Source organism: Pygocentrus nattereri, chromosome 12 (assembly GCF_015220715.1).
Source record: "Pygocentrus nattereri isolate fPygNat1 chromosome 12, fPygNat1.pri, whole genome shotgun sequence".
Classification (NCBI taxonomy): Eukaryota; Metazoa; Chordata; class Actinopteri; order Characiformes; family Serrasalmidae; genus Pygocentrus; species Pygocentrus nattereri.
In genome coordinates this window covers 16783736-16839933 of record NC_051222.1, presented here as the reverse complement: position 1 = coordinate 16839933, position 56198 = coordinate 16783736, and the positions used below count along the sequence as shown (strand labels likewise).

General features: G+C 39.8%; 4 protein-coding genes and 2 non-coding genes across 7 annotated transcripts; 3 read left to right on the top strand and 3 right to left on the bottom strand.

Moving 5' to 3' along the window:
• The first annotated feature begins 4250 nt into the window (after positions 1 to 4250).
• On the top strand, positions 4251 to 14976 carry LOC108429797 (interferon-induced GTP-binding protein Mx3-like). Its single transcript, XM_017701808.1, has 14 exons — positions 4251 to 4593; positions 4703 to 4769; positions 4867 to 5066; positions 5479 to 5616; positions 5747 to 5901; positions 5992 to 6130; positions 7916 to 8114; positions 8211 to 8289; positions 8794 to 8916; positions 9201 to 9333; positions 9588 to 9746; positions 12038 to 12114; positions 12205 to 12414; positions 13838 to 14976. Exons 2-14 carry the CDS (start codon positions 4717 to 4719, stop codon positions 14060 to 14062), a joined length of 1890 nt encoding a protein of 629 aa, XP_017557297.1. The 5' UTR covers positions 4251 to 4593; positions 4703 to 4716; the 3' UTR covers positions 14063 to 14976.
• Positions 14977 to 15179: 203 nt separating this feature from the next.
• Positions 15180 to 19030, bottom strand: rpl24 (ribosomal protein L24). Its single transcript, XM_037543557.1, has 6 exons — positions 18957 to 19030; positions 18754 to 18829; positions 17868 to 17978; positions 16815 to 16951; positions 15946 to 16009; positions 15180 to 15304 (listed from the first exon to the last, which is right to left on the bottom strand). Exons 1-6 carry the CDS (start codon positions 18959 to 18961, stop codon positions 15224 to 15226), a joined length of 474 nt encoding a protein of 157 aa, XP_037399454.1. The 5' UTR covers positions 18962 to 19030; the 3' UTR covers positions 15180 to 15223.
• LOC119264865 lies at positions 15506 to 15638 on the bottom strand. The gene has a single exon (XR_005131264.1). It is a non-coding gene; the product is annotated as a small nucleolar RNA SNORA17 (small nucleolar RNA).
• On the bottom strand, positions 17640 to 17771 carry LOC119264863. Its single transcript, XR_005131262.1, has one exon. It is a non-coding gene; the product is annotated as a small nucleolar RNA SNORA17 (small nucleolar RNA).
• Positions 19031 to 19099: 69 nt separating the features above from the next.
• On the top strand, positions 19100 to 30248 carry cep97 (centrosomal protein 97). The gene is made up of 11 exons (XM_017701807.2): positions 19100 to 19243; positions 20962 to 21107; positions 21251 to 21409; positions 21498 to 21599; positions 21740 to 21853; positions 21959 to 22125; positions 22332 to 22496; positions 22715 to 22863; positions 24368 to 25010; positions 25659 to 25734; positions 27915 to 30248. Exons 1-11 carry the CDS (start codon positions 19183 to 19185, stop codon positions 28410 to 28412), a joined length of 2280 nt encoding a protein of 759 aa, XP_017557296.1. The 5' UTR covers positions 19100 to 19182; the 3' UTR covers positions 28413 to 30248.
• Positions 30249 to 31635: 1387 nt separating this feature from the next.
• nfkbiz (nuclear factor of kappa light polypeptide gene enhancer in B-cells inhibitor, zeta) lies at positions 31636 to 41475 on the top strand. 2 transcript variants are annotated; one of them, XM_017701813.2, is made up of 12 exons: positions 31636 to 31697; positions 33828 to 33934; positions 34120 to 34153; positions 34262 to 34359; positions 34553 to 34944; positions 35114 to 35219; positions 35936 to 36082; positions 38933 to 38996; positions 39294 to 39463; positions 39560 to 39670; positions 39767 to 39934; positions 40259 to 41475. In XM_017701813.2, the coding sequence occupies exons 2-12, from the start codon at positions 33908 to 33910 to the stop codon at positions 40313 to 40315; spliced, it is 1374 nt and encodes a 457-aa protein (XP_017557302.1). In that variant the 5' UTR covers positions 31636 to 31697; positions 33828 to 33907; the 3' UTR covers positions 40316 to 41475. The 2 variants fall into 2 exon arrangements, with proteins under 2 accessions (XP_017557302.1, XP_017557301.1); XM_017701812.2 differs by lacking the exon at positions 31636 to 31697 and adding an exon at positions 32864 to 33228.
• Positions 41476 to 56198: the final 14723 nt, after the last annotated feature.

Genomic DNA, 56198 nt, shown 5'->3' with positions numbered 1-56198 from the left:
TGCCTGTCCAAAGGGTCCACATTTAAATTTCTCAACCTTCTGATTACACAACTTGCATTTCCTTTTATATTAAAGAAAAAGTAGCAAACAAAAATCATAACAGCAGTCGGTTAAAATAGTGTTGTCTGAATGTGTTATGACAATCACATGGCTTCTGTGTTTTATCTTATTTCAACATATTCTAATAAGGTAAGACTGAAGACCAGGCAGAAGATGCTGGGGTGCTTAAACAGAAAACAGAAAGACTACAACGTGTCCAAAGTTACGTGGCCTGGTCTTGTTTTATCTCTGAACGATCTTTTATAATTCCTTGTGTTACATTCTGGTCTTTTGCGTGTAAAGCAGATACAGAAGTCCAGGCCTGTCTGTGGGTGTGTGCTCCTTCACTTCATTTGAATCATAGTCATTTTCACTTTCAGTTTAATTCCTAAGGGTCCATATATGAGCCCTCGGCTTCAGTTCTTCACCATATATGAGCCCTCAGCCTTCAGTTCTTCACCGATATAACTACATTCCATGGCAACCCACCTGGGGCCTGTGTGGTCATGTCACGGATTTCTATGAAAAACAAAAACTTCAAATGGACTCATGAAAGCATGCAAAAAGTTGTGCTCCGATTACTTCTTCAGTTGTAGATGGTAATAATGCTAAATGTTGCTTTCTTTGTGTTTTAATAACTTACAGAATGACTGACCTGAGCTGAAGTACTAACTGGGTATAAATACACCACTAACAATATGATTTTACTCTTAATCAACAAGTTACATTTATGCCACAGGTTCATTTATTTAGAGGATACATTTGAGCAGAGTTCAAAACACAGGCCTGATAGTTTTCAGGTGCCACGCCGGAGCTGCGGGTTGCCGACCACTGGCCTAGTGATCTGACCATAGGATCTGACACTTCTCTTGATCTGACATGCGCAGGTTTCACTGTAACCAACACCAAGGCCTAGCCTACTAGCCATTAAGCCAGTCAGAAACAGGGGGGCGGGACTTGCTTTGACCAAACAAACTGATAGATTCAGTAGGAAATCCCGGGAAATACACGTGCGAATTTTTTTCCACTGTCAACGCGAAACGTATAAACTCAGCCATAGAACACAACTATATTAAGCCTATATTAAGCCTATATTAAGCCTGTATTAAGCCTATATTAAGGGGAAAATGGAACTGAATAGTAATTTTAGGGCTGTAGTATTATTTATGAGTTTGTTGCACTGTAACTGTTTCAAAATCTTTAAAATAAATGCTGCATAGTTTGCTATTATATTTTTAAAAGAAATGAATGTGTCCTTGTTCATGTCATTTAGTCAATGGTTAGGCTACTAATCAATTCCTAGTTTACTTTGGAGTGTTGTTATTGCCACCTGCTGACCGTTCTTGGTATGGCTGTAGTATCTGTAGTCTCCTATGCTATAGAAGCAATAAGGTATGGATTCCTGAGCAGGCCTGCTAGTCCCAAGAGTTCTGGTAATCTGCACAAGCTTCTGAAATATAGGCTTATATTGGGTTTGTTTATCTCATGTCTGAATGTTGTTCATGTATTTCAACAAAATTCAACACAATCTATCATTGAAGGGACTAATTCAAAAGCAAAAATTCTTTGACAGTAATGAAGATCAGGGTTATACATAGACGTATATCTGCACCCAGGGGCCAACAAGTTATGTCTTAAGTGTGTCGCATACATAGCACCCCCACCCTGCTCACCTCCCGAGCAGAGAAAAAAAGTTCAGGCTCAGGAATTTTTCCCACTATCACCCCTGAAAACATCTTCTAAATATAAACCCAGAATCTAATCAATATAGGCCTTTTTGATCCTAAATGCTCTCGAAAGGAATTCTTAGTTAGGACAATCATGTCAGATTATCTTATGCTTTATGGTTTAATACTTTTTAAACATAATTAATTTCATTAAGTTGCACAATAAAGACTACTGGTGAGACTGTATACGGGAAAAACACGAGATTTCCTAAATAACCTTATAAGGCTCCAGAAATCCTTTTTTAAGAGGTTAAAGAGTTAACTGCAAAAAAAAAAAACCCCAGTGGAATGCTCCTTTGAGCTGCTACTTCCACGTGGAAAGAACTGCATTGCAGCGTTCCTATTTTCAGAGCAGACTTCTCCTATCAAAACTGTTCAAAACTGTCTACTATGCGTGTCATTCACAGCGGTTAAAGCTTCATTAACAGGGTACTGAAAGAATAAACCATTTCAGAGCACACAAGCATGTTCCTGTTTCTAAGCTCAGATCTCCTGCCTCTTCAGTTTGCATCACAATTATGTACTGTTTGAAATTTGACACATGCAGAACCGCAGAACCACAGTCATTTTGCACCCCTTCAGCTGATCCGCTCAAATGTTAACTCTAGGGAAAAGAGCCGGTGGCACTTTTTTTTTAAAAAGTGTTAAAAAAAAGTGATGAGGTTTTGCTGTGACTTGGTTGTCAAGTCAGATTTATTTAAAGTCTTTGACAAAATTACGAGTCAGTGTACAGCTAGAAAGGAAGAGCACTAGTGTATACATACTAACAGTGGCAAACTGTCACTTACTGGTAGGTCTTCAGTTTGGGTCATAAATGTCACATATCAATGAAAAAAAACATGTTGATCATGTTAGTTTCTGATAGTGCCCCGGTGGTACTAGTATTCTAGTAGCATGACAGTGCTAAGCTAACAGAGATTCAAATGAGCATTTTGAATTTTTTGTTGTTCTAGATTAAACACAGACGTTTGAAATAAAATGCATTCTTTCTTTCTTTAGATGTTTATAACAGACCTTAACAGCTTACTTTGCAGAGGCTTCTGACTCCTTCAGTACAGAGCCCTGGCATAGAGCTGTTGCTGTTGTCCATTTATAACAACTGGCTGAGACACATTGGTCAGACTCTGGTCAGACCATTGCTCATATTTGCACTTAGTGACATATCTAGGACTTCCGGAAGGACTAGCTCGGGAATGTCAAACTGGGGACTTTCTGGGCCAAATTGCTGTGGATATTAGCATTTATCCTCATCTAATGCTCTGAATTTGGTTGATGAAGGCCTTGCTAATTAGTTGATGAGCTGAATCAGGTGTGTTTAATGAGGCAGTGTGCTGAAGTCTGCAGTGTTATGGCCCACAAGGACTGGAGCCTGACACATAGAGTGACCTTTTTTCTCAGGAATTTGGTCCTACTCATTATACATCAAATGTGATTGGTTAATTCCGCTGTCAGTTTCTACATATGCTCTACATAGTTAATCTGAAATGTTAATAAAACGTTTTATTACAAACTTCTAGTTTGCATTGAAGTTTCCGAATAATAAGTACTGAATAGTTAATGAATGCTAAGCCTTAGCATGTAATAAGCCTGGGATTTTAAGGGGTTAATGTAGGTAGGTGTACATAATAAAGTGACAACAAAGGGTGTTTGTCCACTGCACAAAGAACAGGAACCTTTGCCACCAGGAAACCGGAACCATGATTTTCCATTGGCCATCAGTTCAAGACCGAAGGTTCCAGTTTTATTGTTTTTGGTACTTGTTGAAGCGTTGAAGGTACCAGTAGGACCCTTTGGTTTGTGAAAGTGTCTTTGGTGACACTGCAGCTGAAGCCAATGACAGTTTAGAAAATCCTTCAGTTTTCTAGGTGAGGATAAAGTCACCAAGAACAGTTATAAGAAGATTAATGTGCATTAAAACTTGAACCATAATGGTATGTTGATGTTTCCATTGGTAATTTGAAATGTACTATTTTGTAAAGAGTTCACTGGTTAGGAAGCTAATGCTGTTAGCATTTATATTAGCTTCCTGAACAAGTGTTTTTGCTTTATTTTCACACTCAGCAGTGATACGCATACGTTTTGCTTAATTCTATCCATGATTCTGTATAAATGTTATTTCATATCAGCCAATCAAACACGCTAATTGGCAAGCAACGTAGCTAATAAGCCAAAATAAACACTTGTGGCACAAACTGAGCAAACTGACAATTAACCCCTAAAACGAGCACAAAGTTTTATTACACACTTATATAACATAGACTGAAAACTCAAAGAACCATTTACATTTTTTACACTTTTTACATTTTTGATACTATACACCCCTTTTTTCTAAGAGCCTGATGCTGGTTGATGAAGCAATCTTGGCAGTTACAGGGGGGGTCTGGCTCTTGGAGATGTGAAAGTTCAGAATTTTGCAATACAAAGAGTTAATATAGCAGGTAGTAGTCCTTGGACGTACCTTAAACTGGAGAGGACAGCCTGGTTTAGATGGAAAGGAGGGGCTCAGGGGATCTATTTCTTTGCTATCAAATAACATGACAGCCCTATAGTTGCTGAAATGAATACTGCCAAACCAGCTTAAGACAGGAGATCAGCTGAAGCTTCCCTAGAGCATTAAATGTAAAAGATTGTGTTTCCATGAAATGTAAAGAGGATCAGTGGAAAATCCAAATTCTGCATACTTTGGGAAAAACCCATGCAGTGGGTTCCACTTTCAAATTTAGTGTTGTTGTGGGACTGAGTGCCTATGTACGGATATATATATGGGCATACAGGACTTTCAGTTTATTTGCAACCTTCTGGAAATCAAGTTGTTGAAGACACAGAGGTAAGTAGAATAATTTGCTTAGACCTCCATGATCTGAGAGTAGTAACATAAAGTCTGTATTAAAGTATTGAAGCATTTAAAATGGGATCCCCTGCTACAATTTTCCCAGCATTTGTCTCTTAAATGATGGAGAATGACGGAAGTTTTGAAGATGTCTCTTCTTCAAGTGAAAGCAGGTGTGTATAACTTACCAGCTGAAGTGAGTATTTAATTTTCTTATGAATTCCAGAAATGTGTCAAACATGCAAACTAATGTCTGTTCCTCATTTACAGTAAACAAGCCTTGGAAGGGGTGTTTCACAGCCATTTAGAGGAGAGAGTTCGTCCTTATATCGACCTGATTGACTCTCTGAGGCTGATCGGCATTGAAGAAGATTTAGCTCTACCAACTATAGCAGTGATTGGAGATCAGAGCTCCGGGAAAAGCTCTGTACTGGAGGCGCTGTCTGGGGTGGCGTTACCCAGAGGGAGTGGTGGGTAGTTTTCTCTTGTTTTTTATAGCATTGCAAAGTAATTAAAGTACATGGGTGATCAGCATTGGCATCTGAAGCATTGCATATTTTATTTGTCTTTTACATTATGTTTAAATCTACATCTAAATAAATTAATACATGTATAAAAAATGGAATTCCATGGAAATGGAATACGTCTTTCATGTTATTTGCATCTTCTTCACTTCCTAATCACATTTTACATTTTTCAATTGTTTTTGTATTATCTATGAAGTTGAATATAATATAATATAATATAATATAATATAATATAATATAATATAATATAATACATGTAAACACATAAAACATTACAATTACAATTACTAATGTGTAACGTAAAGAGGAATCAGTAAACAGAAATGGATGTATAATAATTCTCTGCCCACTGTAGGTATTGTTACCAGGTGTCCTCTGGAGCTCAAGCTGAGGAAGATCAAGTGTGGGGTTCATTGGAGGGCAGTCATATCTTACCAAGAAGAGTTCATTGAGTTTGATGACCCATCACTGGTTGAAGGTTATGTTGCAGAAGGTCAGTGCAATTGTTGATAATAATAAGTAAAATAAATATGATTTCTTACCATCAGCCTTTTGCCATCTTAGCTTAGTCCATCAGCAAAAAGGCGTATACCCTTTATTCAAGTGTTACGTCTGTCTAACAGCTCAGAATGTGTTGGCTGGTGATGGAGTTGGAATATGTGATGACCTCATCACTCTGGAGATCATGTCTCCTGATGTCTGTGACCTTACACTGATCGATCTGCCTGGGATTGCAAGGGTTCCTGTAAAAGGTCAGCCTGAGGATATCGGAGATCAGGTTAGTATAAACTATGATCTTTAAGACGTTTTAAAGTGAATTAAGAATTTTTAATTTATTCTTAATGTTACATTTCTTTCTGTCACGTAGATCAAAAATCTCATACGGACCTTTATTGAGAAAAGTGAAACCATCAATTTGGTCGTGGTACCATGCAATGTTGACATTGCAACAACAGAGGCACTGAAGATGGCACAGGAGGTGGACCCTGAAGGGAAAAGAACTCTGGGTAATGAAATTTACAACTTAACATATTTTTGTTATGTTCATGTTTGTTTAGATCTTTATATTTCACTGTTGTCGAAAGAGTCTCCTAAATAATAACTTTACAGGAAAAAGAAAAAAACTACTGTACTTTCAGTGTAAGTCAATGGAACCAGACTTTTTTCCAAGTCAATTTGGGTCATTTCTTTGAGTCCATTCATCTTGATATTGACATTTAGTATAAAGGGTGACAGGTAGTTTCAAATGATGCCAAAAACTGAAAAATGTCAAAATGGAGATGAAAGTTTTTATTCCTACAAGGGTGATCAACTTTATATAAACACACAGAACTTTAGAAGTTTAGAACTGTGAAAAAAAACACATTTGGCTTGCAAAAAAGGAGAATAATAGACCATTTGACAAAAAACAGAAGTGCGTAACCACTGGTTAAAACAAGTTCCGCTTTTGCCTTTCAGACAGTTACTAACCTCAGAAACACAGGATCTCATATCAGTTCCGTTCACCACAAGAAGGTGTGTCACTTTGCATTTGTCATAGTTGCCAAGACAAAAATCGAGGATGTGTCTAGAACTAACTATTATTACATAAATAATATTATTATTGTTATATACACAATAACAAAACAGCAGTCACAATTGCTAAATATTAAATTGTTAATATTTTCCTTTATTATTTACATTATATCTTTACTGTTTAGAATATATAACGGGTCTCCTTTTTCCATAATAATACAATGCCATGTTTAGAAAAGGTTTTGTGATTTAATGATATCTCTAATTATATATTTATCTTTATCTCCTGACTCATCTTTCAATGTGACATCTGCGGTATCTATTCATACATTTGAATTAGAAAATTACTATTAAATTACTAAGTAACACGGTTTACATTTCTGGCCTACGTTGGAGATTACTTATCATGGGATGTTTAACATAAATTTATCATATAAAATTTTTAATTATATGGCATCTTGACACATGGCTGACATGGTATGATTGATTTAAAAAAAAAATTATATCAAAATCTGTTGCAGGGACAGAGGGCCTAGATTTGGGATAATAATCATTTTAATACTACGACTACTACTGATACTCCTACTACTACTAACAATAATAATAATAATAATAATAATAATAATAATAAATGTTTGTGAACAAACTATAACTTGGCTCAATGAAGCCAGCTAATAACTCTACCAAGGATAAAGCAGTTGCAGAAGACTGACTGATTGTTTTTGATAACTTAATTGGAATTATATAGGAATTTGTTTTTGTTGTCACTAGGCTTTTGCTATGGTATCCCAGGTGATTGCTACGATAAGATGTTGCTAGACTGTTGCTGTACTTTTCCAATTGGTTGCTAAAGTTGCTAGGCTTTTGCTATGGTATCCCAGGTGGTTGCTAAGATAAGATGTTGCTAGGATGTTGCTGTGCTATGCCAGGTAGTTGCGTAAGTGTTTCTAGGCCATTGTTATGGTATTCCAGGTGGTTGCAAATGTGTGTGTGTGTGTGTATGTATGTATGTGTGTGTATATATATATATATATATATATATATATATATATATATATATATACATGATCTTTGAAGGAACATTGTATAAATACTGTTGAATAAGGTAAATTGGACAAAAAATACAAAGAAATAAAAATAAATTACAAGGAATAAAAATTAAATGAAGAACAGTAAATTTCTTTTTGACTATATGGTACATTTCTAAATGACTTTTTCAAGCCAACTTAATAATGAATAAAACATGTGTAATAAAAATATATTGTTTTTTTTTTCAGCTATTCTTACTAAGCCAGACCTTGTTGACAGAGGAACAGAGAAGAACATATTGGATGTAGTCAGAAATCAGGTTATTCCTTTAAGCAAAGGATACATCATCGTTAAGTGCCGTGGTCAGAAGCAGATTGATGAGAAAATCTCTCTGGAGGAGGCCACTCGAGTGGAGAGAGACTTCTTCAAACGTCACGAATTCTTCAGGTAAGCTTCACATGAAGAAGTCATTTGTAATTTGTACAATCATTTCTTATTCGTGACATTTAAGCAGCTCATAAAGCACCTTTTTTTCATTGACAGTTGCCTTTTGAATGAGGAGAAAGCAACGATTCAGTGCCTTGCCGGCAAACTGACTCAAGACCTGGTTGATCACATCAAAGTACAAATATGTTTTCTTTACTCTCCTTAAACCCTAAAGCATGCTTTTCAAGAGTTCCTAGACCATGTTTAGATACAGCCATGGACTGTAATTTACATGAACGTCATATGAACATATAACGTGAGGAAGTACAGTAAACAAGCATGACCAGTTTTTTTGGTTAAAACAGGACAGTGGCAGTGGTATGTTTGGACTTTACAGGCCTTACATTTACATTTACGGCATCTGGCTGATGCTCTTATCCAAAGTGACTTACAATTTGATGATTTTACACAGGTAGGCCAATGTGGTGTTAGGAGTCTTGCCCAAGGACTCTTATTGGTATAATGTAGGGTGCTTGCCCTTGTGGGGGATTGAACCCCTATAGCGTAAAAGGCCTAGACCCACCTACTTTTTTTATCGGCCCAATGACCGATAATCACAATGGCTTGTGATCAAATCACTGTAATGTGTCTAAATGTAGCTAATCTCGTTTTACTGTTTCTTTTCCTTTTTTTCTTTTAGAAATCACTGCCTCTGCTTTCAGAGCAGATAAAGAAGCAGCTTTGGGACTTGAGAAAAGAGTTGGGTCAGTGTGAAGCTGGCCCACCACTGGATCCACAGAAGAGGAGGGACTTCTTCATTAATGTAAGTGACCACTTGTTAGCATCAGTACTGTTCCTGATGTATTACAGCACATACTAACATGCCACTACCACATACAGTTGATGGTCTGCCACCCCAAAAATATCTGGCCTATAGTGTGGTCTCTTTCGATTCATAGGGTATATAATGGCTGACAAATTGTACAAATTCTGTATATAGTAGGTGATACAATTATAAAATGACCAGTGAGTGCTAATGTGGGTCTGATGTTAGATGTACATGCTTAAATGCTTAAATTCTGTGTTGGTGGTCCCTTGTTCTTGCAGACTTTGATGAAGTTCAATGACAAGATCAACCACTTGGCATGTAGTAATTTGGGTAATGAAGACAACTTGTTTGTTCAGCTCCGGTCAGAGTTCAAAAAGTGGAAAGAGCATCTTGACAGTACAAAGTCATCATGTAAGTAAATGCTCCACAGGCCGAGAAGTGCCTGGGTTGCAATATAAAATCGAAATTCTCACAGCCCAGTTTATATCTAAACATCTAAAGTGGAGTATCTGTAAGGCGAGAATGAGTTGAAAAAATCACAGAAAAACAAAGCCTATGAAATATCAAGCTAAACCTGTGGAGTTTATATCTTTATATTAAAAGTCATGTTCTATGTGAAGATTTATTCAGCCGAGATTTTATGTTAAAATTTAAATCCAACGCAGTTCATGATGTGGTCCAGACTGTGGTGAAAGAATATGACCTGAAGTACAGAGGAAGGGAGCTGCCTGGCTTCAGTGATTATAACGTGTTTGAGATGGTGGTGCAGAGACTTGTTATCCAACTGAAGGGAACAGCCATTGAGCGACTCAGAGTCGTAAGAGGTATGTTTACACTTACACACCACGTCTTTCACAATTTCTGTTGCTCATCATGTACCTACATTTGCTAATCTTGTATTTACACTCATCTTTCATTTTTCAGAAATGTCTACTATATAGAAGCACTTTTATTAAATGAAATTAAATGTGTCAGACTTTTCTGATGCACCTCTAACGTCACTTAGTGTAGAATAGTGGATCTAGATCAGGCATGTCAAACTGGGGACCTTCTGGCCAAAGCTGCATAGATTAGCATTTCATGAAGGTCTTGCTATTTAGCTGATGAGCTGAATCAGTTTACTGAAGTCTTCAGTGTTTTGGGTCGCAAGGACTGGATCCTGACACATGAGGCCTAGGTTAGGGGTACAGGTCCTCACCAATCACCACTGTGCAGAGTTTAGTTCCAACCCTAATCTAACACACCTATTCCAGTTGATAATGAGCTTTAGGGGCATCTGAGCATGGATGTGTTGGATCTAAATTCTCCAGGGTGGTAGACCCTGGGACCTATGTTCTAGATCAACTTCCATTCAGCACTTGATTATCTTGCTAGACCAAAAAGATCAAAACACTTTCAAGCAACCAAAGAAAATGTCTGGTTGGTTCAGAGAATCCTCCAAAATTTGTGAAGGGGTTCAGTGATAGGGAACAATATGGTGGATTAAAAACTAGGCAAGAAAAAAAAAAAACTTTATCTACTTTTCATGTAAGGAAGGTTAAATTTTTTCAAGGATGTTGATGACATTGTTTTCAGACCCTCTTTGAAAGTATTAGAGTTGTATTAAGTCCCTAAGCTGATAAGGAAGCCAGATTTGTATATTTTGTCTTTAATGTGTTTTCTGCCATCTGGTGGTGAACATTTTTACTCACATGTTTACATGTTATATGTTTATAACACCTGCTCAGGTGTTTTTGATTTGTTAAGTGGTCCTATTATAAAAAAGGGCATGTTTTGGAGCCACATGCTGTGCCCTGAAGTCTATGAGTGGGCTGTACCTTGATTGCCCATCACTGTGTAGGCCTCTTGTTTTTAGACTTTATGTTGTTAATGATGCATTTTTTAATTATTTTATTACATTTTTTGGATGGAAAATTGCCTTGCTTTATTTCCCTTCATCCACATTTTGACTGTTTTTGAACTGTTGAGGAGGTAATAGTTGGCCGAAGCATCAGGTTTTGGATAAGCTGAGAATGAGTATGTGAGCAGAATGTAGCTCACATGGTGGGAAATGACTTCTGCAAAGTTTTACAGTTGAACCAATTTGTTCATTGTATGCATTGAACATGGTCTCATAGCTTAAATCTGAAAAGTATTAATTGATTTATACCAGTGAAGATTTATTAAGATCAGCTGAAGTAGAGTTAATGAATCCTTAACACAGTGTGCCATGACAAACATGATTCCAGTTTTAAAGATGTCAGTGGAATAATAATCTTAAAATGAGATTTCCACATGTTGACTTCCCAAGAAGGAAACACTGTCCTCTGACCAATGACCACTAAAATTACTAGCCAATTCATCTGGCTGAAAAAACAACCCTAGTATGATGCCATGTCTGGCTTTTTTTAAATATAAATTGTAGCTCTGAAAGAAATAAATACCTTTTTTGCAGTGTCTCATGTAATAATGTCTCATTAGTGAGCACTGTGTTGAGCAGCTGCTCAGAAAACCCCACAAAAACAAAACAAAACAAAAAAATAAGAACTGTCAGTAACTACCTTAACTTAAAAAAATCTGTTGGAAATTGCAGACCTGTTAAAAATGAATCTATAATAATTTCAACAAGAATTTAACACTGCGAGGAGTTTTGCACTGCTTTATGAAACAGAAGTGCAGATTATACACTGACCAGCTGCTTATTTAAGTACATCTACTTTGTCCATTTTATCAGCTCCACTTACCATATAGGTGCATTTATAGCTCTACAACTGCAACCTGTAGTCCATCTGTTTCTCTGTATACTTTATTAGCCACCTTTCATCTGTTCTTCTATGGTCAGGACCCCACAGACCCCATAAGGGCCTTCAGATTCCACATATCGAAGGTTACTGATGTTTCTTCCACCAATCCTGAATCTTTAATCCAATCCTCCTGTCCTGCTTCTCTCCCAAGTTTTGCACATAGGTTGAACATGTATGGTGACTTGGCAGCCTTGTCTGACCAGTTTGTTTGTCTATTTTCTGTCTAAAACTAAAGAAGCAGGGACCTCTTAGCTGATTAAGCACATTTCGGGTAATGGGTGTTTTTTTTTTAATCTAATTAGCCTTGTTTAATTGTGATTCATGCATTCCAGAGACCATCCAATCGCAGTTCTCAGAAGCATCCAAAGACTGCTTCCTCAACTATCCTTTCCTCCAGTGTGTTGCCACGGTAAACACTACTTTTAGCATTAGAAGACGAATATGATCGTTCTGACATTTTAAAACACTTTTACACTTTATTGTTTCATTGCTTCCCCAGAACAAGATAGACAACATTCAGTCAAAGCAAGAAGCCAAAGTGGAGCAGAGGATCTTGGAGCAGTTCGAGATGGAGCAACTCGTCTACACTCAAGATAGCATCTACTTCAAAACCTTGAACGAGATCAATAATGCTGGGGTGTCCGAGGATAACTTTGCTGGGCTTGACAGCAGGAACAAATATCCTGAAATGCTGCATGCTTATTATGAGGTATATTCTGATTTACATGAAGAACAGAACTCTATTAAAGCTATAAAGAACATGAATAAACATGTAATTTTGTCATGTTGATGACTAAACTATGGAACTCACCAAAAAGTAGATGTTTTCTTTTCAAATATGCACTATATGGACAAAAATATTGGAACTACACATTACACCTACAGCAGCTTTTATGACATCCCATTCTAATCCATAGGCATTGATATGGAGTTGGTTCCTCCTTTGCAGCTATAACAGCTTCCACTCTTCTGGAAAAATTTCTACAAGATTTTTGGAGTGTGTCTGTGGGAATTTTTGCCCACTCGTCCAGAGGAGCATTTGTGAGATCAGACACTGATGTTGGATGAGAAGGCCTGGCTCACAATCTCCGCTCTAATTCATCCCAAAGATGTTTGATGGGGTTGAGGTCAGGGCTCTGTGAGGGCCAGTGAAATTTTTCCACATCAAACTCACCCAGTCATGCCTGTATGGACCTTGATTTGTGCACTGGTGCTCAGTTATGTTGGAACAGGAAGGGGCTGTCCCCAAACTGTTTCCACAAAGTTTGAATCGTACAATTGCCCAATGTCATGGTCTGCTGAAGCATTAAGATTTCCCTTCACTGGAACTAAGGGGCCAAGGCCAGGCCCTGAAAAACAACCCCATAGCATTATCCTTCCTCTGCCAAACTTTACAGTTGGCACAATGCAGTCAGACACGGAACGTTCTCCTGGCATTTGCCAAACCCAGACTCATCCATTAGATATAGATACATAAGCAAGATATAGAAGCGTGATTGGTCACTCCATAGAATATGTCCACTGCTACAGGGTCCAGTGGCGGTGTGCTTTACAGCACTCCATCTAATGCTTGGCATTGTGATTAGTGGCGTAAGGCTTGCATGCAGCTGCTCGGCCATGGAAACCCATGCCATGAAGCTCTTAGCGTAGCTTATGTGTGTTGTTACTGCCAGAGGTTTGAACTCTGTTATTGAGTTAACAGTTGGCAACTAACTTTACATGGTCCTCCACTTCATGGCTGAGTTGCTGTGGTTCCTAAACATTCCCATTTTTCAGTAACACCACTCAGTTAATCGTGAAATGTCTAGGAAGAAATTTCACAAACTGACTCGTTACAAAGGCAGCAGTCTATTACAGCACAACACCCGAGTTCAGCTCTTTAGAACGACCCATTCTTTTACAAATGTTTATAAAGGCAGACTGCATAACAAGGTGCATGATTTTATACACCTGTGGCTATGGGACTGAATGAAACACCAAAATCAAATGATTTGAGTTGTGCTCCAATACTTTTGTCCATACTGTACACTTAGTTAATGCTTCATAATATGAAAATGCTCAAGAGAAACAATGAATTACATGCAACATGTAAACTGTTTAGACAGAAATTAACAATCCTGTTACCCTAACAGATCGTCGTGCAGCGACTGGCTGACCAGGTGCCCATGCTGATCCGATACTTCATGCTGAAGGAGTCTGCTCAGCTGCTCTGCAGTGAGATGTTGGGGTTAATGGACGGTGCTAACATAGCTGAGGTTCTCCGGGAGGAGTCAGAAGTCAGCAGACGCCGCATTAACATGCAGAACCGGATGGACCGTCTCACCATTGCTCAAGAGAAGCTCAGTAACTTTGTTTAAAAAGCTTGGATTTAGGCCATCATAGACACAAACTAGAGCTCTTGGGATTATTCAGATGTAGTAATCGCAATTACCATCATTTTTATTTTTAAAAGGGAATGTAGTTCTTTTATGTGTTTGTATGCGTGCATAGGTTTCAAAGGTTCTACGTCACTAGTTCTCAATCCTCCTCTTGGAGTATAAGCACCCAGCACGTTCTGGAGTTTCCCCTACTCCTGAGGTAAACTGGGTTTGTCAGAGCAGGGTCAACACACTTAGGGCAGTGACATTCCAGGACCAGGACTGAAATAGCCTACATGGTACTGGGCATTTCTGTTAGCATTTCATAAAGTCTTCATTAAACTGAAGAATGGAGTGGAAATTTTGTGTGGAAATCAGTTCCTTGTGTAAATTCAGGTAAATTAAAACGTGTTTGAATGTTGAAAGCAGCTCACAGGAATGCAGTCTAGAACAGGGGAACCAATCTTATCCACAAAGGGCCTGGATTGGCAGCAGATTTTCATTACACAAACATTAAAATCATTAACAACTTATTTAAGCAAGCAAATGAGGTTCTTCTTGATTGTTCTAAAAACCTGCAGTCACCTCGGCCCTTTCTTCCTGACCCCTGATCAAGACCATCTAAATAAAACGGCAGAAATCTCCAACATGCTCCAATAGCGTCTATATTAAGCTATTAATTCATTTACACTACAGATTGGTAAAATTTAAGTCTCTTAGTTCAGCTGGTCACACTCTTCTACAGGTGAAACTATGCAGATCCATAGCTGTTCATGTTAATGCCTAAACCATTTCACATCAACCCTTGGCATGTTGCTGTTATACACGGCATTGTAAGAAGTGCACAATATCAAAAATATTAAAGATTTGATCTTGATTTACTTTTGTTGACAATAAAAGCACCTTTCAATTAATCTCTGTGGTGACATCCTGTTTGAGCCTGGATCAGGTTTGACGATGCATGGAATAGCTATAATCTGGGTTGTCCCACTGACTGGAGTGGAAAACCATTGTTGTAGTGCAGAAACTTTGAGCTGGGGTTTGGAAAGTGCTGCTTTAAACTGCAAATTTGGCTTACACAGGAAAAGGGGGGGGGGAAGAAATATGGACAAAATGGTACGGTGATAATTTTATTAGTACACAAAAAAACACCAGACAAATTTAGCGCTTGCCACCAACACGAGGAGCGTTAACCTTCATAGGCTTAGCGATCTTCTGTTTGGGTGCAGCCTTCGCATGGGCCTGTAACAAAAGTTACAGACATTATATATACACACAGAACCACCTCAGAGGTTAACAAGAAAAAAGCTGATCTTGTATGAACACCACCAAATCACATGAGGCATGGCTTTCTCTAAGATAGAATGACTTGTCAAAATGCAAATTCAACTTCAGCCCTGTTGGCATCAAGCTTAATGACACTTTGGTAAAGCAGAATTAAATACTGTACGGCTATATAGACACACTAAGAACCCATTCTATTGGTGGGTACTAGGCGTAAACATAGCCTCATACTCTATGCCACCTTTTGACACAGCAGCGACACAAGTCGTACCGCAACGCCTCAAGGGGCATTTTGACAAAATTGACTGGTCAGTGCCTCATTGAGGCTCATTACTGCTTCCAAAGCTGGAACAATAACCATTCTCTAAATCACGTTAGACTGCAGTTCAGGCCAAAGTACTGCAGAGTTTTGCCTTCTACCTCATTAAATACCTAACAATTTATATGCTAACCAGAAAAGCTTTAAGTTGTATTCTGTGTCAGAATAGGCAAAACATGTAGCCCTCCAGAACCCATGTTTGATACCTCTTCACTAAACAATGGGATCAAGTTAAAGATTCCTTCTGCAGGACTTGCCAAAGCCAACTTAAGACCCTTACCTTAGTAGTTGGGGCAGGCACTTTCTTGGCTGCCTGCTTTGCCTTCTTGGCCTCCTTGGCAGCCCTAAAGTGTGAAAGTAATAAGGTTATAAAAAAAAAAAAAAAAAAAAAAAAAAAAAACCACAACACAGAATAAACAAGAAGCACACTTTCTTGCAAAAACTGAATTCTAACAAAAAACAACAACAAAAAAAAAAAACTAACAACAAGACTAAAATTGTTTAAAAGGTTTCAGGTTATAATCTCCATAAGACTAAAGACAATCTGATCTGCATTTCTGATTACAGCTAATGGGTCCTATTTACACATTATGGCATTAAAACAGGTCCTATATCTGGACGTTGTTCACAGACACAAAAGACATGTAACTTGTAATTGGGATATACTCAGATTCTGAGACAGCTAAACACATTGTGGCCACATAGCTTCACAGAAACAGTTTAATCTACCTGGCGTATTTCCTTATTTATTAACAGTAACATACAACAGGAATACATGCTTTTTCAACAGTTCTCCCCAATGTACACAGAAAGGAGGCGCAAGCCAGTCAGTACTATTGTATCTAGAAGCAGCAGAAAAGAAAGGCAAGTTCATTTCAGACTAGGGCACACTCCAGACACCAAACATTCCTTGGTCAATTGCCAGAATTCAGGATAGCAGGGATGGGTTACCAAATTAGCTTTTTTTGGCAAAACATTCCATGCAGCTTGCTGGCTCACTAAAAGCACCAAACATCACAGCATGAAATGATAAGCATTGACACAAGTGAAAAGGAAAAAAAAAAAAAAAAAAAAAAAAAAAAAAAAAAAACAACAACAAAAAAAAAAAAAATCGAATGCATGTACAATCACACTTATGTTTACACTGACCTGATGGCCTGCTCCCGCTGAGCCTTGCGCACCTCTGGCTTCTGGTTCCTCTTGGCCAGGATATCAGCCAAAGAGGCACCAGTGATGGCCCTCTGGAACTTGACAGCACGGCGGGTGCGTTTCTTTGTCACCTCTTCCTGTTAGAGCAGAAAACGGTATAATTAAGGAAAAATTTGTAAAAAATAAAGTAGGCCCGGGCAATAAAAATATTTGAGGTTTGATAAGTTGGACAAAATTAGATAACAGACAATGCACCAACAGTACCACACCAAAAATTACTTTAAGTTGCTTAAGTTACTCAAATGTGTAAACTGGCTTAAAACAAATTTAAAAATGCCAAACATAACTACTGTATATCAATATTTAATCGAGTTGATGTAACATTGTGTGGAACTGATGTACGCACTTGAGTCATGTAAATTAAACTTTTTTTCCCAGTGCACCTTTAAAACTCAAGCTTTAAATGCTTTGTCTCAAGTCTTTTCAATTAAACATGCAGCAGGTCAAGTGCTGTAAAAGTACTCTGAAAGCTTACTATGGTACCAATAACAGCTGCATCATCCACCCCTTAAAACAAGCTACCTGAGAATTTGAAACCCTATAACAGCATGAAGGGCCCAGGATTGTATCTCAGGTCCTCAGATGTCCAAAGTCCAAGTATTAAGCTTACCAAAATTATTTATCACTCAAACATTCTATGACCAAGTGTAAGCAGTTTTGTGCACCTCTCATACAAATCAAGTGTAGTGGAACACATGTATCAAATCAAGTCTTTATCCCTCTGCGAAATTAAGTTTAAATGATTTTAGGAAGGATTCCCAAAGAACTGTAGGACTACAAAGACACTAAGAACCCACTGTATAGAGTCCTAGGCGTAAACATAGCCCTTTTATTTTATGCCACCATTTGACACAAAACGACAGGAGTCGGTCGCTTTGCAACGCCTGAATGGGCAACTGATCATACAGATTACAGTAACTGCTCATAATACAAGATTTTATCATCACCACATCACAAATTAACCAGCTGCAAATCAAAGACTGCTGAACTTACGGACAAGCCCTTCTTGTGCTTGCGCCTGTAAAGAACGGTCCAGTTGATCTGTCTAGGGTTCCTTTTGGTCAGGAAAGCAGACTCGCACTTGGCATTCAGGAACTGGAACACCTGAAAAAGATAAAACATGAGCCAGTACTGTAAAATGCACATCACCAGGAGAAAGATGCATAATTTGGGGGCTCTCAAATCCAGGGATCCCATGCGATGCATTTTCCACAACAGACTCAACTCCAAATCTTAGTGGTTCTCAGCCCAGTGCACATTTCTGCTCGATTGCTGTGTTTTGCAAGTTAGGCCGGATCAACTGGGCTTGTCTGGGGACTGGTTTGAGAGCAAATGCCTTGTTTAACAAACAAGCACCTCGCGCGCTTGGTCAGGTGTGTTGGGAGTAAATAAAACACAAAACACGGGGTCCCAGAAGCACGTTTGAGAGCGGCAGACATAAAACACAGAACTGAACCAGCTCAGCAGTGCTGGACACACCGCGCTCACAGCGCTCACACACACTAGCTACTAAAGATAGCCTACCAGCTACTTAGCAAGCTATCCTGGCTACACTGGCAGTAGGTTAATACACAACACTCAAACGAAATAAAGTGGCCCCAATAAAAGAAGTTATATCTACACCGAACACGTAAACAGACGACACTCGAGTCTTAAAGCCATTCGATCCTTTAGTTATTATCGTGTGTCGAGGCTTCCATGGCGACCAGGCCGGTGTTTAGCTAACTGTGCCATCATTCACCGCCAAGTTGAAGCTTTAAGGAGTTAATAAACCTCGGTCAGAAACCGGGGGCTCATGTGTTATAAAACAGTAAGCTATTCTTAAGAAAAACATATTTCTGTAGCTCAGAAATGACTTCTGACATTATTTTCACGTTACCTTTCCGTCGATCCTGGCATATCGCCGGCCGTGGCCGGGATAGATTTTATACCCGCTAAAGCTGCACAACTCGACCCTGCAAGTCACAAATAGCGAATAAATATCGAAGAAAGACACTTATAAAACATCTCACGGTTCCAGTAACAGATGTATTTTAAAGATTTGCAGGCAGATGTTTACGGATAAAACGGGACTTCGCTTACTTCATGGCGGCGAGTCAGAAGAGGAAGAGGAAGAGGAATTGTGGGTAGTCGGCTTATAAATAAAGCAGTTTGGTGAAAACGTCACATTTCCGCAAACAAACCACACCACCGGAATTACATTTTAAAATAATGTCTAGGAAAAATCCTTAAAAATATTTTTAACGTGAACTTTATTCGTCCAATCAGATTCGCGGTCGGTTGCCTGGCGGTGACTCAAGCGGGAAGCATGGCGGCGGCGGAGAGAGCCATCGTCCCTGATCCCATCACTCAGATGTCAAATTATGAAGGTATGAAGCTTGTGGAAATAATTCAAGCGCTGCGTTTGAGTTCTTTAACCATCATTCCTCTAACTCTGTGGCAGAAGGGCACAGACCTGGCTGCTGCCGCATATAATTGGGCTAAATATCCCTAACGGCGCGTCAGCTAACGTTAGCTTAGCCTCTGTTTCTGTGATACTGACAGGTTCTGAGTCTGTTTACTGCCGCTTGTCCTCTGTAAGATGACAGATTCTGAAGAGGGTGGTTCACTTCTCAGGCCTTTACTAGACCACATATCTGCTCATTTTCACCGTACATCGTCTACAGCATCTTCTGTGAGCCCACCTGTCCCTGTCAGAGTGTCTGGCGGTTAAACGTTATCCTGGTCAACAGTGCAGCTGGAGAGAGTCGCTGAGAAATTAGTTTTTTCAGGTCAACATTTGGCTAAAAAAAAAAGTAGCAGGTTGGAAATGAAAACATGTTGAAAATATTCTGGGTTTTTCATACACCATATCTCCAAAAGTAGGCAGACACCGCTTATAATAATATATATAGTTATTTTAAGGTGCACCCATTGGCACAGGTGTTCAACTGTGCATATACTTCTTCTGTAATCTCTGGGATGGGATTCTCTGGAGCAGCCACACATCCCAGCCTTAGGCAGGGGTTTCCAGTCAAGGTCCCAAGAACCCCATACTAGGGCTGAACGATTTGGGGAAAATGTCTAAATGTGATTATTCTGATTAATATTGCGACTGCAATTCAAATTGTCATTATATTCTGTAAATCAATGTTCAGGACCAGGCTGTACACTTTTCTGACTTGAGGCTTGAACCCTCAATATACTGTGCCAGATTGCCAGTAAGTTGTAGTTGCGATGTCATAACACACATGTCTCTGTGTAAGGTTAAATGTCCCCAATTTATACATAGGATAACATAGTTGATAATGGATATAGTTTACAAAATCACAGTTATTGAGATTTGAAAATTGTACTCTTAAATTGTGATTTTGATATAAAAACGATTCATCTTTCAGCCCTACCCCATACTTTGCACATTTTTGTCCTTTCCCTCATCTAGGACTCTTGGTTCATTAACTTATTAAAAATATTAACATGCTCCTTGGTCAGGTCTGTTAGAGTAGAGAAAACACAAAAAAATGTGCAGAGCACGGGGCATCCAAAGACTGACTTTGCAAACCACTGACATACATCATCCCAAGTCAAGGAGTTCAGTAGGCTGGCCTAAGGTAATTGTGCGCATTGACCAGAGGGATATATATATATATTATTTTATTTTACCATACATTAGGGTAAAATAGTCAGAAATTAGATCAAGTTAGAGGAAGATCGTTGTTTAGCTGCTTCATCCACAGTCGCTGAGCTTCTGTTATTGGTATTCCTAACCTAATAAAGTGAAAAGGAATGACAGTAATGTTAACTTTGACAGTGTTCTAACATCTAGTGTAAAGTCTCCCCACGGAAGTAGAGAGGGGACCAACATTTTCTTAATAAGGAACATTAGAGAAGCAGGTGTCAGCAAACCTTTGGACATATAAGGTCGGTTCAGCATAGTTCTGGACTACACAGAACTTTCAGTGAGGATTGTCCATTGAAAGAAAGATGTAGTCCTGGAATAAGCTTAATACCTGTCAGGGAAATCGTGTATGACGTTTGTGTAATATTGTATAGCACCATTTAGCTGTTTCTGCCTTTTAACCACTGATTGGGTGATGTTGTTGTTAAGGTCCAGGTTTAGTTGACCTTTCAAGTCAGGGCCTTCACAAGTTGGACCCAAACTTCACCTGTTTACCGGACACCCACACCCTCATCTTGGACCAGAACCACATAATCAAACTGGAACATCTAGAGAAGAATGCAGCACTTCAGCAGGTACCTGTAATTTATATTTTGCAGCCACATAGAATTTTTTTCATGACATATTTAGCTATATGTGGTGCTGAATATAAATGTTATTTCATTACTGTGGTCTTCTTCATAGTCAGAACTCTTTTCATTTTCCTCCCTATGAACAGCTGTCTGTTGCCTGTAATCGTCTCGTTCGCATGATGGGGGTGTCAAGGCTCACAGAATTGAAAGTTTTGAACCTGCCTAACAACAGCATTGGCTACATCGAGGGACTGAAAGACCTAGTCCATCTTGAGTGGCTGAACTTGGCAGGCAATAACATAAAGGTATAGACAGTAACAGTCAATCAACAAATTAGTAATCAATCCAGTGACCGTCTGTGGCCTCTGATCTCATGATTTTGTATTCTTTAAGGTGATAGAGCAGCTGAACAGTTGTGTGGATCTGCAACATCTGGATCTGTCTGACAACAACATTTCGAACACAGGGGACATTTCAAAACTCACTGCCTTAAAGGTGGGTCACAGATTTTTTTACTGTAACATTTGAAATGGGATTCATCACGTTACATAACTTTATAATATATCAGAATATTAATACAGTACAAATTAAAACTAGGAAGATATCATAATAATGTAATTCATCCTGTCCCCCAGACGCTCCTTCTCCATGGCAACATCATAACAACGCTGCGTACGGTCCCTGCCCATTTCCCCCCGAATCTCACCGTTCTCTCATTGGCTGAGAATGAGATCAGAGACCTCAGTGAGGTAGTAAACAGTTTACCCTATCTTACCAAGTAATGTATATTCTGTAGGTGTATTTCCTTTCACATATTATCTGCCCTCTGTCCACTGATCATGTTACTCTCTCAGGTATCCTATTTGGCACCTCTACATGACCTCGAGCAACTGTCCATCATGAGCAATCCGTGTGTGATGGCTACACCCTCCTTGCCTGGCTTTGATTACCGTCCATATGTCGTGAGCTGGTGCCTCAATCTGAAGGTGCTTGATGGTTATGTGGTGTCACAGAAAGAGGGGTGAGTGCAGGAGTGCTTCATACCATGAAAGGTCATCCAAATCATAGTCATGTACTAACTATACAATTTCACATTACACCATTTAAAATTCTAAAAGCTCTGAAATTACAATAGAGTAACATATTCAGTATTTCTTACTGTAGTTTCTTTCAAGGTAGTATGCACTGCCTTCTTTGACTCACTTCTGTCTTCGTTTATTACTTTAGGCTCAAGGCAGAATGGCTTTACAGCCAGGGAAAAGGCCGCACGTATCGTCCTGGGCAGCACATACTGCTAGTTCAGTACCTGGCTTCCACATGCCCTTTGACATCCACATCAGCACTGCAGTCTGCTGAGGATGCCAAGCTGGAGAGAATTCTCAGCAAGCAGAGGTGCCTCAAGGCTCCATCTCAAAAACCTTTAAATGTCACTTTAGTGTAAAGTGCTACTTTAGTCAACCACAAATGAAAGCTGCGCATTAGCATTATGTGCTAGTTTTTGCTCATGAGTTAGTTGCTTCCACATTGGCATTTCTGGTTAAGCTACTCTTTATAGTTGCTTGTTTAAGTTAGTTTTATAACAGAATCTTTCTTACCATGTGTTCCTTCAGGCAGCATCAGAGGCAGCTGCTCCTGTCAAGTCACTGTGACTCCCCAAGTCCTCCTCGTCCAACTCAGCTAGATGTGGAACAGCACTTGACTGATCGAGCCAAAGATGGAGTGGCCACGTTTGAGGGTTTTCCTGTCATCAGTCAACCAGGTTGGTGGCCATCTCATTTTATCTCAGATAAATAAAAAACAGAGTTTATTAATCCTGCTCCTGACGACTCACAGCAATGCACAGCTTCACCAGACCTGTTTCACCGTGTGGTACTGTGGCTTGCTAGGTGCAGGATTAGAAACACTGATATAAAATGTAGTTTTGGAGACTTTGTGTTTACCCTATTCTAATACACTCTGTTTAACTCAGAAATGTTTAAAGTTTAAACTTTAAATTCTTCAGTGCTGTTACCATTTACACCTGAGATCTGACATGCTTAATGTAGATCAATCAGATTATTTGTGTGAAAGAACGGTGGGAAAGATGCGGCATATAACTATCAGATGATTGCGTTATGATTCTTTGTTAACACTGTTCCTGATGAAGATGAAGTGTATAATGTAAGTGGACATCTGTTAAGGTGTTTCAGCCACACCGACTGCTAACCAGTGTGTCATCACCAAACTGTCCTGGACACCAGCTCTCCAGGATCAGCTAAGCTCCAAAGTTTCACAATGTTTCAGGAAGCAATGTCAGCACAAGAAGTGCATCAGGAGCTTCATAAGGTTTCCATGGCTGAGCAACTGTGTACAAACCCAAGATTACTATGCACAGTGCAAAGCGTCAGCTAAAGTGGAGTGAAACACTGTGCCGCTAGATTCTGGTGCAGTGGAAACCTCACAAATGTCATTTAATGGATAGACACACATTCCCACAAAATTCCAAAATCTTGCGGAAAGCCTTCAGAGAAGAGTGAGGCTCCATATTAATGCCTGTGGTTTTGGAATTGAATGTCCAATAAGCTCTGTAAGTGTGATAGTTAGATGTCCTCATACTTTTGTTTAGCATACATTGTAAGATTGTGAAAATGGAAAAATTGTCCATTGTGGTGTAAAAAAAAACCCAACCTGAGTCCAAAAGGAGTTTTGCCAGTTTATTGGATGAAACCGCTGGACAAAACAGTTTTTATGATAATGAAGGAAATGTGAAAAATAGAAATCAAGACAGAAAAATCATGCTAAATGTGAAAAGTGTGTGTGAAAAGTATGTGTATGTATATGTATGTGTGTGTGTGTGTGTGTGTGTGTGTGTGAATGAGTGTGGGGGCGTAGAGCCTGACTCTAATAGCTTCCCTCGAACCAGACAACCTTGACCATCACACAGATAAGCTCTGGACACAACAGAACATCTACACACTGGCATATATTTCTGCTTCCTTTAAAATGCCATTAAATAACCTATATTTGGAACGGCCTACCAAGACTAGACCCTAGGGTCATCCTAGGACCCGCTGGAGGGTTTCTATCTCCAAGTTTGCCTGGGAGCGGCTTATGGCCAGAAGTTGTGGGGGACAGGGTCTTCTGGGATTCTCTGCTCTCTCAACTCTCAACCCTATCTGAACTGAGTGGTTAACGATGATGATGATGATGATAGTTCATCTAACATTGTAAAGTATTTTTGCCTTACTTTCTCTCTCACTCTTTGTTTCTGTTGTTTATGACAGAACCTCCTGAACCGGTTCTTCAGGTAAACACTTGGATGGGCAGCACATCTTCAGCAAAGTTTACTGCAGTTCAAGCTTCCCTTTCTGGTGAAGAGAATATGGTTCTAGAGGACGTGCAGACAGATGAAGAGAAGCTCCATGGCAGCCTCCTCTCCTCAGAGTCTGCCTTTCTTCCTGTCAGCTCCACTGTCCACTCTCCATCTCCCCCTGACAGTGAAGAGGAAGAGCTGGATGAGCCTGATTCACTGGCTCCTCCAAACCCCACCCGCTCCCAGCCTCAGAAGGCAGAGACAGAAAAGAATTCTCAATTGAAAGTCATCCAAGCACCAAAAAACAGTGCAGATTATTCAACAGCAGAAGAGCAAAGTGAAGGAGGGGTTCATTTGAAAAACAGCAAGCAGCAAAACTGTCTCCTGAATGGAGAGGCCATGTTACAGAATGGCACGGAATCAGGCACAGAGCAGATAAAGCAGCGTGCCATGGTTGCACAGTGGCAGCCAGATGAAGCAGCTGTGAAGATTCAAGCCTGGTGGAGGGGACACTGGACTCGACAGCAGCACCCACAGGCCAAAGAGGTGCGCTGCGAGATTCGGCTGCGGAGGATGCAGGATCATATTGTCTACCTGACAGCAGAACTGGAGAGGTAAAAAAAATAATTTTAATATAATGTATATATCAGGAATAAACCCGGCCATGTAATGTGTTGTTTTTGTTATTGAGTGTCATGCCTTTGGCATAACACTGATTTTTGCAAATATACAGTTATAGCTATAATGTTTTAATATAAGGTAGATGCACTAATACTATATTCTGTAAGATTGATCCATTCATATCTTGCTAACTGAATTAATTATGATGAGGGAAAAATGTCCCAGAAATTGTTCTTAATGGTATAAAGTGGGGAATTTTTTATAGATATATATTCAGATGAACATCTAGCCATTTTAATATTTTGGATTTTCTTTGCTAAAAGTAGTAGTTCCATGTTCTCAGAAGACTAAATTGGGTGTGAAAGATTAAGTAATTGAAAACCTTTAAGCTACATGATGATTTACCTGAAACAAAAAAAAACTGTGTTCAACAAATTAATTAAAATATATGAATTTGTGGCCACACCTTATTAAAAAAATGACAACCTTGTCAGCTTCATAGAGGAACCTCCAATATGCACTGAAAATGCATTTACTGCTACTGTTTAAAAGGGTTTAAATGATATATTAAACTGTTGCTCTCCTGTACATTACTAATCATGTCGGTGTCTCTTCCTGTCCTGTGTTTGCACATGTTTTAGGGTGCGGAAGCAACAAGAGGAGGAGAAATTGCAGAGGATGATTCAGGAAGAGGCTGTGAAGTTCCTCTGGAAACAAGTCAGTAGTAGCATACTTTAACACTTCTTTTGTTCAATGGTTTGTCTACTGAAATGTAGCACACAATTGATGAGTTTACTTTGGCAACAGTGAAATATATGATGATTTGATTGATGTAACTGGCCATGACTAAACATTGCGACAGCTGCAGCAAGAAAGACCAATATGAGTGAGTCAGTAGGCGGACGTGTGAAGGCACTGAGTAAATCGTCATATTTACCAAGACAGTTTACTGCCAAGATAAAGACTTGCTCAATGAGGCGATCATAGAAATGTATTTGTCAGTGTTTCTAAGTAATGCTTTCATCTCTCATGAGTAATATTATCAAGAAGTGCATTCATTTTTGAAGGCTTCTATGGTAAACACATGAAGTCTGAGAGGAAAAGGAAGATGTGCTGTATATTCTGTTTGATGTGGATAATTAAACATAACATTTTTCACACCTGATAAGTGCAAGTGCCCTTCAAATGAAGTGAGTCATCTGCTGGAGTGGTGGCCAGTTAAAATTTGACGTGTTGGTTCTTAAATGTTCAAGGCAAATAGGTTTTAATGGAGCAAAGAAATTAGTGATTCTTATCTGTCTAGGCTGTAAAATGACTCACAAACCATTAAAAATGAATGTGAATTGAGATGGTGCCATGTCTTCATAGGAGACGCTAACTGCTTTGTTATTACTGTTGATTCAGAATATTACAGAAGAAAGCAAATGAAGATGAAGTACACGTAATACATCCTGAATGATAATCCTAAACATACTATATTCATCAACGAGAATTGTTCAAGAATAATACATTTTAGGTTTAACGAGCCAATTTCTAATTCTGCTCTATTAGAAGTTAACCGTCCAAAAAATTGTCCCAAATTTCTTTTCATCGCTGTGACATTTAAAGTAATTGTTGTGAGATGACAAACATATGGTCACTATCATATTTTGGCTGATTGGCAATTTAAGTTGCATAAAAGTGTAAAGTTGTGTGAAAACTCTTGACTTCTATATATGCATTCTCTTATTTGCATGCCTTTGCCTCGAATGGATGAACACTCACTCATTTCATTCTGTTTGTTGCGATCTTAACATGATTGTGAAAGCAAACAACCGTGGACAATTTTGCAATTTCAAATATTTGCAATCAGGTAAGCATGGAAGAACTGTGACAGGCCTAGACACATTACTGTAAATGTTGCAAAATATTTTTCAATCTGTATTTAAGCAAGTATTAATACTGATTACCTGATTCAGTATACAAATAATTCATTAGGAAATTCTTTCTGCATGATTTGATTATTTTGATCTAATTTTATTAGAAAATAAACTGTACAAATGTAAATGGAGGAACAATTTACACAGTAGATTAATGCAGATACTAATAAAAATATACCAAGCTTTACATTCACAGCACATTTACTTTCAAGTAGTGTCATGTTTCAATAAGACCTGAATAATGTTTGTGTTCAAATTTCAAGAAACGAATGCATGCACTATTAAATGTTAGTATGATTGATTATAATGCATTTCATAGGGCCTTTAAGACCAGTATATATGATTGATCTATGTTTTGATTGGCTGCTGTGTATTGTGCTTCATTCAGAAAGCAGTTTAGGCTTAAACACTTACTTTAGTCAGTGGGCGGTACTAAATTACCATAGGCTGAATAGGCAGATAATTCTAAACATGTTGATATTCAAGACATCACAAAAGCAGTTTTTGTGGTTTAATATCCATTTATGGACTGTATGGACAGGGGAGTGAACTGTACATTTTGAAACTTTTGAAATTTTACAATTAACGTATTTTTTTAAAATCTTTTTTTCATGTTATGGGCCCCGTAATTGCACCAATGCATTCTTACATCCCTATTAAAAATGCAATACATAGATAGCTGGCAAAAAATCAGGGGCGCTGTTTAACTGTCTAAATTTTATTCTTATTTTTATTATATAAAATAAACATTTTTTATTCTATTTTTCTACAATTAGTGTTTATTTTTTACGATTAGTGTTTATTGTTGTTTTAGTGCCTATTTAAATTCACACATTTCCTGTTTACTGCCTATTTTGGTGTTAATGCTACACCATGGGGTCTGAAAGTAATGCAGTTTCAATACTCTGTATGTCCTGTATATATTGTAATATTGGCAATAAAAGCTGACTTGACTTGACTTTATTTCTTTTCTTATAGCTTCAGGCCATGCTGGAGTGGCAGTCATCAGTGAAGGAGCAGCTCAGCTGTTTGTCTTCCTCACAGAGCTCTGCCGTGGGCCCTATTCCTGCTGTCCCTAAAGACACAGCCATGGCTCCCCCCATGCGCAGTGAGCTATCTATCCCTGAATCAGGCTTCCATTCCCCAGGGGAACGGCAGGGTGGCCTAGAGGACAGTCTGAGCAGCACAGCCACAGCCGGATCACCCGAAACGGTGCGGTCAGCAGGAGCTGCGCGCTCACCTGGAGCGGCTGGGGACAGTCAGGACGGCAGCTTGCTCGAGCAGTACCTGTCCTCTGTGCAGAGACAGGAGGAGGAAGAGGACGAGGCTGAAGAGGAAAGAGGCTCGGACAGGACAGGAACACCACTGGACACGTCAGTCCTCTCTCCACTAAGAGGGTCTGAGCCCTCCTCCTCTCCTGATACAGAGGCTGAAAGACAGCACCCCCTGCCCAAGGCAGAGATGTCAAAGGAATGAAAATGTGGTACAAAACTTTTAAAGGAATCCTTCAGCGTTTTTCAACTCAATCACCGTCTACTACATCTGTAACATACGGTTCACTACTAGTTATCTGCTTTTCTGCTGTTCTTTTCACAGTATAGAGAAACACTAAAATGACCGTCCATAGTAATAGAGCATATGATACAAATGGGGTAGATAGGCTGAAAATAGCTGGAGTATTCCTTTAAGGGAATGGTTGAGCAACAAACAAATTAAATTCATACAGTATTTCACTTACCCCAAATGTAATCAATCAGCCAGGACATGTATTAGTGCTTCCTTGGTTTAGTGCTTGAGCTTAACACTAGTAGCCAATAGACACCTAAATCTTTCCATAGTGGTTTAAACACCGCTGGTCAAATGGCATGTGTTATTGATTTGGTATGTGAAAAGAACACATCCTCTACAGGGAGCTTAAGTATTAAGGTGTTTTTTATGCAAATTTTAGTGCACAATTTCTATTTATTTGTTTAACATTTTGGGGAAAAATTAAGCATAAAATATAAAAAGCTGTCATAACTTAAACATGAAACACACACATACACACACACACACTTTCTAAGCCGCTTCTCCCTCAAACATGAAACATTTAGCTTTCATATTTTCCTTAATATATTAAATTCAGCAAAGAAGTAGCAATTGTGCATTAGAATGTGCGACAGTGTGTACTCTGTAGAAGATATGTAACTTATTTACACTCAGAAAATCACAAAACATGTAATTGGACAGGAGCACCCAAACTTTTGCATATGCACTGTGCATGCCCAAAACCTCAGAAAGGTTTGGTTCTAGCGTTTGTTGGCAACATTAGCTTCATAGTTCCAGCGCTAAAGTAAAGAAGTACAATACGGACACCAATCGTGTCTTGGCTCATTACATTTGGCTTAAGAGGAAAACCGTAAATCTGATTTTTAACTAAACCATTCCTTTAAGAATGTCCTTTCTAGATAGCATTAAAAGGGATATGTCACCCAGAAGATGCTAAAATGGCTAAGAGGGGCCACCAGTTTTAGGTGAGACATTCCTTCATGTTTCTGGCATTACCTCTGTGAAGCCATCTGGTTCTGTGTTCATGAACAATCTGCGTGTGGGAGCGAGAACATGGGACTGGATTTCTTCACTTTAATGACAGTCCTAGTTGCCACAACAAATGCTAGCTCAACACTCCTACTTTGAAGGTGCTTATTGATGGCAGCCCCTGAGGTGAGCTCTGACAACCATGTTTAAATATTTTCATGTTTTTTGAAAATATACCCAGCCTTCTCGTCACCACTGAAGCCAAGAAACAAACCAAGGGTAGCCTTGACCTTCAGTCTGAGAAACGTCTGAGTCATCTGAGATCAGTTTTTTTAAATGTCAGTTTAGCCCGTTCCCATTTAGTGAATGTAGAAGTACTTCCTGCTCCCAAACGTACAAGTGTGCGGATTCATGCACTTGGCAGATGAACCCATTAGAATGTACATAACGGCTTCAAAACTCCGTCATCGAGATACAGAACACCCTTGCATACAAAGAGTGCCAACTTGTAGCTTATTTACTGCACTTAATAAACTTTTCCTTTACTGTAACTTGTGAGCGTTACAGTTCTGTGACTATGCGTTAAAAGGATGTACCTTTGACATTTTCCAGCATCTTCGTAGGCTGACACAACGATTTCATTGTTAAAACTGGTTTTGTGTACGTTCAGTTGTTCACCACAGTATGTCAGCCGACAGCAATTCTGTGTTGCATTTGGAGTCGTTTTTTATTTATTTCACACTGATTTTTTAAATGTTTTTTGAATGCACTTTTGAAAATAAAATGTTATGTTGAGCAGTTTTATTTGTTAACTTTAAGCTAATAACCCATTTGAACTTTAAAGGGAAATTCCACCAACTTTTCAAGATTTCTGCACAGTTCATTCGTTGAGAGGTCAGCAAAGTGGTTTGGAGTGGTTTGATGTGAGATGGATGATTATAGAGAAACTTTCAGAGATGGGTGTCCTTTAACGGTGGTGATGGAAACAAATATAGCCATTTTATTGGTGAGCCAGACTGACCAATGAACCTACACATGTGTATATATATATAATGATGCTAATGGTAAAAACAATGGCAAATTTGGTGGGAAAAGATTTCTATACGGACTATTTTGCCCTACAAAATCCTGCATATACCGCTACCATGAATGAATTCATGAACAAACACATTTTAAGCCTTAAACTATCCCAAAGCAGTGTCTCAGGCATTTGGTAGCATATTTGTAACCTTTTCGTATAATAACTTTCTGTGAGGGAGCAGAATTGTGGTCCCTATTATCGCTGCCGTGAGCAGCTCTGATTCGAGGGAAATAGCCTATCTATTACCAACACCGCCAGATGGCGCTAAAGAGCTGATGAGAAAGTGCTGATTCTTGTTTCTACGTCACTGTCCATTTTATCAGCTGCACTTTGTTCGCCCCCCTTGGGTGGTGGTTCATTTTCAGCACTGCAGTAGTGACAGTGTGTTAGTGTGTGTTGTGCTGGTAAGAGTGGATCAGACACAGCAGTGCTGCTGGAGGTTTTAAATACTGCGTCCACTCACTGTCCACTTTGTTAGACACTCCTACCTTGTTGGTCCACCTTGTAGATGTAAAGTCAGAGACAGTAGCTCATCTGTCCTCTAGTCCTTCATCAGTGGACGCTGGATATTTGGACTATTCTCGGTCCAGCAGTAATACTGAGGTATTCAAAAACTCCAGCAGCTCTGCTGTGTCTGATCACCCTGTACCAGCACACCCCACACAAACATGCCGCCACCACGCTGAGAATGATCCACCACCCAAATAATACCTGCTCTGTGGTGGTCCTGACCATCGAGGAACAGGCTGAAAGGGGGCTTACAAATATGGTAAGTAGAGCTGATCAAGTGTGGAAACAAAGAAGTGGTTTTAATGTTATAGCTCATGGGCGTGTGTGGCCTTGACATACAGTGGAGGGTCCACACTGTTAGTAAGGGCAGACCACATACATAAGGAAAATGAAAATTAGTATCTTTCCCTGCACCGTACAGATATGTTTTATGAGCGAAATGACCTGTCAAAACATTCTGAGTTTTTGTTGGGCTGTAGCTTTGGGAATTCCCTCACTGAAAGTTCCTGAACAACCAGACCATGTCCGAAAGTTGACTCATTAAATTAAAGGCGTTTCATTTCACCTTAGACGTTCTCTCAGTTCGGTTTAAAGATTTGACCAATGCTGGATATGGAAATAACGCTGCACAGAGACGAAGTTTGAGCCTTCAGGTAGGCCTGATCCAGACATCTTTTAAATTCAGTGAATTAACAGTTACAGATGCAAAGCATACGTGCTCACTAGTGAGAAATACTTTTAACTGACAGCATTCAGTTTGAAATGGTTGTTGCTTTTGTTGTCCACACGAATTTGCCTACATTCAAACTAGTTTAGATCTTGTCTAGCCATAAACAAGCTTGCCACGTTGTGAATTGCACTCTGTTGCAACAGGAAAAACCTCGAAACTAACCGGAGACTAGACCAAAGCAGTTTAAAACACTAGACTGGGCTTCAAAATAGGTGGATTATTTATCTAAATGTGAATAAATGAACCAATATCACATCATCGTGACAAACGTTGGGAGTAAAACCCCTTATCTTCAAAGCGAATACAGCATTCTGAAGTGCGTCCGACTCGGGAGTGAATTGTTCTTTTGAATCGGTTCTTTCAATCAATAATCTTAACGGGTTCACGGGTGAATTAAACTTTTCTGTAGCACCTGCACAGTGTTTGCGTGCGAGTTATTTGGGTTTTCACGACACAAAATAATTACAAATCACAATTTAGCCTCTTAGATTCACAATCTGAATCGGACTAATCAAACGAACCGGTGTGCTTAACTGAATCGAACTGAACCAGCACTACACCGGAGAGGACGCGTACAGTATTGTGAGGCAGGAAGGCATCGACTTATTTGTGAGTTATATGGATTCTTATAACACAAAATAATTACAAATCACAATTTAACCTACTAAAATCACATACCGAAACGGACTATTGGAACGAATCGGTTCGCTTAACTGAATCGAACAGAACCGACACTACACCGGAGAGTACAGTATTCATGCGTAGTAATGCTTGTATAAACGCTGCCTGCTGAGGTTCCTCCGATCGGCCGTTATTTTAACGCACTGTTGCTGTGTCCTTTGGTGCAATAAACCAACATCCTCTGTGTCCGCGCCGATACGGTTAAAAACCAGCGCTGACACAGTGGGTAACACTGCATTCTTATGCGCTGACTTGTGAAGAAGCAGCGGAGGCAGCAAGGCATCGAGACAGCGCCTTCAGTTTCGACGCAAGCAACGAGAACGGCGGTGGGCGTGTCTAAAGGACTGGGCGGAGCGAGACTGAATTTCTATTGGTCAACAATGCTGTCAGTCATTGATTTCTCCTCTCCTACTGGTGTCCTTGACTTCGTTACCTGCCGTTAGTAGGCTGGGCGAGCCGCCTTAAATAGGCTCGGGGACTTCACACGGGCACAGTTCGCGACGGTGTGTCAGTGCGTTTGGCGAAGGAGTCTATCAAAGCGACCAAGATGATTATTGACCGAGTTTCCGAGGGTTATTCGGGCCTTGTCGACAAGGACGCAGATGTTATGACCAGTCCAGTCCACCTCTGGTCGTTTTACGGCTGCTCCTCCCCCGCCGAGCCGAGCAGCTGTAACGGTCAGCAGTCTCCGTGGTCTCCGGGGGAGTCTGAGAGGAGCTGGAGCAGCGCAGCGAGCCCGCCGCTCACAGACAGCGGACTAGCCGGGGCCAACGGTACCGTAAATTATACCATAAAATGTCCAATAAATACCTAAACAGTAATGTATATAATGAAATATATGATTTACGCAGTCGTGTGAGTTTAACAAGTTGGCGTATACTGTAAAAAATCTGTTAAAAAGTTCGTAATCTGGCTCCTGTCTGGAGCTAAACTCGGAACAGCACCTTAGCAAAGCTAGCATTAAAAACAAAACAAAAACACTAAAATAGATTTGGCTGAAGAGGAAAAGGTAGGAAGAAATGGCAAAATAATATTTCACAGTGCATTTAAAGAATGTCTCAGCTTTCAACAGTTCGGGCCTATTGAAAACTAACGGTAAAGCTTGGTCGTTATTTTGTAGGGGATGTTTGTTTACTATGATATCCTTTATCACTGGTTCATATGCAGTAAGATTAGACTTAACCAGCAAAACTAATTACCGTTGATGTCTGACACGAAATAAAAACATGTAAATATTGGGTTATTATTATTGTTATTATTATGTGATTAGTAATATCTGTTGTTGTTATTGATGTACTAATACAAATATTATTGCAAATATTGTACACATATATGTATGTGTATACAAATATATGTATATTTTCCTCTGCAGTGGAGGCTCAACAGGACTGTTCAGGACTGCTGCGTCGGTACCAGGGTGTACGAGTGAAGAACACCGTCAAGGAGCTCATTATGCAGAAACGGAGCAGTGAAGTACAGGTAGGTGCCTCTCTGATGTGCCGAAGCTTTATCTGAAATTCCCAAATGACTATTAGACACATCTTCCAACACTTCAACATTTGCATGCTGATTATCACAAGAGGCTCCATATGTCTTATCTTGTTTGACGGTTAAGTTTATCTCTCCAAATTCCATGTGCATAAATTCGCTTTGTTTTTTTACAGGAACTGCAGCATAAAAACGAAATTGAATTCCCAGGTAATTTGCAATGCAAACCAATCCATCACTTTGAGGAACCTACAAAGATGCTAATGATGATGTTTAAAGCCACATGAGGACTTATGAAATGATTTTCATTTTTTTTAGCCATTACTTCCTTGCTCAAGTGTGGAAAAAGGCCAGCAGAGTGTGCCTCGCCTCATCCTGTCGCTAAAAGGCCTGCTACAGCACAAAACAATGTCCTGGTAATTATCCTATGTGAGATAATATGAGACATTTTTATTTTTTCACATGAAAAATAATCATTTTAACTACCCACCATTGTAGTTGACCAGTATATTTCATGAAAACATTCTACTACCAGTGCTTCATTTCCAGCGGGAAATGTGCCTTTTTGTACAAAAATGTTGACCAGGTTTTTTGTCTCATCTTTTCTAGTCTCCTTGCCAACTTGCCAGTGAGAATGTCCTGAAAGACCAAAACATCTGTAATGGACTTGGTGACCTCTTCATCAACAGAGGGCTCTCTATTGAGTCTGTGAAAGTGCAGGGCAGTACACCTCCACCTCCAGAGCCACAGGAGTACATACCCACCCTCTACACTCCAGAACCCAGCCCCTTTTACAGCAGCTGCCAGCTGTCCCAAGTTACAGAGAGCTCATACATGTCCCCGTTCCAAAACCAGAGTCCACAGCATGGATTTGGGCCCGGTGGATCAACTCCTCCGGCTCCTCCAGTTTCTTTCTTCCAATGGCAGATCCAGCAAGAGGAGGAGAAGCTGGCCGGCTTGACCCCTGTGGACCTCACCTCCAGAGATGGAGATGGAGACACGTGAGATGATAAACTTCTTAGCTTTGTCGGAGATGTAAAAATGTAGATAAGCAAAGCAGCCTTGAAATACACTCACCTAAATCTCATTATTAGAAGAGAAATTTGGCATTCATTGAGAGGTAATCTTATGGAAATTGATGGGTAACATGTTCTCATGTTGTGATTCCAGGTTCCTTCACATTGCAGTGGCCCAGGGGAGGAGAGCTCTGTCATGTGTGCTTGCGAAGAAAATGGCTGACATTGGCATGCTTGATCTGAAGGAACACAACAACCAGGTACGTAGTGAAGTTATTCTGAAGTACTTCACTCTCACTTCAAATGAAGTGTAATAAGCCTATCAAATGTTCTTATGATATTATGATTATTATGAATTATTGTCCACAGTTGTTAGCTTTCATAGTCCCATGATTTTGTTGCAACAAACAGAAAACAATTGGGTGCATTTTCATTAGGTGGCTTGAGGCAAATACATGTGAATAAAATAAAGCAATTTTTTTGAGACCTATCATGAGTCAACAAATGCTCTAACTGACTGCTGTAAAAAGTGCTGTAACACCTGCTATACAGGGAAGCAGTAATGTTTGTTTATTGGAGCCAAAGCTGTTTTTGTCATCATTTGGAGCAAGTAAGTATAGCCAATTAGCAAACAAGAAAACTAATTAGCTAGTTTTCCCGGTCTAGGCTTGGATTTCAATTTAATTTAATTTTCTTTTCATGTTATTTATATGGCAATTAATAGTCAGCTAAAATTTCATCATTGTGACAGGCCTAAGAGTACAATATCATGGCAGTTCAGTTAAGTTATAAGTGCAGGGCCACTAACAATTCAAAGGTTAAAGAATGGCTGGCAAAACACTTGTGTATTTAAAGGTTAAACATGCACGCACTTTATTCTTCATGACACATTGTTTAGCTCCAAGCAGGCAAAGCAGGAAATGGCTTGATAGTAAGTGATAAATATTGATTTATTTCTCTGTCTTTTTCAACCCAGAGCGCATTCCAAGTGAGTGTTGCAGCCAATCAGCATCTGATTGCTCAAGACCTCCTGTCTCTAGGAGCCCAATTGAACACTGTTGACTGTTGGGGCCGATCCCCGCTGCACGTGTGTGCTGAGAAAGGCCACACCCTGACCTTACAGGTAAGACTCACTCCACCCACCCATACAAAAATGGAATATATTTGAAAATACATTACGGTATAATAATCTAGTCTGTATTTTATGTTTCAATTACACATACTCTCTTCTCTCCTCCCTGCCCTTCCCACATTTTCTTGTTTCTCCTTTCCTCTGAATCATCAAGCCATGAGTCATCATTAAATCCAGTTCCTCTTTATTAACCTGCTCCTATTCACTCTCTGTTTAATTTCTGTAAACATGTCGTGTACAAATGCAGCTCTCTTTGCTAATCACTCAGACACTCATACACATTCCCACACCTCACCTTTTTTGTCAAATAAACAACACTGCACAACCTTAAACAACCCACCTAGTCAAACACGTGTGGTGTACGTTAAGGTTAACCAAACAGTACAGAACAGTTCTCAGACTGCCGCCAGCTCACAGAACAACATGGAAGCAGAAGGGTAGTTTGAGCAGAGTAATAAGATCAAATAGCAATGTTAGTTGAATATTCTGAAAAGTACAAACAAGTATAGTTTAAAAACAAAAATATTTCTGTTTCAATGGGACAGACATCTTAAGGAATAATAACGAATCTGATTCAATCCTGTAACAAATCCATCCTGACATTATTCTCACATTATGTGTCCACTGTGTGTTTCCTTCTGTGAAAGAGTGTTTGAGTAGTTTAAGAAAGATAGCCTTTGAAGGATATTTGAAGTGCTTCAGTTAAAAATAGTTCAGTTAGTAGCTTTTAGAGAAGTTTGGTATCAGCCACTACTCAAGGCATCAGTATCGGTATCAGAAAAGAAAACATGTTACGCCATTCCTAGTTAAAAATCACAATGCTTCAAAATATATATTTAAGAAACATATTTTCAACAAATATATGAAGTATGCATTGTAGCTGAGCATAACATAATATAGTATTTACGTAGTATAAAAAGTTTAAAAGCTGCAGTGCTTAAAATAACATAATGCCTGTATAGTGAGGTCCAAAAGTTGGATACCAGATTTTTTTTTTCATTTAAACATTAAAAGTTTGAAAATGTTAAACTTAAAACAAAAAAGTTTACGACAAGTAAAATTTAAGACGTAGTTAGTAGATTTAGTAGTTGTGGATTTAATCACCATCATTAAAACAAAAAAAGGGACAGTCTGAAAAGTTGTGTAAATATTTGAAAGATTCTACTTTTCAGTGAAATTGTTATGCTGATAATATATCATTTAAATAATAAGCAGCCATATGGAATGCAAATCTGTACTTTTGAATAAAAGAATGATTAACAGTATGACTGAAATACAATTGTTATTGAGAAGTGTTAATGATTCTTTATCTTAAGTTGTGCACTGGTTATAAATCTTAACCACAAAACATCCCATAATCTCAACTGTCATTGTTCTTATCTAACATTTAACTGGGCTGAGCAAAGCACATTTGGAAGACTTGCACCAAACTAATTATAAAGTTTGAGATATCAAATATTGCACTACAAACTTGTTTTTCTCTGATCTATTATGCTCACTCGCTCTCTCTCTCTCTCTCCCCCTCTCTCTCTCGCACTGCCCTTCATGTTATCAGTATTTCATAGTTTTTTTTTAGCATCTCGAAACAGCTTCCTCCTAACTGCTAACTTCAGTTCATTTCCTTAAAGCAGCAGTCAGAAAATCCCCTCATCCAGCAAAACTGGTTTCACAGCCCAACTCCCTTTTAAAGCCCCGAAACAAACATCTCTACAGATATCAACCATTAACTGTGCACTGAACTTGGCATGCAAACTCTGCCCTAATCATTAACCCTTTGTTTGTTTGCCTAAATTACTGAAAGGAGAACACAGAAAAATTCCCATGTGGAATCACAGCGAGTCTAATGGCCTTCATTTATTTCCAGCTTGACTGAAGAAAATTAATGCATTGAATTCACTTGATTCACATGCGTATTTTATTTTCACATGAATAAAATGTCATTGCTGTTAGAATAGAGCCTCCCCAAACCAATAACTTCACAGGAAAGCTTCGTTTATAAAACATTCGGTTGCACAGATTTAACTTTTAATGGGAGTAACAAGTAACAAGATTTTGGACCATTTTTAATGGTCATGATCAATGTTTCACACACAGTGTGAAGAGCAGCTTTTTAAATGAAGCCAAAAAAGTTGTTTAAAAAAACAACAACAATGAAGTCTCGACAGCTAAACCTCTACATACATAGCTAACATCAACATTACATCAGCGACTATTTTCATAATTGACCTTGACAACAAATAATCAACAACAGTAGAGTCTGATAATGAAAATATATTACATCAACAAAAGTTTAAAAGTTTACTTAGTAATAGTTTTAGTAATGATTGTGCTGATTACACACAGCATGCCTTACAGATGGGTATCATATCAGCAGAAAATGCTGAAAAGGATGTTGGAGATCAAAAATGAATCTGATCCAGTCTTGTAACAAATCTGTCCTGAAATAGCTCACACTCACACTGCGATGTGATGTTATTAGTTGTGTATTTCTTCCTGTGGGTTTAGTAGAGTGATTGAGGAGTTGCAGCATCATAGTCTTCTTTTAGATGCTTATGTGCAGTGAGATGCCTCCATCAAAAAACAGCTCATTATAAAGTTTGTTAAAAAGAGTTTTTTAAAGTGTTTTTTTTTTTTTAAGAAAAAATGTTGGCTGTGCTTGTGCTGATGCAATATATTCATGTGGAAATGTGAATTCAATGTAGCACCTTTTTCAGTGAAGTCTTCTAATCACACACAGTCATAAGTCATACACCGTTGAGATTATTCAGTTGTAAGAGGTTCAGAAAGTGTCAATAAGGAACAAAACATGTTAATAACCTTTGTGATTGTGTCTCCACACAGGCCATCCAAAAGTGTGCGGTGAACAGCGGCCAGAAGGTGAACGTTGAGGCAGTCGACTATGATGGTAAGTAATTAAGTCAAGCCTACGCAAAAGACGTCATTCGGTATCAAAGCACTGATATACAAATGTATTGCGACAAGTCAGTCCATGTTTTAAAAATAAATGTTGTAACTTCTGACGCAGTATGAAGAGTGATTCATTTGCAAGCAGGGGGCATCTGTACATTCTGACCTACATTTTTATTCTGATTGTCCCATTTACTGTCAGTAATGTAGATTTGTGTAATATTCTCTTATGTTTGATTTCATTTAATGCTAGACACACTGCACACCTTTGGTCATTTTTTTCTCTCTGTTTTAGGTCTCACCGCCCTACACATTGCTGTTCTGTCCCACAATGCAGTGGTCCAGGAGCTTAGCCGCATGGGGGCTCCCCAGTCCCCCCAAACTACAGCTCTGATGCAAAGGAGGAAGCTGCTTGGAGAATGTATCAACACTCTCTTGTTAATGGGTGCCTCCTATGGCACAGCGGTAAGAGCTGCTATTTTAGTGCCATGCTAATTAAAAAAATAACATGACTAAAATAAAAATTTCCTGTTGACTCAACATGATAAATTTTTCCATCAGGATCGCAAAAGTGGACGCACCGCCCTGCACATGGCTGCCGAAGAAGCCAACGTCGAGCTCATGCGACTTTTCCTGGATCAGCCAAACTCCTTTGCTGTCATTAATGCCAAGGTAAGGCAGCTTTATTGTGATCAGAAACACGTTTGTTTAGCCATTTGGTGCCTTTTTGCTGCAGTAGTGAAAGCAAACTTTCTTTGTCCTTCTCAGGCATATAACGGGAACACAGCACTCCACGTGGCCGCAGCTCAGCAGGGTCGGCAGGCGCAGGTGCACGCAGTGCAGCTGCTGATGAGGAGAGGAGCTGACCCCAGTGCCAAGAACCTGGAGAACGAGCAGCCCATTCAGCTGGTGCCCGAAGGATCTGTGGGGGATCAGGTAAGGCTTCACACAAGCTGTGAATAAATATGATAATATGTATGAATCTCAGCAGCACAGAAACCATATCACCCACTACATCTCCTGCATTCTGTCAGAATGATCTACATGTATTTACAGCAAGTAAATGTCGCATCATATCAATGCTTTGTCGACTACTGGTTGCAGCCCTAACAGTTAATGGACTCTTAAGGTCAAGAAATCACACAAATGCTACAGAAAACACAATGTATCCAAATTAAAGCCTAGCCTGAGATAAGCTGTGTGGGTCAGTTTCTGCTGAGGTCTGATCATCTTCCACCTTTTCTTTTTTCACTCTTTTAGGTGCGTCGGATCCTAAAAGGCCGTGCCGCTCAAGCTCGCTCTTGTGTGCTGGAGTAGGAGCCGACCCGCCGATCGCTTTTGTCAGAAACACTGTCAGTCAGGCAGTCCGATCTCTGTACAGTTTCATTTGCCGGTACAAGGCAGATGTCAGTTGTTTCTATGAAACAATTACATTTGTTCACTACTATGTAGTTGAGAGAAAAAGGAAGGTTGAGGCCAGCGCTAGATTGAAACATGTAGGAAGTTGAGAAGAACTGTCAAACACTAAGAAAAGTCACAATTTCTTGATTAGTTTGGCAGTGAAATGCATCTGCAATGGGCTCCAGTCAGTGAAAGTTTGTTTTGTATTATAATATAATCACTTAACTTTGATATATAAAGTGTATGTATTTTCACTTAGCATGTATTTAGATATTTAGGTTTTGTTTTGATTTAATTCACGATGAGAGAAGGAAAGGAAAGTTTGAACATAAAAGGTCAGAGTTGTAGGCGTGATTACACAACCTTTGTGCTTGTCATCAGACAGAGTGCTCGCTGGCAGTTTCCTGCTTTCCTTTATCTGCTTGAGATTGAATTCCCTAGCAGTTCTGGGTGCCACCTGAGCTAAAAATAGCATTATGCAACATACCTGGTGACCTAGAAGATGTTTTGGCATGTCAACTGATGAGTGGTTGCTGATTAGCTTGTATGTGAAGTATGGGTACAATAGGAGACAGCCATTTGTTAACTCTTATTTTCCTATTGTATGATATATTGTTCAGTGAGTTAATGGATGTAATTAGTTTCTGTTAAATATGAGGACATTAAAACACATCACACATCAGAACCAAAGTCCTCGGCGCAGATTAGGCAGAGTGATACCTGTTCTTATCTGTTGTAAATGACTATTGCTCAAGATAATTCTCCAAACAGTTTTAATGCCTTAGCTGCATGATGTGTTTTGCTTGCCCTTATTAGTATATCTTAAGGATAATATATTTGAAATTATTCGTTCATGTAAGGTGAAGGGAATTTTTATTGTATGTATATTGTACAACATATCTACATTTATTAGTCCTACATATAACCTATAACATCTTAAATACACTGTTGGTGGAGTTGTGAAGTATGTCTCATAGACAGAGAATTAAATGTTAAGACTTTTTTACTTTCATTTTATGTATAAGCTATATCTACATCAGTCAAGAAAATCCTGAATAAAGACCTAATTATGTACATCCCCTGTCTCCTGTGTATACTGCTTTAGTTAATGATACAGAGTCATTGTAGAGGGGCTTACTTTCAGAGCATATGTTAGACAGAGTGAAATGGTATTGGTACTGACACTGAAAACTGGAGTATACTGCATGTTGCAGTTATAGCACAGTTATTTGCATATGTTAAACATACATGATGAATCTATGTATTATAGTTTCGGGAGGCTCCTGAATGGAGTAACTCTAGTTTTGCCCTGTCATCAAGAGGTCACTAATCCTGGCGATGCTTCAACCATGGGGGAAGTCCAAGAGAGCATAACTGGCCCTACTCTTTGTGGAAAGGAAAAATGGACTTTCCCACTCTCCCTTTAGGTTCTGGCACCCGATTTTTAGGTTATCCATAGAGAATTGGATACTATCCTTTAATTATGTGTGAGGATCTAAAGATAGAAACTTTACAGCCAGCAGTCATTTTGTGAAATTTTTGATGTGCTAGATCTGCCCTGGTCAACTGTGCGTGCCATTATGGTGATCTAGGAGCATCTAGGAGCAGCTTAGCTACAAAGTGTTAGACCATACAAACCCTCAAAGTGGATGACCAAGTGCTGAAGTGCAGAGCATGTATAAATCACTCATCCTCTGCTGCATCACTCACTACATCACACCTATATGTGCTTGTTGGACAACACCTTTCCAAAACCATTAAGTTGGATGGGGAGTTGGGCCCTACTTGGATGTTAAAAAAGCCTGTACTCGTCTGCAAGGTTGTCTGCAAGGTTTTGAAGTGTGTCCTCGAGAATTCGTCCCCATTCAGGCACAAAAAAAGCCGTTTGTGAGGTCAGACACCGACATTAGACACGAAGACTTAACTCAAAATCGTTGTTCCAATCTATGCTAAAAGACACCCACTGGAGTGGAGGTCAGTGGCTCTGTACTGGTCACTCCATCCATCCATCCATCCATCCATCCATCCATCATCTTCCGCTTCTCCGGGGTTCGGGTCGCGGGGGCAGCATCCTGAGCAATGAAGCCCAGACCTCCCTTTCCCCAGCCACTTCCACTAGCTCCCTGGGAGGGATTCCGAGGCGCTCCCAGGCCAGCTGGGCGATATAGTCACGCCAGCGTGTCCTGGGTCTTCCCCGGGGTCTCCTTCCCGGTGGACTTGCCTGTGACACCTCCCAAGGGAGGCGTCCAGGACTGGTCACTCCACGTCAAACAAATGCTGGAACAGGAAAGGAACCCCCACTTAATATTGCCCATAGTTTTCCAAGGCTTGTATGCTGCTTGGCTAGATAACGCTTCCAGAAGCAGTTTGGAACTCTGTAGTGAATAGTAGAGCATAGGTGATTTTTAAGCCCCATGTGCTTGAGCATTCAGCAGACCTGCCCTGTGAGTTTGCATGGGCTTTGTGGCAAAAATCACTGGTGTGCAGAATATCATCTGCAAATGCGTCATTTTACCAGGGAAGCGCAAAAAAACTCCAGCAGACACCGGAGCATTAAAACAGGACCTTCCAGGTTCCTTTTGCATCTAACATTCCTGCACAACACGTATCAGTAGATGCATATACCCGTCTTTATCGACATTAGCCAGACAGATTATGTAGCTGCGGATCAGTCCTGTGCAATAGTTGGTATTTAGACCCATTCCTCTATGGAGCTTTCATTTATGCATACTTTTGGAATTCTAAAGCATTTCTTCTGGGTGTGTCCTGACCTCTTTTGAGTTTTAGACCACAGGCAGATAGTTTTACTTTCTAATACAATTCCTTTATACAGTTTGGAATTCATTGCTCCCTTAATGACTGCAAGGCGGTGAGGCAGCAAAGCAGCTCTATTAAAGCATTGAACTACCTCCACCATGCTTTAGTTCAGTTAAGATGAGGTTTTGGTGCAGATGTTTTGTTTTCCCCAAACATAACCTTGTACATATTAAATTTTGCTTCACAGAAAATTGTTTCTGGAATGCTATGGAATATCCAGTTGTTTTTCTTGGTAAATTTTCCTTTATTACCCTCAAAGATTGGTAAAGAAGGATAAAAAATGCCTTTTTGAAACAATGTGTTGGTTTGTAATTAGAACTGTGCATTATGCTTTAGGTCTATCTATGTTCCAGTGACATTCATGCCAAGTGATCACAGATTAGATCACATTCTCATTCAGCCAGAAATCAAGATAGTTCCAGAGGGCTCACGTATATTGTTGCTGTCACATATCTCTGAAAGGGAGACTTGATAAGAGAAAGAAAAAAAATGTTAATGTCGTTACATACACATACATTAACCGGTTCTCACATACATTGACAACAAGTAAGAATGTTAGTGTAACTTGTGAGTTCAGACCGTGCCTTCAACATGTGGTGGTAGTATGAGGGAGAATTGATTAAGGGAGGGTGGAGAATTCTGAGAACATGAGCTGGAGATCTGGGCAGCTTCTACCTGTAGCTAGAAGGCCAGATCCACCCCTCATAGCTGTAGTAGGACTGATGCAGGACTAAGGAACAGGGAGGAGATGGGGTGGCGGCGGGGATTGCCATGGGAACGGAAGGTGAGGATCTGAATTTACTGAACTGTGCAACGGGAGCTTCATAAAATGGGTTTGAATGGCCAAGTAGCTGCATATAAGCCTTAGATCACGATCCAGAATGCAAGGCATCAGCTGGTGTGGTGTAAAGCATGCCACCACTGGCCTCTGGATCAGTGGAAGCATGTTCTCGGGAGTGATGACTTGTGCTTCACTATCTAATAGTCTGAAGAAAAAATCTTGGTTTGGCGATGCCAGGAGAACACTACCTACTGGAATGCACAATGCCAACAGCAAAGTTTGGTGGAGGAGGGATAATGGTCAGGGCCCCCAGTGAAGGGCGATGTTAATGCTACAGCAAACAAAGACATTTTAGACAATGATATGCTTCCAATTTAATAACAGTTTGGGGAAGGACCTTTCCTGTTCTAGTACTACTATGCCCTTGTGCACAAAGTGAGCTCCATAAACACATGGTTTGACAAGTTTGGTGAGGAGGAATGTCAGTGGCCTGCACAGAGCCTGACATCAACCCTACTGAACACCTTCAGGATTAAATGGAACATCAATTCGAAGTCTGGCCTTCTTGTCCCACATCATGTGTCTGACTGTACGAATACCCTTTTGACTGAATGAGCACAGACAAACTTTAAAATCTTGTGGAAAGCCTGAAGAAAATACTGAGTATGAAAAAAATATTTACTTTGCTTTTCTGTGAATCCAATGACAACAAGGTTACGTTTCCCACACTTTTGGAAAGACTTTAAAAAACTTGTGGGATATGGGACAGACATATTTACAGAAAAAAATTACATAAATGACTAACAAACAAGCCCTGTGATGGGCTGGTGACCTGTCCAGGGTGTATCCTGCCTTCCACCCGATGACCGCTGGGATAGGCTCCAGCACCCACCCGCGACCCTGAGGGAGAAGTGGCTTAGAATATGGATGGATGGACTAACAAACAATATTTTAAAAGTATATGTTTTGATTTAACATATATACAGTGTAGTTTGACTGAAAAGATGTAATTGTTACAATAATTCGGTAACTTCTTTTTATGCATATACAAGCCTTCTCGTGTATTTCTGGGCTTTTAAGGTATTTCACCTGTTTGTACTGTTCATGTATTCTCGATGAGTTACATCAGATGATACAACCAATCTTTGAGTTTCAGATTACAGATAGACAGACTGACTTTCTGCTTTCATTTCCTGAAACAACTTGGAATTCACTGGAATTCACTGATTGCAAGTCATCTAGGCCACAGTGCCTTTTGTTTCTCTTTAACTTAATCTGTCATTTCCTATTACTGCATAACATTATCACCCATCTGTAACGAACTTTGAGCTGCCACTGGTATAAAAAGTACTCTGTAAATAAAGATTATTATTATTTTATAATATTATGAGGCAGCAAAGCAACCCTGAATCATAAAACTCCCTCCACCATGTTTCAGGTGATATGAGGTTTTAGTGTTCATATACAGTGTTTAAGTATTCAGACCTTTTATTGAGACCTTATATTAAAAATAATATTGACATGTTTTGGATTTCTTTTTAATTTTTTTAAAATATATTTAGATTCATGATGAATTTACTTTGTAAATAATAAAAAAAACTATTTAAAAATGCAGTCCCATGTTTTCATGTCACTATCGAAACACAAAGAGTTACAGTCAATGGGCAGAGCCTTATTTTAGTTACACCCCTGCATTTTAGACCAGGATGTAAGACTGCACCCCATCTCTCATCTGTCATGCCCTTATTTTATTTTTCTCTTTCTGCTTTTTCTTTGCACCAAGACTGGGAGTTTGTACTTCAATTTCGTTGTGCAATGTATGAGTACATTGTGCAATGACAATAAAGTTCATTCATTCATGCACATGGTGAGCAGTTTTGGTCACATGGTCAGCTGTTTTAGAGTCAAGTCTGAAAATCCACTGCCTGTACCTAACAGTGCCTGTTGCTGCAGAAACACCTATACATGGAGGCTTTCATGTAGAAAAGATCCATTGCTTAAACAAGAAAAGTGAGAGGCTGTCTACTCTGTATGGCATGTAAGGCATGTACCTGTGTAAATGAAAGGAGGAAAAGTGTAAAAAAACAAACAAAAAAAAAACCCTCATGAAAAGTGAATTACAGAGGCACAACAACAAAAAAGGGTCTAAACAATAACAGCTTTACTTAATGTTTCTTACAAGGAAGTCATCTCATATTTTGTTTTGTCACTTGGGGAAAGTTTCAAATTTGAATACTTAGGTAACTGGGAAGAACTCAAGTTACCGCACCTCATTTGCCCTACTTATCATCGTAACCACCAGTGCATAAAGACCCTCTCTCTATTTACACAGATTAATGAGGAACACTGGGCCTGCGTACTTTTTGGTTACTAATACCTGAATGAAAGCTGTACATTATGTGTATCAGCCAGATATGAGTTTAATGTCTGCTTACATAAGCTGACAGTGCTAGAAGACAAGTGCAAGCGATACAGTATTGTGGAACACACAGTGGCTCCCTGTGGGCAAGGTGCAACAGAGACAAAGGCAAAGCCTATGAGGATGCCACGGGTATTTCAGGCCTGAGAATATGAAGTGAGACTGACTTTTTTGCCATCATGTCTAACCTCAGCTTCTCCTTTTTTCGCATTTCCCTTCTCTATCTCTCACTTTTCATTTAACCATCAAAACTATAGTGGGCAGGTTGGTGAAGACCTTATACGCTTATACAGTGGGGCAAAAAAGTATTTAGTGAGCCACTGATGGTGCAAGTTCTCCTACTTAGAAAGATGAGGTCTGTAATTTTCATCATAGGTACACTTCAACTATGAGGGACAATATGAGAAAAAAATCCAGGAAATCACATTGTAGGATTTTTAAATAATTTATTTGTAAATTATGGTGGAAAATAAGAATTTGGTCAATAATAAAAGTTCAACTCAATACTTTGTAACATAACCTCGGGCTTGGACATGTACTGGCTTAAGCAGGGGGACACGCCTGGCACTGCAGGATTTGAGTCCTATAGTTCTGGGATTTTTGCTCATTGTTTTCATGACCATGTTGACCCCACAGGATGAGATCTTGCGTGGGCCTCAGATCGAGGGAGATTATCAATGGTCTTGTATGTCTTCCATTTTCTTACAATTACTCCCACAGTTGATTTATTCACACCAACCTGCTTGTCTATTGTAGATTCAGTCTTCCTAGCCTGGTGCAGGTCTACAATTTTCTTCCTGGTGTCCTTCGACAGCTCTTTGGTCTTAGACATGTTTAAGTTTGGAGTCTGGCTGTTTGAGGCTGCGGACGGGTCTGTGGACAGGTGTCTTTTATACAGATAACAAGGTCAAACAGGTGCCATTAATACAGGTAATGAGTGGAGGACAGAGGAGCTTCTTAAAGAAGAAGTTACAGGTCTGTGGCAGCCAGAAATCTTGCTTGTTTGTGGGTGACCATATACTTATTTTCCACCATTATTTACTAATAAATTCTTTAAAAATCCTACAATGTGATTTCCTGAACTTTTTTTCTCATTTTGTCTCTCATAGTTGAAGTGTACCTATGATGAAAATTACAGACCTCTCTCATCTTCCTAAGTAGGAGAACTTGCACAATCAGTGACTGACTAAATACTTTTTTGCCCCACTGTATATTCACTTTTGATTTTATTATCTACCTTGTAGATTGTATTTCCACTCATTGGCCACTTCATGAGCTCCACTTACCTTATAGAGCCACTATAAAAGGTCTACAGTGGACTTTTGTCCATTTGTTTTCCTGCAAATTTCATCAGCCTCATTTTATCCCATTCATCACTGATCAGTTGGGCAGATATTATTTGGATGGTTCACCATTTAAGCACAGCAGTGTCACTAACATGGTGTCCTGAAGCGCTGGCTCTATTGGAATCATGAGCATGATCTGGTGATGCCACAGCCATCCATGACTGGGAGTCCAAGGCAGCATAACTAGTTTGGCTCTTTCTAAGTGAGCAGGATGGGCCTCCCTCTCCTGGCCAACATTTAGTGTAATGCTAGCCAAAGTGGCCATTTGTTGCTAGATGAAGCAGACCTGGGATTTAATGTGTTTAATTAGGTTTTTCCTCCATTTTGCTGTTCTTAAGTGCTGAACACATTAAACTGACCAACCAGTTAATGCAAATAATATTTAATTTAACATTCATAATGTAAGAAAAAAGTATGATGGAAGATTTGAGATTTTTTCAATAATTGTATTTAAGAACATTCTTATGAGCTTTCGTTTGCCTTAAGATCATTCATTAGTATAATCACTTGTAGGTAGTTTGACCAGAGGAGGATGGGTCCCCCCTGGTGAGCCTGGTTCCTCCCAAGGTTTCTTCCTCAGTTCTGAGGGAGTTTTTCCTCGCCACTGTTGCCCCTGGCTTGACCACCAGGGGGGTTTTTGTACATTCTTACAGTCCTGTTAAAACTTTGTCTTTTCCGAAATTCTGTAAAGCTGCTTCGTGACAACATCTGTTGTAAAAAGCGCTATACAAATAAATTTTTTGATTTGATTTGATAAGTTTTTTCTTAGGGCAGAACGGTGGCGCTGTCACCTCACAGCGAGGAGGGCCTGGGTTCAATTCCCCGGCTGGGTGACCAGGGTCCTCTCTGTGTGGAGTTTGCATGTTCTCCCCGTGTCTGCGTGGGTTTTCACTGGGTTCTCCGGTTTCCTCCCACAGTCCAAAGATATGCAGCTAGGCCAATTGGACATGTTACATTGCCCCTGGGTGTGAGTGACTGTCTGTCTGTCTGTCTGCCCTGCGATGGACTGGCGACCTGTCCAGGGTGTATCCTGCCTTCCGCCCGATGACAGCTGGGATAGGCTCCAGCATCCCCCCGCGACCCTGACGGAGAAGCGGCTTAGAAAATGGATGGATGGAAGTTTTTTCTTAGGAAAGATTTCGTGAATCTGACCCCAGGTGGTGACTTCTGTGACTCAAGGGTACCATATGCTCAGGTCACCTTCGCAGCCTGGTAGCATCATGTGATTGGTAGGCTCGCCAACACAGCCCTCTAAAAGTTGATTGGTGGCGTGTTTGTTTTTATGTGTTTTGAGAAAAGTTTTATTTTTTTAACTTTGGCAAATGACAAAAGCTGACTTTGACTAAACTCATTGGATAGCTTTGCTCACAGTCATGATCTGCTTACAAATGGTTTGAACTTCATAATGATAACCTGTGAAAATGCTTGGATTCTGAAATAGTTCATGGTTTTCTGGACAGACATCCAAAATCCAGGGAAATCCTTGACAGCTGGGTGACCCTAGTGATAGTGGGAGACCTGGCTAGCAGGTAAGACCTGATCGTGATTAAAAACTGCAGAAAAACTGAGTCAAGGAACAGATCACTGTGATTAGAAACTGCCCACTGATGAATGAATAGAAGATGACCAACAGATAAGCACCAGCAAGTTGAAGCTACATGGTGCAGGTATTTCTAATAAAGTGGCCAGATACTGTACATAACTAGAATGTGTCTGGTAAACCTTGAAATGGTGAACCTATAGTGTGAGAGTGAGAGAGAGCAGAGAGTGGAATCGCGTGACATTCACACATCAGTTGACATCTTTCTGTTCATGCAGATGCGTTAAACCGTGAAGTTCACTGAGCAGAAATCATTGAAACAACATAACCTCAATGGTCTCGTTATCTCTCTCTCTCTCTCTCTCTCTCTCTCTCTCTGCCTTTTGCTCTCACTCTCTCACCACAACCCCAAAACATATACAAACATCGTAGGTCCAACTCAGGTTTACAACTTTCAACCTCAGTTTAACCATAAACATGCCAGCAGACCCTCTAGTTATGTTGGTTGTATTACCATGATTTTGCAGTGCGCTCAATATAATGTAATAACTTTAACAAGGGTGATATAAGGTATGTGTAAAACTGAACACATGAACTTCCAGTGAACAACAACAGTTTTATCACATCCAAGTTTTCTACATTACCGGTCGCTTTTTAAATACTAGTTTCATTATAAATGGTCTCACTTTTCCATTTTTATACAATTAAGCATTTTCACTTTATATCTGTAGGTCATTTTTTTGTATGATATACAGTGTTGTGCAAAAGTCAAAGAGTTTATTTCATTTCCAAAAAGGCCAGTGAGCGTTCATTTATCAGCATCAAAACCCTCTACAAATAAATACAATGTCAAATCTATCAGTATTTACTGTCCATTCTTTACTCATTGCGCACTTAACTCTTCCTTGTTCAGCCTTAATGCCAGCCAGTTACAGCTGGGTCCTCCAAACAAAAGCTGCTCCCAAAGGAACCACTGACATTATGTCCCTCCTCAAAGATACACTCACATCACTACCCAAACTCACTTCAGCTGCCTTCGAATGTCTTTCCCACATACATATAAAATGACTAAAGGGGATATTTCTGAGGAGATTAGACGTAAGACAGTCCACTCGCATAAGAAAGAGGAAAATGAAAAGAAAGTGAACAAGTAGAAGGATCCAAAACCTTCAACTACACAACAACTGTGCAAGACCTAGTAGACCTGAAAAAAGGAGAAAAGAAGAACTGAAAAACAGAAAACTGAGATAAGGAAAAAAATAAAAAAGAACATTCGTACTACAACGTAGAAACTAGACATCTGAGGTGTAAAGTAAAATGTAATGGACAGAACAGTCTAACTGGGTATTTGGGATTATATGCATATACCAGCTTCTAGGACTGAACGTAGGAGTCCCTGTAGATTTCTTAAAAAAACTGAAAGCAAGAAACTGAAAAGAATGGAAGCTGTAATAACGTCAAAGGAGGACACACAGAATATTGAAAACATCATGTCATGTTCAGTTCATGACACGTTAAATGTATATATTGTTATTTTTTCCTGAGAGTGAAAATTTTATGTTCCCTAAAACTGAATAAGGTTCCTAACAACTGATTAGCCAGGAAATTAAATAAATGAAAGGGGGTCTCTGACTTTTGCACAGGACTGTACACATCTGTTCAAAATTTTGGATCCACTCATCACATTTTGTAGATTTTCTTTTTTTCCACACAATTCCAACTTATGTCACATAGATTTTATAAACTGGACACCAAAAGGTATTTTGGGAATATTTTATTCAGTATTTTGAATATTTCAGAAATAATAAATAGTGTGTTCTGTAATTTTTTCATGATGTTACCGGCTTTAAGATTTGATTTCATGCCTCTTTTTAGAACCTTCTGTAGTTCCATTCATCATTTGGGACGCATCTGAAATGCCTTCATATGTTTTTATAACAGCTTCCTTACTTCCTATTAATTATAAAAACACATGGTAAAATTGCACAGGACTAATATTACAGTTTTCTTTTCTTTTTTTTTTACATTTTTCTGCAACCAAATTTTGGGTTTACTGTCTTGAAAACATCGATTCCATTAAATGTTGGCCTGTGCTGAGTGTATGTGTTTGTTACGTACTGCAGGGCCACTGTCAAAGATATGCAAACGAAACCATGATATGTGAAGTTACGCTTAAACCTCATTCAAATGTTCGTTTGCAGAACAGTAAAGGTGTTCAATGTCCAATTTCAATGAACGGCTCTTTATCTTTCTTATTTGGCTGCATACACATGCCCCCCACACACACTCACCCATGGACAGGATATCATTTGACTGCACCCCTGTATGTAAATAATGCTATAGCTGGATGTTAGAGGGTCTTTGTGCTGTCGCGTGTTTCCTTCTGCCTTTTTTTAGACAAAACATCATCTTCTGACCAAGCCGTTTGCATAGAAAAAAGGTCAAAACAAGGCACAATCTCCCATGACTCCGAGAACTTTCCATTTGATAATGAAAACAGGTGCCAGGCAGCTTATCAGAGCAGAGATGGTCTGCTGATAGGCCTTGACTGCAAACAGAACAACTGGCTGATCTTGATGTTTCCTTTTCTTGCTCTTTTCGTTCCCCATATTGGGTCCTTTGACCTTAATATTTTGTTTTGACACGTCTTTTAACTTCCAGGAACATAAACTTCAGTTCAGTATAATTTCATTAGGACACTTGCAATAAAGAAGTTGACTCACTCCGTGAGTCTGAAAACGGCCTCATGCCTGACGAATTCATTCTCACAACTTAAAGCATTAAGAGGAAGTGTTGTTATCATTTACAGACAGAGAGGTGATTAAGATGAGACTGAGATGAAACTACTGAAACTACCCTAAAGCTCCGATGTACCATCAATGTTGTCATCACTCTGTGTTGTTTTACCCCTAGAACACATAAAGGGGTCCAGTTGACCCAAAATGATGTTATATAAAAATGCTGTAAATAAAAATTAATTCCTTAATTTTCCATCAAACATCTTGTTTGTGAGCCTTACAAATGGCATTTCTTGGTCACAGGTTCTGAAGAAACACATTTTAATATCAGTACTCCTAGTCTTTCTCCAAATGAACCCTATGTGTTTCCTATTTAGTTAGTTTTGACTAACTATGTAGATTTTTATATGTTTTGTCAGTGAGAATATTTTATTCCATGGATTAATCACTATGTAAAAAGTCCACTCATTTACTACAGAATTAGTTTAGAATTTTTTTTATTGTCTTTTCTTTCTTTTTCAAAAAAGAATAACAAAGAAAATTTTCAAAAAAGAATAACGTATTTTGTCACATTGCAGCTCTTTCAATACATATATCATTTTGACTCCTATGGTTCATGTGATAGTGTAAGGTGAGTGCTGCTTGCAGATAGTGGTTTTTAAATATATGACATACACTTTGAAAGATAGATATTCAGATGTTCTAAATCAGCTAACGTTAGCAACCTGGAGCTGACACTAGCTAGTGCTAATACTCACTAGCTGGTGAAGAGTCAGCCTGTGACCAAGCGGACCGTGAGTAGATGGTCTGGGGAGACTTACGAGGCACTACAGGATTGCTTTGAGGCTACTGATTGGTCTGCACTCTGTGAGCCGCACGGCGAGGACATAGACGGGCTCACAGAGTGTATCATGGACTACATTAACTTCTGTGTGGACTCCACTGTCCCAAACAAGACTCTTAAATGTTACCCAAACAACAAGCCGTGGGTAACAAAGGACATTAAGGCTCTCCTCAACAAGAAGAAGAGGGCCTTCAGAGCTGGAGACAGGGTTGAGGTGAGAACGATCCAGAGGGAACTGAGGACAGCTATCAAAGAGGCGAAGGACAAATATAGGAGGAAGCTGGAGTGGAAACTCCAGCAGAACAACATGAGGGAGGTCAGGAATGGAATGAGGACCATCACCAGCTTCAGGTCTAGCAACAACAGAGGAGTAGAGGTCAGTGTGGACGGGGCCAACAAGCTAAATCTGTTCTTTAACAGATTTGACATGGCAGGCTCTGCCCCCCCCCCAACCTGACTCCTCTGCTGCCAGTCCTCAGCAGACCATACCACTCCCCCTCCCTCCCCCTCCTGATAGCCTGCCCCCCCTCCTGTGACAGCCCATCTCACACCTCCATCCCTCCCCCACCCACCACCTCTACAGTGTGTCTCACTGCTGACCAGGTGAGAAGACAACTGAAGAGACTCCACACAAACAAGGCTGCAGGCCCTGATGGGGTTCCACCCAGGGTGCTTAAAGCCTGTGCCACCCAACTTTGTGGAGTACTTCAACTTGAAGACCATGGAGAGGCTCGTCTTGGATCAGCTCCGACCCATAGTCCAGCCTTTTCTAGATCCCCTCCAGTTTGCCTATCAGCCCCGCCTGGGAGTTGAAGACGCCATCATCTACCTGCTCAACCGAGTTTATGCTTACCTGGATAAGCCAACCAGCTCTGTGAGGGTCATGTTTTTTGACTTCTCCAGCGCATTTAACACCGTCTGGCCTGCTCTTCTGGGTGATAAGCTCACAGTGATGCAAGTAGATGCCCCCCTTGTGGCCTGGATTGTTGACTACCTGACTGGCAGACCACAGTACGTACGCCTGCAGCACTGTGTGTCGGACAGAGTGGTCAGCAACACTGGAGTCCCACAAGGTACTGTCCTCTCTCCCTTCCTCTTCACCCTCTACACCACGGACTTCAGTTACTTCACAGAGACTTGCCACCTTCAGAAGTTTTCTGATGACTCTGCAATAGTTGGATGTATCAGCAAGGGTGATGAGGATGAGTACAGGGCGATGGTGAAGGACTTTGTCGCATGGTGCGTGCAGAATCATCTGCAGCTCAATGTGACAAAGACAAAGGAACTGGTGGTGGACCTGAGGAGGGACAAGGCATCGGTGACCCCTGTGTCCATCAGTGGGGTCAGTGTGGACACAGTGGATGATGTGTATATTGACAATAAACTGGGCTGGGCTAAGAACACTGACGCCCTCTACAGGAAGGGCCAAAGTCATCTCTATTTTCGGAGGCGCCTGAGGTCCTTCAACATCTGCCGGACTATACTCAGGATCTTCTATGAGTCTGTGGTGGCGAGTGCTATCCTCTATGCTGTTGTATGCTGGGGAAGCAGGCTGAGGGTGGCAGATGCCAACAGACTCAACAAATTGATCCGCAAGGCCGGCGATGTTGTGGGTGTGGAGCTGGACTCGCTGACGGCAGTGTCGGAGAGGAGGACGCTGTCTAAACTGCGGGCCATTATGAACAATGGCCCCCACCCACTCTACGACACGGTGATGAGACACAAGAGCTCATTCAGCTCAAGACTCATCATACCAAAATGCACCACAGAGCGCCACAGGAAGTCATTCTTACCTGTGGCCATCAAACTCTATAACTCCTCCCTCAGTGTGTGATTCACAAACTCAATACGAAACTGTTCATATGTGCAATAATAACAATTGTGTGTGCAAAAACTCAGAGGGACACTAACTAATTTAAATAATTGTAATTGCTTTATACCTGATGTTTCACATTACTATCACAATCACCGCCACCTTACTATATGCTTAAGTACTTAAATCTGGTGTACATACTGTAAATTCTCTATATTGTCTTAAATTATTAGTAAAGTGTTTATTTTTACATAAATGGCTGCAACTGTAACAACTGCAATTTCCCCCCTGGGATCAATAAAGGAATCTGAATCTGAATCTGAGTGTTGCTTGCTATTACTGTTAAAAGCAAACTGGCTAGTTAACTAGCAAATTTTAGTGAGTTAGATTAGCTACATTTAGCTCAGCGTTTCTTCTCTGGTTAATACTAAGAGCTAAAACTTGGCTAGCTAGTGAATTTTAGTGAGTTAGATTGCTAACAGTAACGTAAGAGCGTGGTATTCCGTACACTTCGGTATTCCATACACTTGCAACTTTCTGTTTGTGCAATGAAAACCACTTTCCTGACATTTGTCAACAATATAGCTGAGACATTGTCATATGTAGGGGAGACTGGGTATGGTTGCAACACTTTTTGCTTTTAGCAGCTGTAACCCACTCAATTTTTGAGCTAGAGTTCTCAAACATTTATACAAAGTACACACGTTAGGGTTAGACTCAGACTCCTCATTGACAGGCTGGGCTTCTGCTTCATAAAGAATGTGAACCAGTCAGGCCCTGCCATCTGCTTCTCATCCCATGTTTGTGGGTGTTTGATGTTATATATTACTGCCAGTTGATATGCAAACTTTCTGACCTAAAAGAAAGTGGAAAACAAAACCTGAGTACATAGACACAAAAAGGTTTTCGATTTGTCTGACACCTACACTAGTATTCAGTTCTTCTCTGATCTCCAGTGACTAACCGGTCATATGCTTACCTCACGTGGAGTGAGTCCATAATACAGGTCTGCTGCCTGAGTCAAATAGTCAACCAACACTGTCTCCTGCACCTCAGAGAAAACTTTGTTGCTGCTCCAGTAACCTACACTGGGAAGATCACTGGATCCCTGGTCTCTCAGCTTCTGCAGTGATTTGCAGTATCTGCTCAGTGTTACATGGCAGATCCCATGTGCCTTCGCGACTGATCTGACTGACTTGCCCTTCTTTGTGACCTCATCTGATGCTTTTTTTAAAACATGTATTACCATAGTGGTTTGAAATTAGCAGGGGGAAAATGCATCACATTTTGCCTGAGAAACCACAATTTAATGTAATATAATTATATGGTTTTATCTGCAATAGTATAAGTACTAAATAAAATATAGTCTTGGTTCAGAAATTTACTTTCTTACCTCAAAATCCGTTTTTTCTTTATAGAATCTGCACGCGCCTGTTTCCAGCCTTGACAACCACCATGTGGGATCAGGGAGGAAATGAGCCAACACAGGAATGATCATATT

Excerpts from the sequence above, each read along its gene's own strand:
- LOC108429797 (XM_017701808.1), top strand. The coding sequence starts at position 4,717 with ATGATGGAGAATGACGGAAGTTTTGAAGATGTCTCTTCTTCAAGTGAA. Across the intron at positions 6,131-7,915 it reads TGAAGGGAAAAGAACTCTGG|CTATTCTTACTAAGCCAGAC; the intron begins GTAATGAAATTT and ends TTTTTTTTTCAG. Across the intron at positions 8,290-8,793 it reads ACCTGGTTGATCACATCAAA|AAATCACTGCCTCTGCTTTC; the intron begins GTACAAATATGT and ends TTTTTCTTTTAG.
- rpl24 (XM_037543557.1), bottom strand. Across the intron at positions 17,979-18,753 it reads ATGCCAGGATCGACGGAAAG|GTGTTCCAGTTCCTGAATGC; the intron begins GTAACGTGAAAA and ends TATCTTTTTCAG. Across the intron at positions 15,305-15,945 it reads TGCCTGCCCCAACTACTAAG|GCCCATGCGAAGGCTGCACC; the intron begins GTAAGGGTCTTA and ends CTTTTGTTACAG.
- cep97 (XM_017701807.2), top strand. The coding sequence starts at position 19,183 with ATGGCGGCGGCGGAGAGAGCCATCGTCCCTGATCCCATCACTCAGATG. Across the intron at positions 21,600-21,739 it reads CAAAACTCACTGCCTTAAAG|ACGCTCCTTCTCCATGGCAA; the intron begins GTGGGTCACAGA and ends CCTGTCCCCCAG. Across the intron at positions 22,126-22,331 it reads GTGGTGTCACAGAAAGAGGG|GCTCAAGGCAGAATGGCTTT; the intron begins GTGAGTGCAGGA and ends TTATTACTTTAG.
- nfkbiz (XM_017701812.2), top strand. The coding sequence starts at position 33,003 with ATGATTATTGACCGAGTTTCCGAGGGTTATTCGGGCCTTGTCGACAAG. Across the intron at positions 35,220-35,935 it reads TGAAGGAACACAACAACCAG|AGCGCATTCCAAGTGAGTGT; the intron begins GTACGTAGTGAA and ends TTTTCAACCCAG. Across the intron at positions 39,464-39,559 it reads GTGCCTCCTATGGCACAGCG|GATCGCAAAAGTGGACGCAC; the intron begins GTAAGAGCTGCT and ends TTTTTCCATCAG.